The 66,501-nt window shown below is 35.0% G+C and overlaps 1 protein-coding gene across 1 annotated transcript; it reads right to left on the bottom strand.

The window, feature by feature from the left end:
• Positions 1-16,096: 16,096 nt before the first annotated feature.
• On the bottom strand, positions 16,097-57,211 carry LOC110019823 (probable N6-adenosine-methyltransferase MT-A70-like). Its single transcript, XM_020717664.1, has 7 exons — positions 55,882-57,211; positions 47,551-47,649; positions 38,420-38,503; positions 37,931-38,286; positions 32,307-32,523; positions 26,546-26,625; positions 16,097-16,676 (listed from the first exon to the last, which is right to left on the bottom strand). The coding sequence occupies exons 1-7, from the start codon at positions 57,067-57,069 to the stop codon at positions 16,397-16,399; spliced, it is 2,304 nt and encodes a 767-aa protein (XP_020573323.1). The 5' UTR covers positions 57,070-57,211; the 3' UTR covers positions 16,097-16,396.
• Positions 57,212-66,501: the final 9,290 nt, after the last annotated feature.

Here is a 66,501-nt window from a genome sequence, read left to right as displayed (position 1 = left end):
TTTCTCCTCAAAATTGAAGCCAAACATTAGGACAGCTTGGGAAGTCACCGAGGTTCTCCTCTGGATCCATGACATCCCCTAGTCCTTCTTCCTTTGGATTCTACAATAAAATGTTCCAAATTTGAACCAATCTCTTTTCACACCTCTATGTCTGATTTCGTTGAAGAGTCCTACCCCTTGAAATTCCTTAAAGATAATATTTCTTGATTTTTATCTTGAGTCTTCTTAGGTGATTTTGGTCATTTAAGATGTAATTAACTATAGGGACTTGCCCTTATAGGAAGCATGTCTGAACCCAGCTTAATATAAACCCTATTTAATCCCTTATATTAAATAGGGAAACTTATCAGCAAATACAAAGGTTTCGCAGACCAAAAAAATGTCATACTTTCCTTAGTTTATTTGATCGAGTCTCATCCTCAAGTCTTGTGTTTATTTTTTAGGATACATACAGGATTCGAGGTACAGTGCTCTTTCATTTTAAGCTATGAAAAATATGGGGTCAGTTTGATTTCATACTTCAATGTCCTTCCGAAGCGGGGCGACGGGATTTTGATTCCGGCGACCGACGGCTTCTTACGGGAAACTCCCCACAAACCAACCCAAAATAGCGCCGACAGATAGATTTAAAGAATCCTCAGTAAGTAAAAGCTGAAGGGGGATAGGGGAGATACACCAACATAGCACACTCCACCTGATTGCCTGGCTAACCAGTGGGCATGGGAGTTTCCTTCCCTGTGAATAAAACTCCATCTAACAGTCAGATGATGATTAGCAATTAGGGCGTATATTCGTTTGAGGGTACAGATAATAGCCCAGTGGGGTGGAGAAACTCCCATTAACATCTCATATAGCAGTTTAGAGTCAATAATATTATGAAAATTAAAAGCAAATTCCACTTTTAAAGCAAGATATACCCCCCAACATTCAGTTGATAAGGGAGTATCAGCGGCAAAAGGTGAAGTAAAATAACCCATAAAATGCCCCTCAGAGTTTCTAAAGAGGTCACCAACAACAGCAGACAACACATTCCAGCTTCCATCAACATTGACTTTCACCCAACCAGTAGGAGGAGGCATCCAACTGACCAATAGAGGGGGCCTAGCTCTCTTACCTAGGGGAGCAAAATTAGCAGAGGCCCTTAGGGCCTTAGAGAACTAAGCCAGAATATAGGAAGAAGTGATAGTGGCAGTACGGGGAGGAATCATATTTATGGTTGTTTCTAACAGACCATAGAAACCAAAAGACCAGCAGAGGGAAGGAAAAACTCCTTCCCTCATCATCAGCAAAAGCTTTTCACTCCCACAAGTAGTTAATTAAAGTGCCCTTGTGAGACCGGGGGATACCAAAATGTAGACCCAAATTATTCCAGACCTCTATTGAAAAAGCACATTAAAAAAATGTGTCTTATGCCTTCCTCTGAATTTCTACACAGAGGGCATCTTGATGTCAATCTTAAACCTTTCGGTTTTAGAATGTCATCAAGAGGGATTAAGGAGGAGAAATAATGCCAAAGTAAGAAAGAGATGGAGTGAGAAAAGACTTTATGCCAAATCCAATTACCCCAAAACCAATCCGGATGAGAGTGTAAAGTACCATGTATCAATTTACAGACTGACTGTGAAGAAGACTTCTTCCAAACAGGATAATCTCTACAGGAAAAAGTAGTAGGAGTATTTGATATATGTAAAGCATTTAGCTCCCCCACTAGAGAACAAAGCTTAGCAAAATCCCAACTTCCTTGTGAAAAGAGATCAGAAACGAGCAAAGTGTTTGTATGAGATGGATGAGTGTGCTCTGAAAGAGAAGGAAATCCCCAATTATCATTCCATAAAGAGATGTTTCCCTCACCAATATCCCTAAACATAAAGTCTCTAGCAGAGGATCTGGCATTCAAATTAGCCTTCCAAATCTTAGAGTCTCCCACCTTCCTCAAAAACTGGGAAGGGTGGGAAGTAGCACAGCATTTTTTATGCATAAAAGAAGCCCAGAGAGAAGAGACCTCTCTAAACTTAAACCAAATTCTGCACATATTAACCTCAACAGTATGCTGCAAAGCTTTGAAATTGAAACCCCCATTTTTTTGGGTTTACAAATCTTATGCCATGAGACCCAAATTTTCTTAACACCGTTCCCAACCCACAGGAATTTATTAAATAGCCTCTCCAAAACTTTAATGGCACTCTTCTTTGGGTTGAACACCTGTAAAGCATAGAGTGGAATACTTTGTAGCACACTAAAAAGTAGAGTAAGCCTACCCCCAGTAGAAAGAAAGACATTCCTCCAGTCATTAATCTTATGCTTAATTTTGTCAATGGCATCATCCATTTGAATCTACTTTTTCCTCCCTCTAATCAGATTTACCCTGGGATACTTTAAAGGGATAGAGGCGTGCTGATAACCAGTGAAGGAATCCCCCCAACTAGCGATATAGTGTTTGACATGCTTGTTGCGATAAAGCTTACATTTGTCACTGTCAAAAACCAAACCAGAACAATTCTGGAAATCATTTAAGAGCGTTATTATTTTTTTAATAGCAAGTTTGGATGCATTAGCAAAAATAATAACATCATCAGCATAAGCTAAGTGGGAGACCATAGTTTTAGCCTTATGAGAGAATTATGTGTGAGGGTGAAACAATTGAAAACGATTAAGTAATCTAGATAAGTAGTCAAAACAAATGATGAAAATGGCAGGGGATAGAGGGTCCCCCTGCTTAATACCCCTTTTAGCTGAGAAAAAACTATAGGAATTACCATTAACAATCACACAGCAATGGATATTGGACAACCATCTTTTAATTAGTATGGAAAAACTAGCATTGAAACCTCTAGCCATCAAGACATTGATTATAAACTCCCAGCTTATTATATCAAAGGCCTTTTTGATATCCAGTTTTATAACCAAATTTCCACCCCTACATTTCCTGTCCAGATCTTTAATAATATCTTGAGCTAACAAAATATTACCAGAGATATCATGACCCTTAACAAAAGCTGATTGATGGGGGGAAATAAGGGAGGGAAGGTGAGGTTGTAGACGGGCCACAATCAATTTACTTATGATCTTAGAAACCACATAAGTTAGAGAGATATGTCTAAAATTCTTCCAGTGTAATTTATCAGTGGATTTTGAAATAAGCACAATCAGGGCAGCAGTGAAATACTTACCAGGATCGTCGCCATGAAAAAAACTTTGAATTGCAAGAGTTACCTCATTTTTTATAATGTCCCAGTAAGAAATATAGAAAGAAGAAGTAAAACCATCAGGAATAAGAGCCTTGTGCGAGTGGATATCTTTGATAGCAAAGAGAATTTCCAGCTCAGTAGGAAGGTCAGACAAAGAGAGGATGATACCAGCTCTCTATCTGTATCAAATAGATCTAGATCAATTGCATTGACCTGCAAAACATCATCATAAAGAAAAGTAAAGTAATCCGTAGCATTGAAGCCATTTTGTTCTACATCGGTAAGGACAACACCCTCACTTTTGACAATCTTAAGAATAGAATTAATATTCCTTCTATGCTTGATGGTAGCTTTGAAATATTTAGTATTTCAATCACCATTGATAAAGTGCATATCACAAGCTTTTTGCCTTAAGAAATCTTCCTCAATAGCAATTTCCTCAAGGAGTTTTTGGTGAGCCTAAGCAAAATTTTAAACAAGTGAAGGAGTGCAGATAGCCTGGGATTCCAAAAAATCTACCTCCTATTGAGCTTGCAAAACTCTTGAGTGGACATTGTCAAACACATCAATATCTACTTCCTCAAATGAGAAGTCACTTTTTTATGCAATTTTCACAAAATAAACCATGGGTTGTGATCCTAATATTCTTTTTTTATATGTAGAGTTTAAGAAGTTGACACCACTACTTGAAGATTTTAATTCCCGGTAATGACACCAAAAACTTGACCCAAGCAAAGTAAAATTTCAATTATATTTCTAGGGATTCTACGCAAGTACACATATTGTTATCAAGTAATATATATTGTTATCAAGTGTACACATATTGTTATCAAGTAATATAGAGCTTTCTGATTAAGCCTCGAAAATCGATCCCACGGAGATCGAGGTTAATCACGACAACTTTCAAGAGAAATTCTAGTTTAGAATAACATGCCCTAGCTTGGAAGGTCGATAAAAGTTTAGTTTTATTTTATCCTATAATTATCACTACAATGATACTTCTACTTCTAAATTAAAATACTTAGTGAAAATCAGAAAGTGGGGTTTTTAATATATTAAATGTATTCTTCCTCATGTAATAAAAGTAGTGACATGTGTAAAAGTAAAACAAGTAGTGAGAGAGATTGTAACAAATAGGAGCAATTATATTTTTTACCCTTCCTAGAGATGTTATAAAGAACATTGGTTAACCTAAAGTTTGAATAGTTTTGAAGACGGGCTAGGCAGGGAAGATACTAGCATCAAAACCTAAAATAATAGACCAAATTAGGGGTTTTAGTATGTCCCTCTGAAGTCCTCTAATTCTACACCCTTTAAAGATTATTTTCCTATTTATTTGAACTTAACTATATGGACAACATTCTCATCCATACAATCTCATGTAATTCTACCATAGTTGATTGAGACAATACCATCCCGAATCTTATATGTTCTCACAATAGATTTTAACATGCAAGTTGATCAAGTTTACATGTAAATGAAGAACAAAGTAAAATCATCACAATATATTCTCACTCTACTCAATTTTATATCCTACACATGCATACTAATTCATTACAAGAGGGAAGAGTAATGAAAACTACTCACTACACATGGCGAAACAACAAGAACTTTTCATTGAACAAGACTTTGAAAACATACAAACAAAGTACTAAATTCAAATTAAAATACAATGAAAATACTAATATCTGATAGAAATCAAAGTCTCCTTGTATGTAAAAAGAAATCTCCTTACAATCCTCTCCAAGAACAAAGTGAAAAGAAAAGAAGAAATATCTCACTCTCTCTTTCTCTCTCACCTTGTCGCCCCGCTTCGGGCTCCACCCAAGCCTTCTTCTCTTCTTCTCCAAGTCTTCTTATCCTCTTTCAATTAATTCAAGATTCTAAGAGTTTTTTTTTAAATATTTCTAAGCCTTTTTTATAATTTCCCAAGAGATGCTTAAGTGTCTCTTCAAAACTGCCATATTCAATGAATCTTCCAAATGGTGCTTGAAGTGCCTCTTCAAAACTCCATATAACAGCCCAAAATTCTTCTAGAAAGAGCCCAATCCATATAACAGCCCAAAATTCTTCTAGAAAGTTCCTTTTCTCATTTCCAATCTTTTTCTTGTGGACCTCTGAGCTTTCACAAAATGCTCAATTGCTTAACAAATTGTCCAAATCTGACATATATTCTAGAAGATATGTTGAAAACCGTCACAGGCACCTAAGCGTCGTTTTTTGGGCACTTACATATTCATAAACAAACAACGATTGAGGTTAATTTGATCTCCCTTCTACTCACATTTCCCCTCTTTACTTTCAATTTCTAATGGAATAAACTACACTAATAAAGTGGGTGTATTATAAAACCTTGTATCATTATCACCCATGGACTAGACTTACTTCATGTGTTACCAATTTCAGGGTTACTCTAAGTCTAAGGCATACACAATCTGGTAAATATAGTGCAGTTCATCCAGATGTTGTTCACTCAGTAAGTTTATGACGTTACCCGATGAAGACAAAGTCAGATAAAGGAAGAGAGTTAGAGTTTACATGGAGTGTCTCAAGTCCAAACACTACATGATTCAAGGTAATGCTCAGCTCTGGTTAAGAACTCAGTCGTAACAGATTCGTCAACCTGCTACTACCAGAAATCATATACAAATAGTCATGATGAAGGAATTACCTCATGACATTAATCCAATCCACCCTTACACATCAAACACAGATCAAAGTCCAACATCTCACTATTATCCAATCCAACATAACAACAATCACAATAAATAGATAACAAAGATAACCATGGGTTGCCCCTCACGAAGCGCTTGGTATAACATCGACGACCCGATATATCCAACTTTTACTCTGGTTGCCCCAGCATCAGAATCTCATTCATTTTTTTTGTATACCACAGAATATGTCATTCAGTGATTTTGAATAACTCTTTCTTAGGAGATCTTTTATTGATTTCATCATTCAATTCAGGTTCTTGTGATTGAGTCAAATTTGAATATATAAAGACTGGTAGTGTAGATGAATTTCCTAAATAGGTAGGCCTTAAAATTGTATGAGGCACATTCATCTTAAGTTCATGAGATTTTTAAATAAATGGAATTAAAATTTTACTATTATCGGTAACGTCCATCATTTCACACCTCTTCTGAACATGCATACATTCTTCTTTAAATTCTTCTTTAAACAACATTTTCATTTTCAACTCATCATGAAAGTTCATTTCGATCTCCTCTATTAACTTACTCTCATAACTTTCTTGGAAATGGCTTTACTTAGATAATCAATTTCATCGATCCAAAAACAATCATCATCTTTTGTCTCAGTTGGATACTGCATAGCCTTTAAAACATCAAAAGTGGCTTCATGGTTATTATTATTCATAGTCAACTCTTTTTTTTGTGCATCTATCATAGCTTGTCCAGTAATAAGAAAATTTCTCCCCAAAATAATTGGATTTTTGGATTTTCTTTAATTGGATTTTCTTTATCTTCCTCCATATCTAATACAATAAAGTTCATAGGAAATATAAATTTATCCCCTTTAATAAGCACGTCTTCTATAACTCCTTTTGGATAAATGATAGATCGATCAGCTAACTGAAGGGTTACAGTAGTGGGAGAAATATCGGCTAAATCTAACATTCTAAATATTTCTAGAGGCATCACATTAATGCACGATCCTAAACAACATAAAGCTTTTCCACATAATATTTCTCCAATTGCACAAGGAACTATTAAGCTAGAAGGATCTTTAAGTTTCTTAGGAAGCTTTTTCTGAAATATAGCGTTGCACTCCTCACTTAGAGCAACTGTCTTGTAATCCCCAAATTTCCTTTTCTTGTTTAATATCACCTTCATAAATTTTGCATAACTTAACATCTGTTCCAAAGCTTTAGCAAAAGGAATACTTATTGTTAACTTCTTAATTACTTCCATGAACTTTGAAAATTGTTTATCCAACTCATATTGTCTAAGCCTTTGAGGAAATGGAGGTGGTGGTCTTTCTAAATTGATTTTAGTTGGAGATATTAATTTTTTAAGATCCTTAGAAACATGTTCTTTAGGTCTTTTAGTTTCCTTTATTTCTCTCACAACTTTTTTCTCTTTTCTAACCACACCCTCCCCTCTATCTCTCCTCTATCTCTCTTCCACTTCTTAATTGGATAGCATCTATTTGTTCATCATTTTTCTCTTTAGAGTTTATCTCAGTGTTGCTAGGAAGCATTCCTTGGGGTCTATTGCTAAGTGAATTGGCAATTTATCCAAGTTGATTCATTATGTTTCTAATCACAGCATTTTGACCTTGCAACTGGTTTCCCATTTGCAATACCACTTCTTCTATAAACATCTTCTTATCCTCAAATTATTGATCACTGTTAGAATTTGGTGGATATGAAGGTCTATAGTTTGTGTTCCCCTGATTATTCCAACTTCGATTAGGATTTGCATGATTATTTTCTCATTGTTGTTCTCCATCCCAAATAGTATGATACTAGTTAAAATTAGGATGGCTCTTCCAACCTGAGTTGTAAAAGTTAGAATATGGGTTGTTTATGGTATTTAAAGTCTCATACAATAAGTTAGAATCAATCATATGCCCTAATTAACTTTTGTCACTTACTGAAGTAAATTTAGGCTGGTTCATTCCAATTTGGTCCAACTTCCTTGATATTTTAGCAACCTGAGATGCAAGAATTGCAAACGCATCTGTATCATGAACATTGGCTACCTTTTTAGGATTTTTCCTTGCAGAGTGCCATTGAAATTCATTTGTAGCCATTTTTTTCAATTAACTCAAATGTTACATCAAATTTTTTTGACATTAATGATCCACCAGCGGCATCGTCAATTGTAGACCTAAGGGATCCTACTAACCCATTGTGAAAAGTTCAAATGATTAACCAATCGGGCATAGCATGGTGAGGACACTTACTTAGAATTTCCTTAAATCTTTCCCAGGTTTCGTATATTGATTCCCCTTCATACTGACAAAATGAGATAATATTGTTTCTAAGTTTAGTAGTCCTTGAAGGTGGAAAATACTTAGCTAAGAATTTCTGAGTTAACTCCTCCCAATTTTTAATAGATCCAGGTGCTAATGAGTATAATCACATTTTAGTCTTATCCCTTAGTGAAAAAGAAAAAAAAACTTAGTCTAACAGCATCGTCTGACATGTAGTTATAACGAAATGTAGCACAAAGTTCTAGAAGTTTTGATAAGTGTAAATAGGGATCCTCTGAAGGAGTTCCTCCAAATTGGTTGTTCTGCACTAGTTGGATAATCGATGGATTTATTTCAAACGAGTCAGCTTCTACGATAGGGTTTTATATACTTGAGTGAATTTCATCTGTCGTAGGATTTACATAATCCCTCAATGATTTATGATGATTTTCTAAGTTACTATTTTAAATGTTTTCCATTTTCATTTCTAGTTTTTCAAGTCCTTTTTGTTTTTTTTTTAATTTTTTTCCTTTTTTCTTTCTTAGGATCATAAGACACAAGTCTTACAGATCATTTGTTTTGCATACACAATACAACAAACAATACATTAATAATTAAACAAATAAAATAACAAATATATTCAACACTATAAAATATTTTCACAAACACCTTGTTTTTCACACAAACAGTTTTTTTTCGCAACATTTTTCATATAAAGAACACTTTTCACACAAAAACTGTTTTTACGACACTATAGTTTCCAAGTTAAGCCTAATTACTTCAACTAAAATTCTCCTACAAGTCAAGATCAACCGTTGTGATCCCCGGCAACAGCACCAAAAACTTGATCCTGGTATTCTTTTTTATATGCAGAATTTAAGAAGTTGACACCACTACTTGAAGATTTTAATCCCCGGTAATCACACCGAAAACTTGATCCCAAGCAAAGTAAGATTTCAATTATATTTCTAGGGATTCTACGCAAGTATACGTATCGTTATCAAGTAATATAGGGCTTGTTGATTAAGCTCGAATATCGATCCCACAGAGATCGAGGTTAATCACAGTGACTTTCATGAGAAATTCTAGTTTAGAATAACACACCCTAGCTTGGAAGGTCAACAAAAGTTTGGTTTTGATTTTATCCTACCACTACAATAATACTTCTACTTCTAAATTAAAATATTTAGTGAATATCAGAAAGTGGGGGTTTTTAATATATTAAAAGTACTCTTCCTCACGCAATGAAAGTAGTGACATGTGTAAAAGTAAAACAAGTAGTGAGAGAGATTGTGACAAATATGAGAAATTATATTATTTACCCTTACTAAAAATATTATAAGGAACAATGATTAATCTAAAGTTTGAATAGTTTTGAAGATGGGCTAGGCAGGAAAGATACTAGCTCTCACCCTAGAGTTCCCTCCTAGAGTTCCCTCTTATGTTCCCTCTTATCCCTCCACTTAGAGGCTAACATCTCGCATCAAAACCTAAAACATTAGACCAAATTAGGGGCTTTATCCTGTCACTGTAAAGTCCTCTAATTCTACACCCTTTAAAGATTATTTCTCTATTTGATTTCACTTAACTATATGGATAACATTCTCATCCATAAAATCTCATGTGATTCTACCATAGTTGATTGAGACAATACCATCCCGGATCTTACATGTTCTCACAACAAATTTTAACATGCAAGTTGATCAAGTTTACATGTACATGAAGAAAAAAGTAAAATCATCACAGTATATTCTCACTCTACTCGATTTTATATCCTGCACATGCATACTAATTCATTATAAGAGGGAAGGGTAAAGAAAACTACTCATTATATATGAAGAAACAACAATAACTTTTCATTGAACAAGACTTTGAAAACATACAAACAAAGTACTAAATTCAAATCAAAATACAATAAAAATACTTATCTCTAATAGAAATCAAACTCTCCTTGTATAGCAAAAGCAATCTCCTTACATTCCTCTCCAAGAACAAAGTGAAAAGAAAAGAAGAAATCTCTCACTCTTTCTCTTTTCTTTCACCTTGCCGCCCCGCTTGGGGCTCACGCCCAAGCCTTCTTCTCTTCTTATCCAAGTCTTATTCTCCTCTTTCAATTAATTCAAGAGTCTAAGAGTTGTTTTAAAAACATTTCTAAGCATTTTTTTATAATTTTCCAAGAGATGCTTAAGTGTCTCTTCAAAACTGTCCAGATTCAATGAATCTTCCAAATGCTGCCTGAAGTGCCTCTTCAAAATTCCATATAACCACCCCAAATTCTTCTATAAAGTCCCTTTTCTCATTTACAATGAATTCCCCAAGAGATGCATGAAGAACCACTTTAAAAATCATCCAAATCCGACATATATTCTAGAAGATATGTTGAAAACTGTCACCGGCGCCTAAGCACCATTTTTTGGGCGCTTAAGCGCTCCTCTCTCTGTATGGTGGCGCCTAAGCGCCATTTTGGGCATTTAAGCACCGGGCACAGGCACTTAAGTGTCCATTTTATATCCCCTTGGCTCCGGTGCACCCCGGATCGACCCGATTTGCTCCAGTTTGCTCTGTTTTGGTCCATTTTTGTTCCTTTTGCTCCAATCACTCCAAATTCTTCAATTTGATGTACCTACAACCAAAAACACAAGAAAACATACCTTTAAAGTGAAATATCATTATAAAATGAAGCATAAGAAATAGTACATTTTTAGGCGTATCAGGCTGCCACACAACCCAGTATTTCAAGCTTGTTTAACCAAATTCAAAAAGGTAGGATGAGAGGTCCAAACATTGAAAATTCTAAAATGAGAGTTAGCAGGTTTAAAATGAAAAGCCAAGCTAAGAAAAATGGGATTATGGTTGGAAGCAACATGATTAAGTTGCTTGACATGAATAATATTATAATAATCATGAAAAAAGGAGTTTCCCAGAAACCTGTCAAGCCTCTGCATGAGTAAATCTCTCCTCCAAGTGTAAGGAGAACCCGAGAAACCCAAATAAAAAAGACCAACTTCAATAATATGCTCACAGAAATGATTAATAAGATTAGTATCAACTTTTGCTCCACCTCTTTTCTCCAAAGGGGACATGACCATGTTCGGATCACCTCCAACAAACCAGTTAACAGCAATAGAAACACCCATATGGATAAGTTGTTGCCAAAAAAGAAGTTTATCTTGTAATAAAGAGTTGGCATAAACAAAGGTAGCCCAACCATGGAACTCCTCCAACGTATAATGAACAATAAAATATTGCAAATCATCCTCAATGATGTTTAATTGAACATCCTTCTTCCAAAGAAGCCATATTTTGTTGTTCTTATTGTTAGGTATTTTTGCATTTTTAATAATCCTATCCTTATAAACAGCAACAGAGGCTCCAAAATTACAAAAATGTCAGGCTTATGGACCCTACATAAATAATTTAAACGATTACTGGAGTGGGGTTTGCCACTCCCCTAATGTTCGACACTAATATGTTAAGCATGTTGGCCAAAAGCACCGCTCCTAGTGATCCTAGTGGGAAGGTGCAAGTGCTCTCCTTCAGAATGATATGTGACATCAATTATGTTTGAGGTTTTCAAATTAGAAATTTCAGATTTCCTTCTTTCTCTCTTCCTACTGTATTTTTGGATGCTCCATTCAGAATCCAAGGCCAAAATAGCATCAGCAACAGGGTCCAATGGCTGAACACCAGCAGGTTCAATAGATAGTGAGTGTATAGGAGTAGAGGGCATAGCAGGGGGCAGCTGGGATGAAATAGTTTGGGGAGTTTCCTCTGTGGGTAATTCCCTAGAGGAAGTATTGGCTATAGGTAATTCAATGACATTATCAACCATTAAATCGGAGCTATTAATTGAAGATGAAAATTTTTGAGATAATGTGGGGAGGTGTGGGCATTGTGTATCAGAAACCAGATCCACTCTGGCTTCAATACTCTCAATAATTGGTGGACCATCAAGCTCTTCGGCACCATGTTGCATAGCAATATTCTCTTCCATATAAGGGACATTTTGTTCTATCTCTGGAGGTGATCTCTGGATAATCTTATTCTCAGCAGAGGTCAAATGATATGCGCTACTTTTCCTTAACTGAGGATGTAGGTGAAAGCATTGCGCCGAGTCGTGTCCAAACATGCGGCAATGGAAGCAGTAGTGAGGATGCTTCTCAAGAAAAACCTGTTGTCGGTACACAGTATGTGTAGAACCTATCCAAACCTCTTCTGAGGGTGGTAAAGTGACATCTCTTTCAATTAAAATTTTAGCCATGAAGGGTTCTGTTAAGTTAAAAGTCGGAGCATCTAACATAGCAGTTTGCCAAACATAGCAGCTAGAGAGAATAATATCTCGTGGTTAAACAGGTGCACTTTCAACCCAGGAAGACGAAGCCAAACCGGAATAATTCGAAGCTCAGCTCGGGGGTCAAAATCAGTATTCCATTTTAGGACTTTCATCAAAACATCTTTAAAAAGAATAGTTCTACGAGCAAAGAGTTTAGCATAGTCATCCTCATAAGAGAGCTGAATCAGAATATGTCTACTATCAAGAGCTCCAATATTCCAACGCCCAGCCAAATTCCAAAGCTCAATCTGTTTAAGAAGAAAATCAAATTTCGGTGGTCTATAGAGAAATTTTCCCACCAGATGAAAACGACAAGTAGAAGCCAGAATAGTGTTCTCAGTGCTTCTTAATGAAGTTGTACTCCCCTCCAAGATTCAAAGATTCGTGAAAAGAATAAGGAAAAGCAAACTTTGGAGCATCACCGGAGGAGGAGCCTCCGCCAGTGACTCCGGCATAAGTTTTTGTCATAGACGGCTAGAACTAAAAAACCGAGGAGCAAGAAATGAGCACGAAGGAGGAGCCAATACAAGAAAGCAAAAGGAATGATCTCACCAACCTCCGGCAGACGAGACAGAAGAAACACCGTCAGCATCCCGAAATCACCTCCAGAGCTCCGGGAAACCCAAACCCTAGCAGAGCTCCTGAAACATCCATCCCGCTTATATATATATCACACACACACACACACACACACACACACACACACACACACACACACACACACACACACACACACACACACACACACACACACACACACACACACACACACACACACACACACACACACACACACACACACACACACACACACACACACACACACACACACACACACACACACACACACATATAGATATATATATGTATATATATACATATATATGTATATATATACATATATATACGTACATATGTATACAGATACATACGTACATATGTATACAGATACATACATACATATGTATACAGATACATACATACATATGTATACAGATACATACATATATATATGTATAGATACATACATATATATATGTATATAGATACATACATATATACATATATAGATACATACATACATACATACATACATACATACATACATAGATACATAGATACATAGATACATACATATAGATACATACATAGATACATATATAGTAACTTAGGTGTTAGACATATAAATAAATAAAAATTATGAGATAATGCATATAAATATTTATGCAAATCTCTCCCTTCTCTCTCTATGTCTGTTACGGAGCTTCGGATACATACAACTCTGTATATGAATGCACACACACACACATACATAGATACATGTGTGTGTGTGTGTTGTGAGAGTGTAAATTATTTTAATAAAAAAATTTTATGAAATTAAAACACAAGGTATATAACTTCAAATTTCGAGGGGAGTAAATGAAGCTAAAAGTGTTTGAGCTCAAGGAGGAGAAGGATTGGCCCACACAAAATTTTGTAAGAAAAAATTTAGGTTTATATAATAATTTAAATAATGAATTTTTAAAAAAAATATAAATTTAATAGGTAATTAAAATGATAACTAATTTAAATTTTGTAATATGTATCATTTTTAGGCTTCCAATTTTAGAAAAGTCGACATCAAAGCAAATCAAATTATAAATTAATCAAGATTGAGGTAAGCATTCATACATTTAATCTATGATAATATTTTAGTTTTTCCCTACTATTTTGCATTAGTAGATAATTGGGCAAGTTTTATTTGATTTATACGTTCTTTTCATTGTTGGTCATATTGTCTTTACATTTGTAACAACAACTATCATGCATTGGTATGTGTTATATATAATATATTGAATTAAATGCAACGAGCACATGAATGAAATGATTATATTAAATTCTTGTTTGCTCATGACTAACTTGATGGAGTCACCCCTTTATTGTACTTGCAGGAAAATGCTAAGGTGTTTATGCACGTAAATGAAAAATAATATTAATATTAAAGTTCCATAAGGTGTATAATTTTTAAACGGTGCTCATATAACGATTGTACAAATATAGAATAATATAGACATGCTATTGATATTACATGACTCAGTGAATAACATCAAATATAAGGGCAAATTATAGTTCACGACAAGCAGCTTCCTACTGAGAGCAACCACATACACCTCTAATACATGAAAAATTATTTGTAAATGACATAAATATACAAATTTATATACAACATGAAAGAACTATTATGGATTTATATGAAATGATTGAGATGGCTTCCCACAAGCTTGTCTGGTTGGTTGTTTTTGAGCTTTTTCAACATGAAAATAACCCGTTGATGATGAACGGTTGCAATGCTCTTGCAACTGAATTTTATCTTCTAGTCAATATTGAAACAGATCTATATCACTTGAAACAAGTTCTGACAAGCTGACAGGGCAACTAAGCTTCAAGGATTTATACTAAACTAAAAAATAACACAAAAGACAATTTTTTAAAACTGAATTTAAATGTCTTCTAGTTTAAAATATACTCCTTTTTATTCTGGCATTAATTCTATGAAAACGCCACCATATAATTATTTTTATTTCAACTTCGGTGCAAAGTAAAATATTTGAACATTCATATCATGTCAAAATCAAAAATATCACCATTTTAACTTTTAAAAAATGAAATTAATTTTTTCACGCAGATACGTAAAAACTTATGTTTATGTGTTGTTTTTTTATTAGAAAAGTTAAGCCCAGAGGACAATATGTACGATTCAAGCCCACGACCTCAAGGTGAGAAAGTAAACTCCCAACCATTGTGTCACAAAAAGGCGCACGAAATTTTGGTGTTATATATATAAATATATAAGAATTGATGTTATGTATGTAAATCGTCCACGAATGTATTGTTTAAGGTCTTATTTTGGTGCAGTTCTTATTTTAGGAAAATTTAAGGGTCACACCCCCACTTTATTCAAAATGAAAATAAATATTGATCCAACCAAAAGAAACAATGTAGAAAAATAATGTTCTTAATCCATATAAAAGATGGGAAATATATAAAAAAACTAAAAGAACAGTTTTCTCTGGCCAGAATGTACGCAGATATCAAAGCTAATCATCAAAACCTTGAGCTGCTTTCAAATTAAAAGAAGACTAACAGAAAAAATCAGATTATATTTGGAATCAGAAACTTGATTGCAGATTCTCTGTATTTTCAACATTTATCTCCCTTAATAAAAGAGTTTAATTATATATTTAACTATCTGAGAGCTATCTGGGAGAGTTTAGTAAAATAAAGGGGGAGAATATTTTAGCTTAGTTTTGATCATGATGTGCTCAAAAGTGACATGATATATTTTACTACATTTAAACGAGAAGAAATAATGTGATTTGGATATGCAACTAATTTTAATATTAATAAATATGTTGTTATAGACATAAATCATACAATATTAATACATCATATTCTATTAAACAGAATAAGTATCACAAAAAATCAGCACTTGTAGTTAAGCTCAGTTGGAAAACTCACAAATTAGCACACAAATCATTTGTTTAACATGACTAGATAAAAAAAGAAATTTAATGTTTCAATTCAATAAAAATCTTATCAATCTGAAATAAATTACAGAGATTAAAGATAATAAATCATATCTCGAGCTATAGTAAGAAAAAATCATGAAAAAGCATACCCCGAGTTGTTAAAAAATCGCAGCAGCAAACAGATTTCTGCTTCTTCATTCAGCACAAAAACGTTTTACATTATAACTTCCATAGAGTTGAGCTCGGTTGCTTAATAAACTAGTTTCAAAGACTAATAAACATCGTATTTATACAGATATTCTACTTATCTCGCTCCCACGGTTAATGATAACTTCGCCTGCTTTTTGAAACCTTCCACGCTTCGAAACAGAGATGGAACTCCGGTGAAAATCAAAACTGGAGCTGTAAATTTCAGCCAGAATAGCTTAAGCAGCCGTTTCGGTTTCGATTGCAGCTGACTTTACTTCCAGTGCATAAGCTTGAGATGTTGAAATTTCCATAAATCTGTTCGTAGGCTGCTTCGAGTCAACTGCAAAAAAGGGACTTCTCCCGTGCACGGCGCTGGATTCGGGATCCACGGAATGAGCCCTTCTTGGTGGAGATGGTGGCTGAACCTCCACCTCTGGATAAGCTGCCTTGAATCTTGCCCTCAGACCTTCATCTACTAGCCTTACTCCATTTAATTGGTTTCCCAATGAGAGCCACCTGCTCAGGATCATTCATTCCACTATTCAGTTATTTTGAGAAGATATGTAAATATTTATACAATTATTGAGAAATAATTTATGCATCTGAATTAAGATTATATGGTCATAAAAGTTCTTGAAATACATGCCACATATTTTAATGATATTAGAGAGAATATTTATGAGGTCTTAACCCCAGCAGTCTCTCATTCCCACTCAACTTGTCTCCAATCTTAATATTTGCTGCTACTGACCCAAAACAAACCTATTTTCTCCTATTTTCTTACCACTCTTTGAAGCCATATATTAAATTACGGCCTATCACCAATCAACGTCATCAAAATTGTTGCATATTTTGTTTTTATTTTTGTGGAGTCCTAATTATTGGAAATTCTCATCGGTTAGTACTTACGTTGGTTCTCAATATCAGCCAGCTTGATGTTTTCTCCCTAGAATTACTTATTTGTTGATTGCTTGCAACATCCTCTAACACTGAATAAAAAGATGTAGAATAAAGTTGTTTCGAGTGTTTTTAAGTACAACTTTATTTCTTTTTTTTAAAATGAGAAATAAAATCATGTGAAAAAACTCTAAACAAATGAGTATTAAAAAAAAGAAAAACCTTCATTTAAATACATAGCACACGATTCATATGTATTTAAATATATCACATCTAAAATTTCATATTTACATACATAACACTAAAAAACTTTAATATCACATCAAAAATAACAATATCACTTTTAAGCAACGATTTGTTGTGCATGTAAATATGGAAGTTTAGAGATGAGAAGAAAATACATAAAAATTGTATGCTAGGTATGTAAATTTTCCGAAATAAAAATAATCCAAAACAAGGCTTATCAAACTTATGATTAAATAGAGTTGTCATTATGATCATTAAGGTTTCACTAGTATTTAGTAATGACTATTGGGCATTTAATAATCAATTAATTAATCATAGCAATTTTTAACTAACTATATATCATGGTCAATCAGGAATTAATTAGTATTTTAATTAAAATCACAATAATTAGAACTAGATATTTATTACTTCTGGCTTAATTAAAATATTAATGAAATTTTAGCTTAACAAATGAAATATATAAAATAATTAACTAAAAAACTGATTCATACTGAATTACTACTCAAACCATGATTATGATGTTAACTTAAATAAGGTTAACAATGATTTAATTTTAGATGGATTAATTATGTATTAAATATGATTATTTGTGTTAACTTTATAATATTAATAATATTTTATAGTTTTGATAGTCAAAATTGGTTTTTCTTTTCTGCAAACGGAAAAATTTTAAACCATCAAAAATATATTTTTTCTTGAGAATAAAAGCAAAAATAAAACAAATCCAAACATCGCTTAAGTACACGTTTAGTGTGCAATTCAAAAAGAACTTGATCGTTTTGGCCCCAAAATTTCACCAAGATGATTCAATTCAATTTAGGAATAAAAAGCTACTTGCTTATGCAAAAGCAATTTCCCGGAATAATATGATGAATGCGCTAAGGAATAACATAATAACAAAGCATCATACAAATACATAAAAATTTATGTAGTTCCAGCAGAATCTATACAGGGGAGAAAAGAACCACCATCAAGAAGCCAATCAGATGTATAAATAAGTAAGGAATAAAAAAATGCTCTATCCCAAACCGAAGTCAAATCAAAGAGAAGTCCCAAATCTTCTGTGCAAAACAAATAGAAAATTTTTCTAGAACTTAGTAAAAAAGGAAAGAATCACACAGAGAAAATAAGCATAAAGTTCTGGGTCATACTATAAGATGTTTTCCTAAATGATCCCCGAATAACGCATCATACAAGTTCCTCTATTTTCTTGAATCTTGATAGTAGCCAACTACAGCCCTCAAGCACACTCCTCTTTTCCTTAATAATAATAAGACTTCAAGGTAAAATTGAAAGCAAAAGCTAGTTCAAATTTTAACTTGGAGGTAGTTCAAGATAAAAGAAAAAAAACCTTGAACATGTACATTCAATAATATAATTCAAATAAATTTGTATTAGTCTCAAAAACAATTTCACCATTTCTTTTTTCCCTTATCATAAAGAGTTATATTATTGAGGTGTCCAAATAATTCTCCCCTTTGATTCTATCATCTGGCACTATGTGACATGAGGGCTACAGAGATAGGGCCACAATAGATATAGGTCCTCAAAGGGAGGGGGGTTGTCGCTCCTCCCTTTCCCTTCTCTCCCCTTCCCCTCTTTCCTTCTTAGCAGCTTCCTAATATGAGTTTTTTCCAAATCAAATTTTCTGAATATTTTTGTTCCTCTTTCCTAAATCTGAATTTCCATTATAATCTCTTTCCTAAACTGAATTTCCAAATTAGAATTTTTTAATATTTTATTCCTCTTTCCTACATGTAAAATCCTGATTTGATTCTTCTTTCTTACTTTAAATATTGTATAATATAAAGTCTTAGCCTCATTATAAATAGAGGATGATGTGCTTAGAGTTAAAGAACTTGTTTTTTATATCTAAAATCAGATTTTTAGCCTTGGTACTTTCCCCTTCAAGAGTTGTATCCAATGTCAAGGTAGTGCTCTGGTTGTCCCTCATTCGAGACGGCGTTCATCTCCAAGGGTCCGGGTGGTGCTCCGACTGTAGCTTAACCCCGACGAGATATTTATCTATTCTTCCACCATTCCTACTGTTGTCCATCCGCTTCCCAGCCCTACAACAGGCCATCACATCTCTTCCCCAACAACCGTCGGTTGTTGTCCTCCCTCCAACCTGCTTCCAGCCATCTCCCAGCAAGGCCGCAACTCCCCATACTCCATCCCAACACTCATCCGCCCTTCCTGAACAACCCAATATTGTAGCCCACTTGCCCTGAATTTCTCCCAATACTCAACCAACCCACTTCCAGCAGTCTACCATGTGTTGTCAACGCTTCCCTGCTAGTTGTCCACCCTCCAAAAGTACTGATGAGCCAACCCCGCTGCAGCCCCACGTTCCCAGCTTGCTAGCCCACCTTCCAACCTATCTCTTAGCCGCCCAACAAACGTTCCCGCCACCTTAAGTTGCTACCTCTTCCAACCCCTCTCCCGCACCACACTTGTTCTCCCCAAGCCTTCGAATCCACTTGGCCAGCCTCCACTACACTTGGGATACACTTTCGAGGTGTTGTCTTGCGTCTTTATATTTGTTTGTCTTTTAGTTCATGTTTTGAAGAGTCATTGAAACTCATTTCAAATTTAATAATAATATTTGTGTTTCTGTTATAGTTTGGAATTTCTCCTTCAGTATCATTTGGTATCAAAGCTAGTCAAACCCTACTCTTATACTAGGGTTTCCTAGCGTCCATCAAAACCACAAAAATTTTCTTCCTACAACCCAATACACTTTCCATTGCCACATCTTCCCAAGCCTAAATTCCCCAAGCTGATTTTAAAATCAGCAACTTTGACCCAATTATTTTTACCCTCTCATCTCCACTAAAAATTTTTCCTCCCTATTCCTAAAACCTAACTATGCCACCAAGGAGATCTATGTCCAAGCTTACACGAGACGAGATACGAAGAGAGCTCTGTCGTCTTTAGTGGAGGCTTATGGATATTGATGAGACAATCCGGTGGAAGGTTACCATAGAGCATGATCTGGAAGGTCAAAGGGAACAACGAAAAAAATATTAAGATGAAGCGGGAAACACAACGCTAGTTCCTACCAACTTGCTACCGCCAAAAGTTGCAGACTCTGCTTCTGAAGAGCAGAAGACCATATCACCAAACAACCCCTCTTGCTACTATCCAGTGAAACTGATCCGCAAGTTTGTCACAACCTTACAAGTGCCACGGATTTGGACATGTTGAAACAGAATGCACAACCAAGAGAGATATCTATTTCAGTGAGCAGAGTGTTGTTGAAAAATTGAGCAATGACACGGTTGGTCCGGGAGAAGATGAAGACATCTGAGAGGAGGCTCCAATAGTAGCCAATAAGGAAGAGACGCCACCAATTCCAATTGACCCTGAGATATAGAATTCGACTGAGGTAACGGTCACTTCTTTAGAAGGTGGTGATTATTGAGGTAATGGGCAATCCAACTGTGTATGAGATTATGGTGCCTCAAGAAAGTATTTTGCAAACTTTGAGAGGAACATCAATCGGATTGACTTGGGAAGCCCAAAAAGAGCATGAGTTTTAAGGAGTCGACCACAAATATAGGGCCACAATAGATCGGAGCATTGCAGATTTTTAAGATGTATAGACCCTTTTCTGAGTTACCCTTACGGAGGGAGGTCTATCATGTTTGAAGAGGATTAGTTTTGTGCCATGCTTGGAATATTATGAGTATTTCAGATGTTAGATCAGATCAGTAGGGTGCCCAGCAACAAATGTTCAAATAGGAGGAATGAAGCTCAACTTTAAATTTGCCCTGGAAGCTTTGAGAGGGATAAAAATTCTTCAATAGGATCTAAGTCATATCATTAAATATGTCTCTCCTAAGTGGTCACTAGTGAAAGTGGCACAGCTTGCCACAGATTTCATCATAGAATTGAGTTCTCCTCACATACTTGTTACGCGACCACCGCACGCTAGGTATGAGAAGTGGAAGGAGTAGATTTCAAATGTATGGGCTCGAGAGTTGCATTGCGAGAACCAATCTCTATATACAGCAACCACTCAGGATGTACCAAAAAAGGACAAATAATATTCTAACAGAATGTGTTGTGGAATGACAACACCGACATGAGCGACCCGCCAAGAAACTTGACATCGTGCCATGAGAACTAGAAGCTTTGACCTATGACGTCGAAGCCCCAACCGCATGAGATTGACACAGGAGCTATGGAAGACCGACTGATTCTCAAAGGGTGGGGGGGTTGTCGCTCCTCCCTTTCCCTTCTCTCCCCTTCCCTTTTTTTTCTTAGCACCTTCCTAATATATGCCTTTCCAAATCTGAATTTCTGAATATTTTTGTTCCTCTTTCCTAAATCTGAATTTCTATTATAATCCCTTTCATAAACTGAATTTCAAATCAATATTTTTTTCCTTTCCTAAATCTGAAATCAAGATTTGATTCTTCTTTATTATTTTAAGTATTGTCTTAAATAAAGTTCTAGCCTCATTATAAATAGAGGATGATGTGCTTAAAGTTACGAGTCTTATTTTTTATATCTAAAATCAAGTTTTAGCCTTAGTATTTTTCCTTTGGAGGACTACATCCGACATCGAGATAGTGCTCTGGCTGTCCCTCGTCCAAGGCAGTGATCTTCTCCACGGATCCGGGTGGTGCTCCGACTGTAGCTCGACCTCTATGGAATATTTATTTATCCTTCCACCCTTCTTGTTGTTGTCCACTCGCGTTCCAGTCCTACAGTAGGCCACCGCACTTCTTCCCCAACAACCGCCTACTGTTATCCTCCCTTCAACCTGCTGCCACAACTCGGCCGCAGCTCCCCGTACTCCATTCAAACACTCAGCCGCCCTTCCTAAACAATCCAATCTTGTTGTCCACCTGCCTAGAATTTCTCCCAACACTTAGCCGTCTCACTTCCAACATTGTAACTTGATGTCCAGGCCTTTCCCATCGTTGCGAACGCTTCCCTACTCGATGCACACCCTCCAAAAGTGTTGAAGAGCCTTCCCATTATCTCCCCACCTTCCCAACTTGCTACCCCACCTTCCAACCTACCTCCCAGCCGCCCAACAAACCTTCCCACCACCTTAACCTGGAGCCTCCCTCCTCCAGTTCACCTTCCAGCCCCTGTCGGCCCCTCCCCCACATTCACACTTGCTGTCCTCAAGCCTCTGAATCCACTGAGCCAACCTCCACCGCCCTTGGGACACACTTTTGAGGTGTGGCTTGAGTTTTTGTGTTTGCATATTGTTTATTTCATGTTTTGAAGTAACTGTAACCAATTTCAAATACAATAATAACTGTGGGTTGGGCTTTCTTCTCCGGTATCACTATGTCATAAAGCTACCCTATGAATCCTCTCCAAACCAAAGTCCTCTAAGCTCTTAAATCCCTAAAGAGCTAAGCAAAATGCAATGCAATCGCACAATGCAATTGATGTTAGATCTTAACATAAAATTGATGTCTTTCAAGCACATCAGTTATAAAACAAAATAAATATACTAATATTTTCCACACAAGCCTAACCAAAAACACACAACTTATGGAAAAATTTTCCTTCTATAGATACATACTATATGAGCAATGTAAGTAAAAAGTTCAATAATGATTGTATATTACAATTGTCGTCACCGGAAGAAAATCACCCAAATCTGCATCTGAACACTTTGCAATAATCTTATCACATCTGCTGACTTATCATCCTTGTGCTTATCATTGAAAAATTTAGTTCACTAAAGCCTGAAAATCGCTTTTCACCATATCATTAAGGAAGATTCACATACATACTAATTCCTAGGTATTTACAGATGAAACACCAAAACTTGAATTTTTAAATTTATGGCATCTTACCTATACATGAAAAGATGTATTTCACTTTTTAAAAGTTAAAATAGTGGAATTGTTTATGTGATATGAAGGATTTTGATAGTATAAATGTAAAAAGTAAAGTTAAAGTTATAGATATGAAAATATTAGAAATTGAGAGGTATGCATCCCATGCAACTTATTTCTATGAAGATAAGAGGTGATCTATCCCTAACCAACAAACAGTCGACCTAATTTTCATCTCCTATGCCCTTAAATATAGAGATAAAATACTTAAAATAGAATATTTAGACATACATAACTTCTTAACATTCTCTAGGCTACTTTTATCCCTACCAAAAAACATGATGTTAAAAACATGCTTACGATAAATAGCACAAGAGTAATAAAACATCCTTATCATAAATCATCACATCTATATTTCTTAAGCTCTAATAACCAATGTTGTGCGAAGCCCAATTTCTTTACCCTGTATTATTTTTTCTAAAAGTTTTAAAAGTGGGATCATCTGCCATGATCTTGTTTGCTTGATGAAAGACTTCCATTAAACAGAGAATTCATATGGAAACTATGATCCGGATTTCTAATTACTGCCCTCTTTTTAGTCAAGTGTCTAGAATAATTTAATTGGTGAATCACTTTATATATAGAAAATAAAAATTATGTTTTTGATGAAATTTATTTGAGAGGCAATTGATCATGTACAAAAACATTAACTTAAGCTACACCCCTTAATGATTGATTGTTTCCCCCAATATCTCATTTAACAAATTAGTCTAATTTCATGCATCATACATCTTATATCACCTTCATCTCTCTATCATAATGCGGTCCGCTTCTTACATTCATCATCCTTATTTGCCACAAATGTGCATGAAGAATTGCACTTTATCGCCACTGTTGTAAGATGAAGTCATTCAAGCTAGCTCGAATTGTTCCCTAAGGAGGCACATTACGATCCCTAATTCCACATATCATGTACGTCGGATGCGGAAGGAAAGGATAGATCGGAGCTTCAGGTCTTTGTACGTCGTGATTCCGCGTCGAATCACATTGTTTGGAGACATGTCGCAAAGGAGACTACTATATGATGAAATCCCATTGATACCTTCCCAGTACTCAAATCGCGACTAAGGCACGTCGCGATCCCTAATTTGCTTCCTTGTGCCACCACAATCCAGACTTGTTTCCCAAATAGGTTGAATCAGAGTTCAATTGCACGTTATCGCCACTGTGGTCGGATCAAGTCATTCAAGCTAGCTCGAATCGTGCCCTAAGGAGGCACACTACGATCCCTAATTCCACATATCTTGTATGTCGCATGCGAAAGGAAAAGATAGATCGAAGCTTCAGGTCTTTGTACATCGTGATCCCGAGTCGAATCACATCATTTAGAGGCATGTCGCGATCGCTTCCTCGCCTTCCCAATATAGCTCCAATCGCGCCTGTACCGCCCAAAAGATGCAATTGTATCGCTAGGGCGCAACGCAAGCAGGAGAGAGGTGGGAGTTTCAGGCCTATGTAAACAGCGATCCCGCATTGGCTTCCCGTAAAGTCGCGGCTGTAGCGCGATGTTCCATCAAGAAGGAGATTGCGATCCTGTTGTTGCTTCCCCTCTAGCTCCAATCACAATTTAGGTCACGCAAACACAGGGAGGCCCGACGTTTCCCCGTTCTATCACAATCTGTATCGCGACATTGCAAGCAAAGGAGAAGTAATCCCAATGGTTGCTTCACGAAATAGCGACTATTTACCAATCTATGCAATGATCCCTTTGTTGATGCACAATGAAGGCTTGGATCGACCAAGGTCCCTTCCAAGAATTTTTTTTTTCTGAGAATCAATGCTCTGATAGCAATTTGATAAGATCCTATGTAGAAATCGAGATGAATTTTCACAAAAATTAGGGCAAAGCAAATATTATTTTTTAATAAACCAAACAACTCTATACAAATACAAATATACACCCCTGCAACACGAGAGGTAGGCGATCACTCCCAATTCCTACAATTAGATAGGAAGGAAAGTTCTCCCATAACCTAAATATAAGACTCACAACAACAATCTCATGCATACCCCTAAACTTAAACATAATAAGCCTATTTATATCCAACAATAATAATAATAAAAGACTAAATTGCCCTTAAGCATGCAAAAGGCAACATTGCCCTCAAGCTAGGCACCGACGTAACACACCTCCATATCTCTTTTCTCACTTCTTATTTCCGTATATCTCTCTTGCTATACCATTATTTTTTTGTCATTTCTCTCTCTTGTTGCTGGATTGGATTGGATTGGGTTTGTGTAAGGGAAGAGAAACAAAAGAAAAGAAGAGGAAAAGTGACCCTGGAAGAAGAACATTTTACATGAACCACAGGCCATCTAATGCAAATTTGAAAATGTGAGAATTCTTGCCAACTGCGATGACTGCAGTCTTAGGTTCATAAAATGCTGGGTGAATGATGAATTCACTTGATAAATTATGAACTTAGTTTCAGGAGTTACAGATATCAAACACTCAAATTAAGCATCTGTTTGGGACAGTTTTCTCACTGCACTGCCTTTCAAACCACACCACATCTGTATTTGGCTGCTAATATCTTGGCACTTTTAGAAATTCTTGTGGTGAGAATCTGTTTTTTTTTTTATAACCATATCTGTTAGAGTGTAGTAACTGTAAAAAAAACAACTGTATGACTATTCAAAAAAGAAAATATTTATAATACCCAAAGGAGCTTTCAAAAAAAAGTTAATTTTCCCACAGTATCTTCACAACCATTTGTACAAAAAGTTGCAGCCGTACTAAACAAAATGTAGATCTTTAAGGTGCTAGTAATTTTTTATTTAAAAATTATTAATCAAGTTTCCATCTTCAAGGAAACTCTTGCTCAAGTAACCAAATCATATAATCAAGGACCGAATCCTCACACAAATCACCAAGTTTAAGCAATGGAAATGCATGTTTTATCGAGTTACATTGGCTCAAACAAGCATTCTTGATCTAGGAAATTTAAAGCATAAACGGTAGTTACAAAAATGTGCAACTTGGAGTTTCACTTCTCTTACAATTTTTCGTTTCTAATGAGAGCATAAATAACTAACAATTAAGCATAACACCAAGAACTAGTTCTTGAGCTGGTTACTAACCCGGCATTTCATTAACTCTATATATAAATACATAAACGGAAGCAACTTCAAACAATAATAACAATTAAGGAAAAAAAGAATGATTTTGAAATAAGTAACTCATTCAGGTCAGACTAACAAGTGCAACAATGAAGTCCACCTAAAGTATGAAAAATATTAGTCAATTAATTTAGGTCAGACTTGAAAGTGCAGCAACACAATCCAACATAAAGTATTCGACATCATGTCTAACGCAAATAACAATAGAACATAGAAAATAGATAAATAAAACACAAAAGATCGTTTGAGTACCCTGCATGAGTGTTGTGCATTCGAGCAAATAGTTCTAGTTTCCTTGTCCTTGGGCTTATTCTCTCTAGCATCGGGTACATCTGCATGTACAAGAAAAACCACAGGCAAGTCCAGTCAACTTGTTATCAATTAAGGGGATAAAACAAAATTTGCATTTACAGATTCGAATGATATGTCCATTGGTCTGGAGAGCAAATAAAAAGCTACATAAAGGCAAAATAAACAAGGATGAATAGCACTTGGTGATTCATTGTGCTGTTATTGACTCTAACAAAAGATATTGCAGATTCTATGATTATTGATGTCCAGTACACTCTCTAGTGAGTAAAATATTGTTCTGAAAAAAGAAAAAAAACAGATTCAATGGACACGAGATGAATATTCAGTGAAGGAAATTATAGGATACATGATTAAGCTGGAACATTTTTGTTGATATGAGCAATCTAGTTGAAGTTCAGAACAGATGTGTCACATGTACTGCCCTTTATGGTGACTGATGCCCGCCATCCCTTTGAAGTAAGCGAGAGCTAATCAGTATGTGCTCATTACAGTACAAAGCAAGCATACCCATATATCACTATGCTAATGAGGAAATAGAGTGCTGACAGAAAATTAATATAAAATGAAATTTGAAAAAAATACATATTCCTGCACAAATAATGGCGAATACAGTTTGAGCATTAAGTAATTTTCCCAAAAAAGTTGGCTTGGATTTCTTCCTGCTAGGGGGACCAAGAAAAAATGTTACCCATCTCTGATTACATGTATGAATTCTCATTATTCACTCATTCTTGTTGAGCCATATTTGAAGTGTTAGATATGAATTATGCAAAACTTTTTGCATAACTTTTTCATGTTACTTGTGGTCCACACATATTCCTTCCTAAACTTTCAACATAGATTTATTTTACTCATTTTTTTTATGCTTCATCTACTCTCGGTTGTACATGCCCAAACAAAAAAATTATTTTTCACTATCTTATCATTATGCTTCATCTACTCTCAATTGTACATGCCCAAACAAAAAAATTATTTTTCAATCTTATCATGATAGGTTCTTTGGCAGACCCAAAAGTACAATTATTCCCTAATTTTAATACATTTGCATCTTAACACTGTTTTTTTACAACACTCAACTTCTTAAGTGAAGGATTGAACCAAAAAAGGGATCCATCCAAAGTATGAACTATGGCTGTTGACCATGCAGAAAAAAAAAATAAAAGTTCAGGCTTTTAGATAATACAAACATGAAGAATGAAAACGATAAAATAATATTTAGACTTGAAAATTAGCCAAAAATAGTGGATGAGATAGTGGCCTAGTGATTAGGCACCCAACAACGAAAAAAAGAACTCTCAAGTGGCCTGATATATTCAATGTGCTTTTTACAAATTTGTTTTCTTCAAGAAGCTCACCAATTTCTATGGAAATGATTACCTACTTATTGAAAATATTGCAAAGTTACGGTATCAACATGATTGAGTAGAATTGTAACAGAAATAGTATTATTGATTAGGGACCAGCCATATAAATACAAACATTCTTCATGATATAAAAAGGTCCAAAACATACAAGTACAAGATGGAAGGGATCATAGAGAAGAAGAAATAATCTTGAAATGGCACAATGCCTGAGATTTCCATTTATGAGATTATAAAAGGGAATTTGAAAATGCCAACATGAGCACTGACTATATGTCTTGTTCCCTAAACAAATCTTAGAGGAAGCCAGGAAATTCAACAAACATGCAATTTTCCAATGAAATAAGTTATAAATGCTGAAATACTGGAGATAAAAATCAAAAACATTAAAAATTTATTTTATAGAAAAGGATATTAACCTTCCACAAAAACAAAGTTAATAGTATGAAAGTTAATGTTCACAAACATGATTAAAATATGAAGGAAAAACATAAGGAAAACAAATTGTAACAAATCTAATAGTATTCATCTATCTCTCAACAAAAAACCATTGTTTAAAATTGTGTTAACCTAGGGTGCAGCACAGCACAATTCAGGCCCAAAATGCATTCAGGCACACGCATTAGGGCTTTTGTTGAGGTATACGCTTCACATTTGGTGAGGCACACCTCGCCTCAGATATACTGAGGTATGCATCTCTTAGGATTAGGTTGTTATTATATTTTAATTAAACTTTACAACCCCCCACTCATACAAGCTGATCTCCCCTCTCCCCTCTCCCCTCTCCCCGATCTCCTCTGCCACATATGTCGAACATCCCTAGTGCCACCACTTTGCTTCTGCCACCACCTCTTGTTGAGCATGAACTTTCCTCTCATACACAATATTTCCCCTTGCTCATATGAAGGCCTAACCTAGCTACATTCTTTTGCAACCTCCTGCGACACCCACCACTGCCCCTTGCTGGGCACAATTGCCCTTTTCATGCATAGATCAGTTGACCCTAGCCATGTCGTCGCCACCTACTACTTTTGCCACCACCCCCAACGCCTGATAATTTTGTCACCGACATTGACATCGCTGCTACTAGTCGTTGCCACTGCTACTACTATCACCAACACGAACTGCTTCTGCCACTAATGACGAGGATCCCCTACTATGTGGAGTTATGTCATCAAATGATAAATAATTTATGAACCGTGAGAATGAGGTTACAACATCTAAGTTAAAACAAGAAGATTCGAACATGATTACTTTGATGAAGATAGAAACAAAATTAGTACATCTAAAACAAGGTAGCAAGAGATAGAAATAGAAAGAATCCATAGAAATTTAAATATTTGAACTTGCATAATCTTTATATAAAATTCCTAATTTCTTATTGATTATTATTGATTAAAGAAGAAAGAATAAGAGAACCTGGAGTCAACTGAAGAATAGATAAGGAAAAAAATCATTCATTATGATGACTCCGATAAAGACCCCATAAGTATAAAGGTGCAGAGGACTTTAGATAATTTATTATATTGTTATTTAAATTCCATTTGGGTATGATTTTCGTTGATGTTATCCTTCATGTAGATAAGACTAGAGAGAGTTCAAGAAAAATTTGATTTATAGAGGTCAACTTTAGAATCTAAAGGCATTCGTTTAAGTAGATCTAAAACTGAATACGTGAAATGTAATTTTAGTAGCAATAGATCTAGTGTCAGGATTGTAAAAATTGGTAATCAAGTCATTAAAAGAAGTGAATGTTTTAGATATCATGGGTCTATAGTTAAAAGTGATGGGGATATAGATGGATATGTTATTAGTAGAATTTAAGTTGGATAGTTGAAGTGGAGAGATGCAATGGGCCTATTGTGTGATAGAAGAAGTACCACTTAGACTTAAAGAAAAATTTCATAAAATGGTGGTGAGACCGGTAATACTTTATGACACAGCATATTGGCATTTAAAAGAGAAAATAAAGTTAAGTGTTGCTGAGATGAAAATGCTCAGGTGGATGTGTGACTTTACACGTAAGAGAGAAAATGTTGAACGAACATATCAATGAAAGGCTTGGAGAAGCTCCAGTAGCAGACAAGATTAGAATGTAGCCTTAGATGGTTTAGTCACAACGTCGACCATATGATAAAATGTTAGGAGAGTAGATGCTTTAGATTTGACTTATGTTAATAAAGGTAGAAGTAGACCTAATAAGACCTGAGCATGTTGTATAAAAATTATCTCAATTTATTAGAATTAAATGAAAATATGATACTCAATAGGACAAAATAGAGAAAAAGGATTCATCTAGCCGACCCCGCTTAGTGGGATAAAGGCTTGTTGTTGTTGTCAATGTTATGCTAGACAATAAAAATAAAAAAATTATTAATCTAAGCATATTTGATGTCTTTAATATATTATGTTAGTTATCTTATGTTATTTTAATAAGTTGATATTTGCATTACACTTCTACTTTGCATAATCTGTTATATGATAGTTTATGGATTATGCACTTTGTTATTTGATCTATGTATAATTTATCACTTCTTATCATGTTAAGATATTAATGTAATATATTTATTGGTTATGATGCTAGTATATTAATTCCTACTTTCATTTTAACTTTACAGAATTTCCTTCTTGTGATGCTTACACCTCAAAATGATATGAACCTTATGAATCCCCTCACGAATGAAAGTTGACTCAATACCTAATTTCACGATTTTAAAACCCGTCAATAACAACAAAAAAGGAATAAAAGAAGGATGAAGAGAAAGGAAGAAAATAAGAAAAAAGATCAAAAGTAAGATCTATCTCTCTAAAAGGAGATAACTTCTCCAAAAATTTCAAGTATTTCACTTGATCAAGACTTTGAATCTCATAAGGAGAAGAATTTGCACATAGAAAGCAAGTGTTTATTAGAAAGATTTTGCTGCTCATATACGCCTATTTATAAACCTCATGGGATAATAAATAAGACAAAAAGAAAGGTACAACCACCAGAATAGTAGTAAACGAACGAAAAATGTTACATAAAAGTCGAGAAAAACATATCGAGGAGAAATGAAATATGTTATTCCCAAGAGAACAACCTTAAAAAGAAAGAAGTCAACAAAACGGAAAAGGAAGAGCAACAATGACAAAAAGCTGGCAAGAGTCAATAATCATAGGAACCGAGATAGAGAAAGAAAATAGATAAGTTGTAACAAGAAAGCCTTTTCTAGAAGTGACTGCTACAAAAACGAAAATATAGGAGCCGAGGAACTAAAAGAGAGTCAGGGGAACTTAAATAGCAGCAAAAAATAATAATAGAGGTGCTCAAGCACAGAACTTCTACGAGGAACTGCTTCAGCCTCATAACTCCAGACATAAGAAAAACATAGTTCATTCATTGGAATAGGATAGGTACAAAAAATAGGAGAAGAAATAAGATCAAAAATATAAACCAGTGATTTTAAATCAGTAAAAATCACTTCATCACTTATGGTCGAAAAAGATGATATTTGATCACAAATAATAAAATAAGAAGAGACATCAAATGATTTAAATCCATGAATACATTTAAGAGTCAAGTAGATAGCTTTAAACAAATATAACTAAATTTATTTATGGAATAAAGCAAAGCGTGAAAGAACCCACTATCATTACATCAAAAGGAAAAAAGCACCTTAGAATCACTACATAGAGATTCAATCACTGTGTTCCAGTTCTGCAGTTCATGAATTAGAAGAAAATAAAATTTCAATGGAGAATTATTGCAGAACTTTAAGTATTAACAAGTTTTTTGGAGAACAATAATTGTTTACCACCAGTACTGGCCTTGCCCAACCATTCAACATTATCATTATGAATCTTTTTGAAACACGACAAAAGATTGCACCAGGCTGCATATCTAACAAATGCTAAAATGTTTCATATCATGTCAATTGTTGGTTCGTAAGTTGAAATCCCCAAGAATAATAGAAAATTGGAAAGCTTTTGATAGGAAGGAGGACAATTACAAAATTTATCGAAATTGCATGACATAGAAGATGAAGAAATTAACTGCATGCAAATGTAATCAATTGTTTTAAGTTTGAAATTTGTGAAAGAGACGACCACCAATAATTATATGAGATTCAAACAGAAACATTCAATTAAGTTTGGCTTAACACACACAAACTAGAGAATATGAATATAAGAGTCAAAGGTATGGATTTACCTCCCAAACAAGCTAACAAAGACAAACTATTCACTATCTTACCAGTGAAGTTTTTGTAATGCAAACAAAAACAGTAAAATATGACATAACACTTTGCAGCAGATGAAAATGCTCAGGCTATCCTTTAGAGGGATCCGGATCAACTACCAACCTCATCAGGCTTTCTGCTTGTTTCACGAACTTCAGCTACAATGACATCTGTATCAATGTTGCGATTTACCTCAGGATTCCCCTTTATTCCAACAAGACAATGTTCTTTACTATGATTGAGCCAATGTCCAGTTCGCCCAGTTCTAATGATCCGTTGTAGTTGATTCGTTTTCACCCAAATTATCTCTTCTACCCGCTTGTATCCCCAAAGTTCCAAACTGGCAAAGGATGCAGCATACATTAGTAAATATTAAATTGCCTGAATTCAAGTGATCTAACAGAAATGCAGAATATAAATGCACATATATTGCTATCAGCACATGATTAAAAATAAGATCCAAACTGAAGCAGTAAATTAGGTGGCTTGATATTAATAAACATATATTACTATCAGCAAAATTTTTATTTTGCAAGCGAAATAATTAATAACCCTTAATAAGTAAAAATGTCATTATTATCATAACAATTTATGCTGTTATTTCTCGAAAACTCCTTGCAATTTGGTGATTTTAAAAAGGATAACAGTTTAAAAGTTTGCAAACAAAGACAATGAGAACAAATCATAGCCTTGCGTCAGCATTCAAGGACCTTAAAATTGCAATACCTGAAAAATAATAATAATAATAATAAAATAATTTTACTGGATGTGTCGGTTCATTGTAACCGACGACCTAGTTTGTTACACTATTATTAGATGAACGAAATTCATGTCGTTTGAAACCTAGAAGCGAGACAGGGAAAGTGAGAGAGAGGAAGAGAGGAGCAACACTTGTGTCTTGCGCAGGAGGAATGATGCCAAAATAGTGTGGCTTGATGAAATGAAATGAAACTTGTGTGCTATGTAGCACCGACACTTCTAAGAATTTGTCTTACCCGTGCCAGACACGTACTGCAAACCGACACATGTCTGACGCCCTGACATTTCTCCGACATTACAAAATATATGTTTGAATTTTTAAATTTTAATAGATAAGTTGGATTATAAGTTGGATGAATTCTTTTGAAACATAATATATCTAATTTTAGAAATTAATTTTCGTAAACATGAAGTTCTATAATACAAATTAAATTTATGAAGTTAAATTTATTCCCTCATAATTTGTATTGTGATTTTTTAATAAAGAATAATAGAAAAAATATCTATTTTATACTAATAATTAATTAAATATAAAAATGTGCCCATGACGCATTGTGTCTTATTTTTTTCAATTAAGTCGTGTACCCATATCATGTCTTGTCGTGTCTGTGTCTCTGTGTATGTGATTCATAGCTCGTGTGTGTGGGAATAAGAAGACTAAGCAAACAGCACACACGGAAGAAGATGCCAACAATCGAGACTAAGACGCTTGTCAATGTGCAAAGTTAGCTTTCATGATAAAGTACTTGCATATCAATTTAATATACAGTAAAATCGTAATTATTGACTAAATTGCTATTAAATTTATTCTATTATTTAGCTATTTATTTCAAGAAAAGCTCCATTACATTAAGATAACTGATATGAGAAAGTGTGTTGAGAGAAGATGAGTAAATAAAAATACATATCTTGAAACCATTTTGTCTTGTGCTAAATTCCTTTTATTGGACTTATTATTGCAACTCTATTATTTTTACCATTTGATTTGGATTATGTATTAGATAATTTGTGATTTAGTAGCTCTTTAGTATTTGTGTGATTAAGTGATTGTTAAGCTGACACTACCAGCCGATCATCCATTTTCAACTCAAAAAAAATTTCAAACTCCAGGGCCATGTCGTGTAACAATATTACTAATGTTTGTCATAAAACCTAGATAATATTACTAGACTATATCAAAAACATAATATAAGACATGAAAAGGTTTCATAAGAACCTTAGTATTGTTATTTGGACTTATAGACACCCTAGCAGAAAGTCGTATCTAATTGTCATATTTACAAAAAAGAAAAATATTGTCCTTCTTTGTAACTTTTCGAACTATTGACTTCACAATATTTTCTTAATTTATACATAAGCACCGGCAACGAAGCTCTGATGTATTGTTAAATATGCAAGAGTTCTCGAATTATGGACGAATGCAAGCAAATAAGTTAGTCCATGAAACTAATAAATTTGTTAGAAATCTAAAATATAGATACACTTATAATTAAATTAATCAAATTAGTAGATATGATAGTTAATAAGAAATGGTGTTGATGTAATTATAGATAAGAGTTTGAAAAATATTGTTATAAAAGTTAATAGAAATGAAGATAAATTTATAGTTCTAAACATTGATCTTGATACTAAAACTCTTAATGTTATAAGTACTTATGTACCCCAAATAGGTCTGGAAATATGTTTAATAAAAAAATTTTGGAATCACCTAGAATAATTACTACAAAGGGTACCTATTGAAGAAAAAAATTTTATTGGAGGAGATTTAAATGATCATGGTAGAATTGTAAAAGATTTTAGAAGCATTCATGGTTATGACTTTAGAGAGATTAATGACTGGATTTTACTTTAGCTTATAATTTTTTTATTGCTAATATTTTTTTTAGAAAAAGAAATGAACATATTATCACATATAAGAATAGATCTAATAAAACAAAAATTGATTATCATCTTATGAGAAAAATATAGCTTCGAGCTTATAAAAATTATACGGTTATTCTATGTGAAAATTTAAATATGCAACATCGATTATCAGTTTTGGATTTTAAGATGTGAAAAGTTGAAAGATGAAAAATACAACAAAATATTATTAAAAAATTTGAAAAAAGTATTTAAAATGCACGAATAAAATTATTTTTATAGTAAACTTCAAAATCTTAATATTTGGGATGTTCTTCAAGAAGTTAATAAAATATGGGATAAAATAAGGAGTAATATTAAGCAAGTAACAAAAAATGTGCTCCAAAAATTAAAAAAAATTATGAATGGTGGAATAATAAGGTCCAAGATAACAAAATAAAATATTTTGTATGAAAATTAGAAAAAAAAATATAAGGTGGCCTATAGGGAATCTAAAATAATAATTTGTGGTGATAATAAATTTATTTTAGTGATATTTATAATAAATTAGATACTAATTATGGAATAAATTTATGTATAAACAAGTCAAGCAAACAAAAAAAATTAAAGATTTAGTTCAAGTAATACGGATTAAGGATGAAAATCAATCATTATTTTTCTTAAATAAGGATATTTAACAGAGGTGAATGAAATATTTTGATAAATTTTTCAATGAAGATTGTAATGACATAATGGAATTTAGTGATCTTAATACCATAAATAATAATAATTTTTTTATTTTTGTGCATGGGGCTGGGTTCAAAAACCGGCTGAACCGGTCCAAGCCTATCGGACCGATCAACCTCCATAAAGGGGGAGAAACCTACCGTCTAAACCTTCCTTATATTCCACTTTCCTTTTTTGATGTTTCCCTCCTATATCTCTTCCTTTTTCATTATTCTCCCCTCTAATTCTTGCTTATTTTATGCTTTTCTCTCTAAGTTCTTCCCTAATCTTATTATTATATATTTCTACTTGCTAATCAATATTATATAGAAGACTTGGTTTGTCTAGCTTAGGAAGTTCATTTATTTAGTATTCAGAGTCGGTCTTCGGCATTTTTTCCCTCGAAGAGTTGTATCCAACGACCAGAAGGTGTTCCGGCTGTAACTCGTCCGAGATAATGATTATCTCCACATTCCCTCCGTTGTCCCGCTCCTACCGGCCCCTACTTGTGACTCCAACAGGTCTTAACCACCCTTCCCGAGACTCCAGGTTACGGCTTTGGCCTCCCTGCAACTCCAGCAAATCACAGGCTCCATCCCTCCAACTCCACATTGTTGCACTCCCCTGTTTGTGTCTCCATAAGATCGCAAATACCTTTCTCGTGACTCCAAGTGGTCGCCGCGGTCTGTCTACGACTCCAGAAGGTCGCAGATTCCACTCCGCCTCCAAATTGCCCCAACTCCCTTGTCTAAGATTCTAGGAGGTCGCAGACCACCTTCTAGTCATCGTATGCCCCTCAGGAGGTCTCGTTTGGCTCCTCTCAACAGTCGTTTGTCTCACCAGTCACCTTCCAGCAATCCGTCTGGCTCCTCCCAGCTACCGGCCACATCCAGCCCTTTCAGGTCCCTCCTGGCATCCCGCCGACACCCTTACAGCTGTTAACTTGTCGTCCCAGGCCTTCCCCATTGCTGCCATTACTATCTAGCACCTTCCAGCCACCAATCCGCCTATCGCCAGTCACCTACAACCCTCCATACTTTATGTTATCGTAATTCTGTGCATTCCCCTTGTTGCCATCAACTCTCCTTTGCTGCCACCACCCTTGTCAGCCATTTCGATCCACCCAACCAACCTCCACCGCCCTTAGGAGACACTTTTGAGGTGTTTGTTGGTGTAGTTTAACGTTTTGGTGATGTTATCTTCACTTTGTGTGCATTGTAACCCTATTTCCCTATTAATAAAAGTTGATTTAATGGTTTGGGTTTTTTTTTCCCAGCATCAGGATGTTCTTACAGGACATCTACAGGATGTACCTTGGTGTATGCTTTCGCTAATGATATTTTTTTTGTGGATAAGGCTAGAGAGAGAGAGTTCAGGCAATAATCGAATTATTGAGCTCAATTTTAGAGTTTAAATGCTCTCATTTGAGTGGATCCAAAACTTAATACATGGAATATAATTTTAGTCGTAGATCTAGTGGTAGGGTTGTAACTATGGGTGATCAAGTCATTAAAAGGAGTGAATGTTTTTGATATCTCGAGTCTATTGTTCAAAGTGATGGTGATATAAATGGGGATGTTATTAGTATAGAATTCAAGTTAGATGGTTGAAGTAGAGGAATGCATCAAATATATTGTGTGAAAGAAAAGTACCGCTTGGACTTGGAAAAATTTATAAGATGACGGTGATCCTAGCAATGCTTTATGACGCATAATGTTAGCCTGTAAAAGAGAATCGTGAAATTAAATTAAGTGTTGTTGAGATAAGAATGCTAAAAAGTGGATGAGAGGCTTTACACTTGGAGACAAATTGTGAAATGAATATATACGTGCAAGGGTTGGAGTATCTCTAGTGGCAGACAAGATTATAGTCACCTTAGATGGTTTGGTTGTTTTAAACATTGACTATAAGATGATCCAAATAGGTGAGTAGATGTTTAAGATTTGATTTATGTTAAGAAAAGTAAAGGCAGGCCTAAAAAAACTTGGGTTATTAGAATAAATGAAAATATGAAACTTAAGAAGACAATGGAGAAAAAGAATTCATGTAGTCGACTCAACAAAGTGGGACAAAGACTTGTTGTAGTTGTACATTATTAATTTTCAATCAATAAATTTATTAAACTTCAAGTGACCAAGCGTTGACTTGAATAAGCTAAAAGTTGAATAACAACACCTTCACAAAATTGCCTAATCCCATCAATTTCCAGCAACTGTTCTCAATTCCTCGATACATAATGTTTCCAAATTCCTGTTTGATTTGGCCGCCACACAAACGACACATCAATCGCAGTGAAAAGGTTATACTAGTCCTCTCAAGCATATGATAAAGAAAACAAGCAGAAGGATATTCACTGGATATAATAGCAGAAGAATTTTAGTTTGTCAATTCCCAAGTTTTAATAGGTAAGGGTGACTCCATACCATTCCCTCCCAAGCTCCATTGCACGTCCTGTGACCCAAAGGAAGATAAGACCATCTGTCTGCAAAGCAGGGACATTTAAGTTCCTCATTTCATCATCAGCCATGGTTCCATATGGCAATTCCATGTGAATATCCCATGGTGGGTCAGCCATGATCACACCAAACTGCCCTAAAATGTCCATTCTAAAGTTGCGTATGTCACAGTTAATCCACTGAGGTTCACCAAGCTCAACTTCTGAACAGTATTCAGCTCGCTGAGTCTTCATCGGTCTTGGGGGTGGTAGATTAGAATTTCCCATCATCATTGGAGGTATATCTGGGGTTTGGTCAAGTTCATAATGAACATATTTACAGGTCTACACCAAACAAACAAAATACAAGTTTCAACTAAGTAAATTGGGACTGAATAACATAAATATGAGCTAAAGCCAAACAAAAATATGAAAAATATAATGTGAACACGCATTGCATACACGCAATTAAGCAAACCTTGGTATGACGACATGTGTCAAGAAAAGAGCAATCCCCTAAATTTGTATCAGTATGTGGAGCTATAATGCGCCGGAAATGGACCTGCAAAATGGCAATAAATAAATCATAATTTTTTTACAGAAAATATAAATAAATAGACGGCAAATAGATCTCCAAATGTTCCCATGTACTTGACTACTTAGATACAATGCAAACATTTAAAGTTACCGTGAATTTGTTCAATAAAACATCCAACAACTATTAAAGACTACATTGGCCTGATATCTTAATAGTAACCCAATAAAAATACTGTTACACAAGACACAACTTTAAAACACAATACATTGCAGCGAAATCCCATGACAAAAGCAGCAACTACAAGTCAAACTTTGGTTTATATGTTGAATGCGATTTTTAAGCAATAAGCCCTATCCTCCCACGCTCCTCCCTCCAACTCCAATCCACCATGCATGATAAACCACTCTGAAGACAAAAAATTGATCAAACCTAAAGAATTTGATCATGAATCAATGAAACAACAAATCATTGCATATAGATTCCATGGGGGCATGGGCATATTATTTTAGAAATGATTCTAATATATAGTTAGCAACTATGTTTATTTATAATCCTTCATGATATATTGATATTGCATTCCACTCCCTATTACAATTAAGGGGCCCTCCTGCCAAACAGAAAATCACTTTTCCACTAAAGGCATTCTAGCCAAGTTAGCTTAACCCTACCTGCCCCACCTCCACCTCACAACAGCAAGAAATTGCGTTGCCTCAAAGAAAATGTCACAGATTTAGAAAAGAGTCTTTTAAGTTACAAACCAACTAACAATCTCATTGACACAGAAATGACAATGTTTCTGACATAAGGAAATTTGTTTGGGGTGCTTTTCGCTATCGTAAGTTGATAAGTAAATTTATGTCTTAATATCACTGGATCAGATATCTCATTTCCACTATTTGTAAATCAATACATGCAAACCCACAAATGGAAACAATTTGAAGCTACTCTAGATATCCATAGGTACATCAAGACGTCAATAAGGAAAAAACTGACTTACAGTAAGAATGAAAAACTCAGTGTAAAAACTTTTTTATAATATTGATTGAATTGGATGTGTTGATAATAGAAAATTCATAGTATGGCATATTTGTGCAAGGTAATAAAAATTAAAAATGACATATTGGCCAAATCAATAGCTGAGGCAAAATAGAAATATTATGCACTCTAAATGCGTAATGAATTGATAAGGCCCTCCCAAGAAGATAGGCATTTTAAAACTGTGTAACCTATCATCGTATACTGTAACCATGTATTGCCATACACATTGCCAATATTCACATGTTCCATGGAGGAACCAAATACATCTATGTTTATTTGTACTTCATGACATTTTGTGCAGTTCTTCTACTGAATAATACATAAAAAATATAATTTTCTTCTGCATATGCCACATCTATAATTACATGTAGCGCGAATATTAGTCATTGATTTCACTAATTATCCTTTAAAGTAAAGAGCCAAAGACATTGATTAATAGTTTTTATTTTTACTTCATTTTATGATGAATAAAATAACAACTTTTTTGTCTCAAATTAGGCTAATATGAAAATGAATGAGCCAATTGACGAGTCAATCATGGCTTGGATCTGGATTATAAAGCTAGCATAAAACATATTGAAATATTGTGAATGCAAGTGTGGGCGTGCATAAGCAAGTAATCAGAACTTAAAGCAAAGATTAAAAAAATTATGGTATTCAGGCTTGAATTAAGCTCATATTACCCAATCATATATGGTTTAAATTAAAATTTGATTAATCTACAATGCCAACATAACTTTTAACACAGTCTTCAAACTAAACATGAAGGAAGAATTTGGACTTTTTGCTAGACTAGTAATGTTCTATCTTTGTCTTTAGAATCCCGTTGACATAGTCATCATAGCCTGTAGTAGTGTTTAAAAGATCACCCTAAGAATACACCCTTAGTCCAACAATACCAAAGTTTAGTAGGTTCCCTCTACTAATTATAGTTCAGCCCACCTGAGGTGTTTATATGGATCTAAATAGCCCATTTGGGTAGTCTTAGGAGAAATCAACCGAAGCTAGGTTATGGACACCTTTGATCAGTCAGGAACATCGCTCATTATCTCTTGGGCACAGGGTGCCAAATTGGCATCACTTGCACATGCCAGGAAAGACTCATCTAGTCCCCTTCAAATGACATGTCCTTGGCATATTAGTGTCTTCTCTATCTGACAAATGTCGACTCAGTTGACTGTGGCATCCTCTTTGTTTGTCACCTGACGCCCTTTCTGCCTAGTCAACACCTTTCTTAGGTAAGCCAACATTTTCTTAGCACCAACTTAAGACCTTCGTCAAGGAAAACCTCCTCGTTATCTTTTCGTCCATCTGACATCCTCACCTTAGTGCACAATGTCATTTTTGTGGAGGTTACTTTACATTTCAAGCCTCCTCAGTATATATCTTAACTACTTCAAATACATATTATTTTGACTGCAATCTACCTCCTTACTTCAGTAATATCAATTTTTTTTCCTTCTCAACACAATTTTTTTGACAACCGATGACGACTAGTTTAGAATTCTCCCCACAAAGGCTTTGATTTTAAACCTTTAATCTTCCTTCCTATCACTCAATAGAAGTTGATGCTTCCATGGTTTTGACCAAAATCCAACAACCCCTTTAATACTTCAATTTTTCTTTTAGAACTTTGATGATGTGTGGGCACCATGCCTGATCCGGGGGAGCCCAAGCCAGCACGGGCACGGCAGGTGTTGCCCGTGATCATTTCCACGAGACCCATTCTTTCACCTGGACCGAACCGGTTCAAATTTTCTCCCTTCTGAGGAGTCGATTGATCCTCGTGGGCCACTCCTAGTTATCTTCTTATTATATATTTGTATTCTTGATGTTTTAGGTTTAGTTTTTGGCTCACAGTTATGTTAGGACAGCCACAAGCGTTTGGTGTTACCTATATACGGTTGTATCCAAAGAGGAGAAGGTGCTTCGGCTGTAAATTGTACAAGGGTCAAGTGGTGCTCCGACTATAGCTCGTTCCCGAGCAAATATTTATCCTCAACCTTTCCTCCTCGCACCCCTTGCTTCACTGTCACGCCACTTTCTTTACTGCAACCTCCCAAGATAGTCGTCGTTATTGTTATTTGTTGCGGTTCTCCTCTCTCCAGCCACCTCCCTTCTACAATCCCAACAGTCCTCCTTCTGAGTCAGTTGCCAGTCATTGCTCTTGCTATTTCTGACATCTCACAACATTCCATCCACCCCATCCCCGCTGCCATTGCCATTGCCATTCCAGCCTACCATCCCCACTGTCCTCGCTATTCCAGCTCTCCACCGTCGCTGCCCAAGCACGCAAAGTTGTTCCCTTTGTTGTTTTCCTACTGTCAAGCCAACCTAAACGGCAAATTGTTGTTGTTTGGATTGTTGTCCCTTAGTGCTCTGCTGTTCCAGCAGCCCAAAATTGCTTCCGCCCCTCTTTCACAGTCTGAGAACCCCTTCCCTTCCTTGCCTCCATCTCTTCAAGCCCTATAACCATCACCAGCATCACCCGAGATCCGCCCTAACATGAGTTTGTGTGTCGTGTTGTTGTATTTTTCCTTTCAAGGGTGTTTAACTGTAACTACATATTTAGTTCCAGTAATAATATTTGATTTCCTATTGTTCTTTGGATTAACTCCGGTATTATTTGGTATCAGAGCTAGCCTAACCTTAGTTATATCATAGAATTTCTAGCATCTACTAATACCCAACCCCATCTCCCCCTAAAAATTTTCTATCTCACCCTACATCACCCTTACACGCCTCCATTCACCTGCCCACATCCAAATCCTAGCCATGTCGCCATGGAGATAATCATAGGAAGTATGATCGAGGGGAAAGGACACGATGTCATTTATGAGAAATTCACAAAGATGTGTCTAGAGGATTTTTAGGGAGGATATGCAGTGAAAAACCCACCAACTACAATGGAGGCTTGCCACCTTTGAGAAAATGCAATCCAGATGGGTCACCCGTAGCCACAACCGTGACTTGATAGATCGAAGAAATGGAGTGAATCTATTCCACCATGCAGATTTAGGGATGAAGAACATCTACCTCGATGATGTGACCTGAAATATCTGAGAAGTTAAAATTTTGATAGAAAAGTGGATTTGTCATATTTCAACGGCCACATGGATCTAAATAAATTTATTGAGTGGCCCTAAATCTTGGAATGATCTTTGAGTGTCAGAACGTCCCATCAGATTTGCGGGCAAAATTTAAAATACATACGCCAGTGTGAAGGAAAATACAAGATAACTAATTAGTCCCAGATGAATGAGAGATGCCACCTGTTCACTACAAACCGGATGTTCAGATCTCAGTTTTGAAACTGGAGAGACCACATCATTGGGCGACCACTACCTCTTACAGGTATGGTTTAACCCCAGGATCTTACAGTCAGAGCATACCCAGGGGAACATCTAAGCTGACCCCGCCTGAGGAGAAACTGATTCAAAATAGAAAATATGCGAGGCGAACAAGCATTCCAAAATTTATCTCAGGTACAAAGTATTTCAAGTGTCACAGATTTGAGCATATTGAAGCAGATTGTACAACCAGGGAATTACATTTTTCACTGGGTTGCGAGCAGTTGAAAAAATGGACAATGATGCAGTAGACACAGAAGAGAGCGAAGACATGAAAGTGAAGTACTAGCTGCCAGCCAACGAGGAACAGAGACATCGATTCCAGTTGAACTCAGAAGAGATTCTAGTTGAACCCAGGAGAGATTCCAGTTGATTTGACAATAACTGTTCTAGAAGGTAGTAAATCCGAGATAATAGGCGTTCATCCAAAATATGAGATTATGGTGCCTTGAGATACCATTTTGCAGACGTTGACAGGAGCATCGACAAGATTGGCCTTGGATATCTAAAATGGCCGTGAGTTTGTGGGACTGATATCAAACACAGGGAAACTCCAAATAAAAAATATTCAGAATTTTGAAACATATAGTCTACTTCCTGAGTTGCCCCTGCTAAGGGAGGTCTTATATGTTTGAGATGACTCTTTTGTGTCACTTCTGCAAGCCCATAGGAAATCATTTGGGTATTAAAATTGGTTCAGCAGTGTACTCCAGACAGAGGATCAGATTGAATGGATGAACCGCAACATTGGAGAACACCTCAAGATCTTTGTATCAAAGTTTTGAGAAAAATAGGTTGAATACTGAATAGGCTCGATGTCTTTTCCCTTTGCTTTCATTCCATTAAATAATAATCTTATCATCTATTTTAGGTACAAAATAAAGTGCATAATCTATTTTAGGTAACCTAATAATACATATTCATAATCTAAATATTCAGTTAAAAGGGAAATAAATCATAATAAAGAAAATGAAAATAATTTAAATAAGGAAGTTCCTAATTATAAAAAACTCCTAATTTAGCTGTATGATTTCCGTTCTTCCAGATTAACATCCCTCCTCAAATTGATGTTGACTGATTATGAAGCATCAATTTGCCAACAAGAAACTGATAACACTGTCGGGACCAAAAATACTCAGGTCGTGAGTGTCGAAGCATAAAATGCCGAAACTGAGAATGTCGAAACCTAAGAGTGTCGAAGCCTGAGAGTCTCGAAGCCAAAAGTTCCGAAGCCGAGACTGCCGAAGTCTGAGAGTGTCGAAGCCGAAAGTGTCGAAGTCGAAAATGAAGAAGCCTCAGAGACAAATTCTGACCCATAATATGATTTGAGCAAAGAAAAGCAAGAAATCCTTTATCATTATCGTTAAGAAATTCGAATCATAGCCACAAGAAGAGTCCGCTTCCAGTTACACGATCCAAATGCTACCAATCATAGCCCACAAATAGAATCCAGTTACACGATCCAGATGTTATCGATCATAGCCTACAAGTAAGATATGTGTCCTGATCTAAATGCTACCGATCATAACCCACAAATAGGATTCAATTACACGACCCAGATGCTATCGATCATAGCCTAAAAGTAGGATCGTCGTCCTGATCCAAATGTTATCGATCATAGCCCACAAATAGAATTTAGTTACACGATTCAAATGCTATCGATCATAGCCTACAAATAGGAATTGCGTCCTGATCCAAATGCTACCGATCATAGTCCACAAATAGAATTTGAGTCTTGTTATACGATCCAAATGCTAATGATTCTTCTTGCGACGATGAGGACGATCTGTTCCCTGATCTTCAAGCCAAAAGTGCTGAAGTCGAGATGTTCAAACCGTAGGTCTAGGAAGGAGTGTCGAAGCCTTCAATCCTTGGGTGCGACGAAGAAGCAGAAGTCGAAGCGAAAGAAACAATCGAAGACGTCGCAGAAGCAGCGATGGCTAGCGAAAAAGATCCGAAGCGGACGAAGCGAACGAAGTGGCCGAGATCGTGCATTGCGGATGAGACTTGAATCGCATACGAGATAATGAATGAGCAGGATCGCAAATCGCAGTTGGAATCAAACGCGTGAAATGGAACCAGACACGGGAGATGGAAGAAGGCGAATCAAAGGCGAACGAAGCAGCCGTAGAGAACGAAAATCCTTAGATGGGCGAATTAAGGCAAGGAAATAGTTTCTCCCTTCCCGGTTTCTCCCTTCCCACAAGAAAGCCAGCAGGAAGGGAGCTTCAACGGTCATCCAATAACTAACGGTGGTTAGGGCAAAATTTTGGCTATGATACCATGTCAAAGTTTTGAGAAAAATAGGTTAAATACTGAATAGGCTTTCATTCCATTAAATAATAAACTTACAATCTATTTTAGGTACAAAATAAAGTGCATAATCTATTTTAGGTAACCTAATAATACATATTCATAATCTAAATATTCAGCTAAAAAGGAAATAAATCAGAATAAAGACAATGAAAATAATTTAAATAAGAAAGCTCCTAATTATAGAAAACTCATAATTTAGTTGTATGATTTTCGTTCTTCCAGATTGACACTTTGCGGGAAAGAACACTTTACAGTAGGATCCAGGTTCTTCCCGAGAAGAAGAAGATGCATCTCCTGAGTGGTTACGCGCCAATGTGGTCCAGCCTGCCAAAGAATTCATTCCAAAGTTGGCCCCTCCTGATAGCCTTGTTTATCAGATACATACAGTCGAGTATGAGTGGAAGAAGCAAATTACAAATCTAAGGACTCGATAGTTACTTTACGAAAATCAATGTCGATGTGCAGCTTCAGCACAGATTGTGCCAAAAGAGGATGGATATTTATTTATCTGGATGTGTTGTGGAATTTCAGCACTTACATGATTGATTTATCAAGAGATTGTCATTTTTTATACCTTCAACGAGGCCAACCTAACTATTATGAGGAGACAACAGATGACGTCGAGGCTCCCCCAATCCTAGAAGACTGATACAGGAGCGTCATGCCCAACGCGGGGCGCACAGGACTGTGTGGGCAAGGAAAGTGATGTAGACGATCATTTCCGGGCAACCTATTCCTTAGCCTGGATGGAACCGATCGAAGTTTTCTCCCTCCCCAGGAGTCGATCGGTCCTTGTGTGTCACTTCTAGTTATCTTCTTATTATATATTTGTATTACTGATGTTCTAGATTTTAATTTTTGGCTCAGAGTTCTAGAAGAACAGCCACTAGCGTCCGGTGTCCCCTTCTAGAGTTTTATCTAAAGACGAGAAGTTACTCCGGCGGAAACTCGTACGAGGTGGCGAGCTTCTTCAAAGGGTCAACTACTGCTTCGACTGTAGCACGTTCCTGAAGGATTATTTATCCTCGACCATTCCTTCCCCGTACACCTCACTTCGTTGTCATGCCTCTGCCTTAGTTGCAGCTGCCCAGGACAGTCGCGATTGTTGTTCTCGTCTTTCACAGTTCTCTTTTCGGCCACCTCCCCTTCACAGCCTCGGTTGTCCTCCTTCTGAATCAACCACCAACCTCCCTCTTGTTGTTTCCAACAGCTCGCAGTTTTCCAGCCGGCCCATACCCGCTGTTATCGTCGTTCCAGCCCTCCATCCCCAATGCCCTCGCTATCTCGGCCCTCCATCGTCGTTGTCACAATAAGCAACGCCTTCCCTTTGTTGTTTTTCTGCTGTCCATCCGCATTGTTGTTTTTTAGATTGTCATCCCTTACTACCCTACTGTTTCAACCGCCCAAAATCGTTGTTGCCCCTTTTCACAGCCTGGAATCCCCTTCCCTACCTTGCCACCATCACTCCAAGTTCCCCTAACCATCACCACCATCATCCGAGATCTACCCTAATGCAAGTTTGTGTGTCGTGTTTGTTGTATTTTCCCTTTCAAGTGTGATTGATTGTAACTGCATATTCACTTCCAGTCATAATATTTGATTTTTTATTGTTGTTTTCGTTAACTCCAGTATCATTTGATCTTTCCTGTTTTCAATAGATATTAACCAAAAGCCAACAACTGCTTCCCTACAACTTCAACAGAGTGAGACAAAAGATCTTCCTACACTGTAGCATTAAAGAAGGGAAATATCTTTCAATAAAGTTGTCTTACGAGATATATAAGTGTTATCTTCATTGTTACAGGGATTGAGCCAAACAACTTCCCTGCAACCCTTCCTACCACCTCCCTCTTGGGGTCTCGCATAATCCAAACATGACCTGAATGGCATCCATCTCTCTCCTTCAACTCAAGATTTTACTTTCCAGATCTCTTCACTTGGCCAGAGGTTTGACTTAAAATGAATTTACTACTGTTAACTCAGTTCAAGCCAAGGACCAAACAAGGTTTCACCAACCTAGTTATTTGATGTTCTTCTTTGCTGGCTTATAAATAAATAAATCTTATTAAAATAACACACATAAACCTGCATGCAAATTATGAATCTATAACTAATCACATTACTATGTTATTTTATTATTATCTTTCTTCCTATGTTCTAGTCATTTAATAGTGAATGTCCGACCCAATGTTTGTGAATTTTACAAGATATCTGAATTAACAACCAAGCGAAATTGTCGACAAAACAACAAGTTTTAAGGATTATAAAAGTAATTAACAAATGAAAGCTGCAGCATGCATGGAAATGTTATATGCGAGAATTCTAAAATCACTCTGACCAGTCAGCATACGCAATTCAGCATTATACCTTCGCACAAGCCATAAAGGAGCCTGACTGACGACGGCAATCTTCTTTGGTCAAGTGAGTACAATATTCCTTCAATTGTGAACCACCCTTCGTCTTAAACTGAAAGGACAGGAAAAGAAATAAAAATAAAAATAAAAAAGAAAGTTTTCATATCAGAAATATTAAATGATAAAATTTAGGTTAATATAAATTAATCTCTCCTAGAGACATAAAAGAAGGCAAATGAAGCAAATATCTTGACTGGTTAGATGAAAGTGCGAGTGCATTCTCAAAATTCTGCCACTTTTCGTATGGAAATTGAACGAGTAGAAACCACTTCTAACTAGGTTCCTCCTCTTCTCGGGTGTGCTAATACGGGTATTGCCCAAAAAATCAGTATCAAATTCTTCAATTATACAAATAGAGTTCCCGCTCTTATAAATAATCCAAACACTTACCCTGCTATCGTGTTTATCATGATAATGTCAAATGAAATGAAACAAATAAAAATTTAGCAGAGGAAAAGACAACTTGAGTATTCAATGAGAATAAATTTTCTTAATTAAACGAATACTGGAAATTGATTTTCTCGTTTTAATCAGCTGCCTTCTTTCTTAAATCATAAAAATATGTTCTCTGAATATCACAATGCTTAAAGAATATCCAATAATACAACTATTACTCATTTAGATGACGTAATCTAAGTGAGTTATCTTAATCATAAGCTTTTGTGTCCAAAATGAAGATATCAAATCCCCCACCCCAATCCCCTCCACACCCATACAAAAAATTCAAAAAATGAATAAAATAAACTTGAAGTCAGAGATCTTCTATTTAGTCCTTAGTCCAAACTCGTAATACATCTAGTGCTAGCAACGGTGAAAAAAATAAAAATACCTCTAGGGACAAGCTTTCGGGAAAAAAAATGAAGGGGATTAGTTACAAATCACTTGGACCGAGTAAAAAGTGGTACATGACCTGGGTCTCTTACAGTCTTCTTTTCACGTCCATAGCTTCTGTATGACTGACATATAACCACCGCAAATAATAGTGTATATTATTAACCAGCGCCACTTGTCAGAAATTCCTGAATATTTTGTCAATATATAGAAACTTTAATGGCTTAAATTGATCCCATCATCCTAGCGATTGATGCTCAGATTTATAACTGGTTTGATTTGCAAATCACTTAATGTAGCATGATCTGTAGAATAGTGGATTTATTTGAAGATTCGAGAGAAAATGTGAATAAGGGGAAAGAGGATAAAAGATAAACAACAACCATTTGTTTAATGTTTGTCTTTCTAACTAACCCAAAAGATTTCAGTTTTTGACAGTTATATGTTAGCATTAAGTCTCTTGTTATCAAATCATATAATCTTTGTGTAGCATTGGGTATGAATTCAATAAATACCCTTGAATGTATTGTTAGAAAAGATAATATTATGAATACAACTTCAACAAATGTCCCTCTATCTTCTTTAACCCCAATTCTCTCCTTATTTCATGCCCGTCATCCATTCTTGAAAAAAACCCCAGCAGTACTTCAGCACAATTTCATCACTTAACTATTTCTACCGTTAGATATCTCTCAGCATCCAGCTGTTGCTGTTGGCTTTTCCTACAACATCTAGTGTTATCGTGGATCCATAAGTTAATCGTTACAGGCTTTATGAAAGAAAATGTTCAAGACCACAAACGTACAGAAGAATATAATCTGCTGCCTAGAACATGTACAGCTGAAAAATCTGCTGCCCGAAACTTGTGCAGTGGGAAGAAGGGAAGAAGGATAAAACAATTAAAGTAAGAAAGACAGGCATTAAGGTGGTGATTCAAGAATCTGACTCCTGGCCAAAAGAAAAGGAAAATTGGAGTAGAGAAACCTTGATTTCAACAAAGGTTTCGATTAAAAATCGTTGAAAAGTATTATTCCATCATCCCTTTTTGTTCCTAAAATTAGTATCAAGACCCATATAAAAAAAAATTGTGGATGGTGCTGACAAGATTGAAGATCAAGAAGTTCACAATGCAAAATGACTTTAATCTTTGGAGATTGATAAGGAATGAGGATTTGGATGCGGTTTTGCGACAAGAAGCCTTGCAAAAGATGGAAGCAAATAAGCAATCAAATCTTGCTGACAATAATAATAAGAGAATTCTCTTAAGCCTTGAAGATAAAGTTGATTCCTTGTACAAGATCCGTAGCAAATCAATTATACCTCAAAAAGAGGGTATGCACCATGCAAATTGATAAATCCAAATCACTAAAGAAACATTCAGATGATTTTAAAATAGTCATAATGAATCTTAAGAGCATTGAAGCTAAAATGAAATATGAGGATCTTCTCATAATCCGACATAAATTTAGTTCTACATTCAAAAGTGAAAACGGAAGTTTAAGGGTATGCAACGGCTCATTTGTTGTCATAAAAGAAACCTTGAACCTTGCATTGTATCCCTTGATTGGAGAAATAAGCCTTGGGGGATCAACCAATGTAACTATTAGATCAACAAATTCAAGACAGTTATTGCATAGGATACTTGACCACATAATTAAAAAAGGACTTTAGGAACTTAGGAAGCAATGCTTGCCATGTGGTGATAAGATTGAAAATCTTGACCCATGTGAACACCGTTTTATAAGAAAGGCAAAGAGACTCAGTTTTACAACTGACATGCACTTCATAGATGTAGCCCTTGACTGCACCCATTCAAATCTTTGAAGTCCATCTCAGGTAAGATTGCATGGTGATGCACAATAGCAACTTTCATTAATTGATGATAATTTAAGAAAGAAATAGGCATATTTTTTAAAATATAATAATGAAGCATTCCAAATATTCATGGAATGGAAATAACTTGTTAAAACTCAAGCCTGGGAGAGGACCGACAATGGACTTGAATAATGTGTTCATGAATACACAAAATTTTTCAAAAATCTAAGGATATTAAGGTTTCACATCATTGGACAATTCCCTTAAAAAATAATATAACCATTCAGTAATACAAGGTTGCCAAGAAGCTATTGGGCCTAAGCAATTAGCACTGTATTTAATCAATAGATGTCCCTCCTCAACCATTAGTTTCAAGACCGCAATAAGGTTGGAATAGAAGACCAAATGATTACTTGTTCTTGGAAGTAGAGCTTAAGCTTTTATCAAGGAACATAAACTTGAGCCACATGCAGTGAAATGTATTTTTATTGGCTACCTTAAAGGAGCTAAGAGGTACAAGTTTGGTTCTTAGAGCTTAGATTACAAAATGCATGATTAATAAGGATGTTGGATTTAATGAACAGCAAACAGCTGAAATTATTGCGTCAAATAAAGTGCAAATAAACTGATGCAATATATACAATTGATCATGAGGTGGAGCAACCAAACAATGAAAGTTTATAATGCCAATAATCAAAAAATGGTTTAAGCATAATCTAAGGAATTTAGATAACTAAATATTGAAGAAGGGCAAAAAGCTTATGGCTTCACAAGAAACATGCCGTAGTGTTTTTCAAAGAACTACAAGAATAAAGACCATCTAAGGTTAAAATAAATGCTTTTATTACAAATTTGACGAATGAGCTAAGCTAAAATCCTACAAAGTATCATGGAGAGCGATTGAAGTAGCCGATGGCAACAAGCTATATAAGAAGAAAAGTTATCATTAAGGAAAAACAACCTTTGGGAATTGCTGAACATACCAAAACACCTGAAGGAAATTATGTGCAAGTGATTGTTCATAAATAAGGAAGATTTTATGGATGAAGATGAGCAAAAATCCTAAAAAAGGTCATGGAGAGAAATGACAAAAGTTAATGGCAACAGACTATGAAAAAAATGTTATCATGAAAACAAAACAATACTTGAGAATTAGTGGACATATCAAAATACCAAAACCTAATAAGTTGCAACAGATTTTTCAAAACAAAAAACGAAGCTTCTATAGAATTAATTTGAAGAAGTCAGATTCAAAGCAATACAAGTTGTGAGGGGTTTTTTCAGAAGAAGGTGTTGATTATAATGAAGTAATCTCTCTAATTACGAGACACAAATCAATCAAGATCTTGCTTGCTATAGTTATTCAATTCAACATGGAGCTTAAGCAAATAGCTGTGAAGTTGACATTTTTTTTTCATAGAGAACAAGAAGAAATAGCATACATGAAGCAATGTAATGGTCCCAATGAAGGTGGAGCCAAAAATCAGTTATATATTCTTAAGAATATCCTTGTATGGGCTTAAGAAATCATCAAGAATGTGGTACATGAAGTTTGATGATTACATGATGAAAATTGATTTTAAAATAAGAGGTTATGATTAATGTGTTTATAGCAAGAATATGATGTTTGTGTTTATTCCAAGAATCAAGGAGTTTTAAAAATGTCTTATCTCTTTCTGTATGTTTTTGACAAGTTTATTGCTAGTGAAAGCATGAAGGAAATATCAAAAAGTACAAGACTGCTCTAAACCAGTTTTAAAATAAATGATTTGGCCCATAAATAGAAGACCCTTGGAATAGATATAAAGAGAAATAAATTTGCCAAGGAACTGATTAAATCCCTCACCTCTTAAAACGGGGCTTAGGAGGTTTGACATAGAAAATTCAGAACTTATTTAAGCAACTTTGGCTTAGCATATGAATCTAAGCAAGGATCAATCACCATCAAATAATGATGAAAAGATGTACTGTTGTCGATCTTACTAAATACAGTTTGGAGCATTATATATGTGATGGCTTGCAGCTGATCTTATTTGGCACGCAGTCAAAAAGGTTAGCAAGTATAGGAATGACCAAACTATTAATCATTAAGAGGTAGTGCAACGGGTTTTCCATGGAAGACATAAATTAAGCTTGAGATACATGTATTCAGCTGAATATAAAGAGACATGTAGACTTTGATTTTGTAGCAAATATGGATGCTAGGAAGTCATTGATTGGCTTTGCGTTTAAAATCTTTGAAAATAAGGTAAGCTGAAAAACATTTTTGAAATCAGTGATGGTATCTACTCTACAAAATCAACATACATGATCAAGTTCAAAACTATGAAGAAAACCCTTTGAATAAAGGGATGAATGTGTGACTTTTTAACTCGATGCTTTATATAAAGAATATATTTATCAATACATCAAAGTTGTACAAAATCATGTTAATCATGAGAAAAAAAAAAGGATGTGGATGTGAAATTCTATTTCACCAAGCTTAATGTGATCAAACAAATGGTGATGAGATTAGAATTTACAAAAATATAATTCTACAAGCATGCTAAAAAAGATATTACACACAAGAAAATTTCACATTGTTTGGAAATACTGAATTCGACTACAAAATGAGTAAAAGTAAAGGTGAAGAGTGTTAGTATGGTTATATATCAAGTTATTAGTGTTTGGTTTGCCTTTGTGACAAACCAAAAATATTTCAATTTTAACAGCTACAGGTTTGTTATTTAGCTTCTTGTTTCCGCATAATATAGTTTTTGTGGCCTAGGGTTACCCCAGGATGTGATGTTAGTAAAGACAATATTTTGAGTACAATTCCAATAGTTTTCTCTTTGTTTTCCTTCCCTCTATTTCTCATCTTCTGTTATTGCCTATGATAAGTTGTGGAGAAAAGCAATGCAATTCTTTAGCTTGATTACATGCCTACCATTTCTACTGCCGGATATCTCCATGTATCAAACTGTTGTCGCAAGCATCTCCAACGACAATTGTTGTTTTCATGGATCTTTAAGCGTTCTATAGCTGGTCTGATCCCCAACAATGTCCAAAACCATGGAGAGGCTGAAGAATTTGTTGTCTGGATCCTGTAAATCAAAAAAAATTGCTGCTCGAAACTTATAAAATGCGAGGAATCGACTAAGGGAGAAGGATTGAAGGTGAATATGATTCAAAAACCAAGAGTTTTGGAAAGAATAAGTCCAGTTGAAGGGAAGAAACGCTTAATTCTGCAATGGAATTAATCAAAAATGTCCAAAACCATGGAGAGGCTAAGAATTTATTGTCTGGAACCTGTAAATCAAAAAGATTTGCTGCTCACAACTTATACAATGGGAAGAATCGACTGAGGGGGGAAGATTGATGGTGAAGTATGATTAAAAAACTAGAGTTTTGGAAAGAATAAGTCCAGTTGAAGGGGAGAAGCTCTTAATTCAGTAATGGTATTAATCTAAAAGTGTTGAAAGGTATTATTCATTCACCCCTTCATATTCATACAATTTAATAACAGAGGTTTTAAGTTTCTCAATGCAACTCTCCATGAAAATAATACATTATAATACCAAAATCCAAAAATAAAAAAAAAAGATATCCTAATTAATAAACTAATGGCATAAATAAAAAAGAAAATTACAAATAAAACATTTCAATTTCTAATCAATTAACGTGCCAACAAATCATCATCATCTTTATCATCATGGCATTCAAATCCAATCATATAGTTCATCTGCGAGAATCGTCAAATGTCCTCAAAAGGCTGGATAATCAATCCCCATATTATAAATTCAACATGAAACAAGGGATACTAATTGCCTGCACTTAATGATTCAAAAGCAAGTTAATTTGATGGCTCGTCATACAAGCACTTATCAAAACCTTTAAGCATTTAACTACCTCTCTTGAACATGACTCCCATACAAAAGTTTCAGCCAATAAATCTTTAAAACATTTTCTCCATACAGCATCCTCAATACATACATTTGTTACTTCTTTAAAATATTTTCTCACAAAATTTTAAAGGTTCTAATGCATAATTATTAAAATCACACTTTAATGGAATTAATAGTCCAAGGATTATTACAATCATAGATAAATTGGATGCACACAAAAATTAAACATTTATGCCTAGAAGACAACTTCACGATCCAAAAATACAAACCTTAACCGTTTGATATTAAATATACAGCAATCAGAAACAAACTGAAAATTTGTTACCAAAGGAAGAAATACCAGCCCCCAAACACCTCGACTATCATCTTCCACTCCCATGGCAAATGCAAACAAAATGAAATGGTAATTCTTGTGTAGCAACACCTAGCAACTTCAAAAGGATCATGAAGTTCTAGACAGGTCAAGATAATCATTTTAAAAATAAAGAAACTGGAATTCCATCTTACACATGCTATCAAAACACCTGAAAACGTTTATCATAAGTGCCTGAAATTAACAATTTAAGTACAACCAACAAAAATATAACATCATGTTATATTCCATGAACAGCTTCATTTATTTGTCTATGCATTAAAATGAAAAAGTGGGAATAGCAGTTAGCGGCTATTTGATATGATTTTATCAAGATAATACTGCTATTGAAATAAAATTAAGGGTCTGGTTGGTTCAATGTTATTTAGATAATTTTATTTTCTATATATGGTTTGAAGTTATCTTTTTTTTTTTAAATGAAATATTATTTAGAATAATTGCTACTGATTTTTTCCTTTTTTTAAACATTAAGATTAAGGTAATCTAGATAGTATCCAATTTGGTTGCAATTTATTCAAATTACATCAGTGTAAGAGATAACATCAAACAAAACATCATTGATCATAAATAATATAGCATTGCAACAAAGAAAATATTAAAACAAACAAAAAGATTACTTGGCTTCATGCTAGCATCAAATTTGAGAATCTAGATAGCATTAATAACCAAAATTAAGCAATATAATGGCAATAGAACTGAGCATTATTTAGATTACCTTTATTATGATAATAAAATTTAAGAGGACAAAAAGACAAAAATCACCATTGATTGGACAAGTTAATATTGCATTCTCTAAGAGAAATAACAATGAATAAAAGTCTTTGTATCTATAGCATAAGCTTGTAATCCAAATAGCATTATTACCAACACAAAAATACTATCTATATCACATCAAACAAAACAGTCATTTAGTCACAATACCTAAGGGTTTCATTGGGATCACTTTTTTTTTCATTTTTTACATATTTTAATTTGAAATAAACCGTATTCATTATTTTAAAAATATACTTTTATTTTTATTAATTACTATTGATTTGTGTGATAATGGCAGTGGTTGTAAACAAAGCAAAGACAGGAATTGGAGGTGGCATTAGAGCCAACCAAAAAGGCCAACAGTGGCAGCAGGCAGCGATATCGATACCAAGGGCTGATGATAGTAGGTTATTATGAGTGGCAATGGGCATTAGCAACTGGCACCGGACGGCTATGGGCAACAATAGTGACAGTTATATTGAATGTTTTTAAAAATAAGTTATTTTACTTCTTAAAATAGAAAATATAAATATATAAATATACTAAACAAACATATTTCAAAAAAAAAACAAAGAAAAAAGATGTTCCCAAACAAGCCCTAAATGAATGAGAATTAGCATCTCCAAACCTTTGCAGCAACAGCAGTTTCCTTCGCAGTTGGCCGGTGGATGAGATCCAAAAGCTCCTCTCCAGTTTTGGACTTCTGCATCTCCCTAAAGGTCTTCTTATTTAGCAATGCCTCAATGTCCTTCCTGTCATCCTCCTCTGTTCTAGGCTTGGCTGGTGGGGGATTTGGTCCTACCATTGATGCACCAGGTCCAATTAGTGGACGGTGAAGAGGTGGAACACCGATAACTCTAGGAATTCCCATCAATCCCATCATCCTTGGGCCACCCCTTGGGCCAATAATTGGCCCCTGCGCACCAGCCCCTGTATACATTGGTGGCATGCCAGATAAATGGGGATCAGGGTGACCCATCCATAGATCATGGGGTGGCCTAGGTAACATAGCAGCACCCCGGTCAGCTACAGGCATTAGAGCTGCCTGAATCTGACTACTTGCGTCACCAGAACCAAATTCCACGGGCTGTGTTTGCTGCTGTTGAGAGCTCTCAGGAAGCTCCTTAAGCAGCTTACTCCGGTCAATACCCCAGACCATTAACATTGACTTTCCGTTAACCGTGAAGTCCTCCAGCTGCACTCCGCCGCTATCCTCGGAAATGCGGCGGAGGGCCGTCTCAACCGCAGATATCGCTCCAAAATCGCCGCCAAGCTCAACCATGGCGGCCTTTTCAGCCGAAGTGGCCGAAGACTGGTCGCTCTCCAGCCGACGAAGTAGCGCGGTTGAGTCAATTTCCGCGAAGGGAACTAGCTCAAGCAGGCACACCGCCACCATAGTACGCACGACCGACAGCCGATCTCCAGCGATTCCTACGCCGCTTCCTTCGTCTTGTTCATCATTAAAGCGGTAGCGGGAAGAACGTAGGGGGATGGGAGAGGTCTTCCTGCGGGTACGGGACAGGGCTTTAGAATCTGCGAGAGGTCGGCGACGGCACTCCGAAGATGTTTTTGCGCTAGTATTTGGGTTGGTAGTGCCGTTGCGGTTAGGGTTAGGGTTAGGTTTAGGAATGAGGCGAAGGGAGATGTCGAGGGACGTAGCGAATTCAGGTACGAGGGTTTGGATGGAAGAGAGAAGGTCCTGCTGCACTGCGCGGCGGGCGTCAATGGCGTCCATGAGTTGGAGGCGCATCTCCTTCAGTGCGGCGACCTCGTCGACGTCGACACCAGCGCTGGTCGCATCGATTTGAGATTCCATAGTTTCCTCAGCCCGTGGTGGAGGAGGCCGCGCAAGCCCTGCTATTTATGTTTAAAAAGCCATGTGTATCACATAAAACTATAAAATTGTCTCGCTTATTTTTCCCTCTTGATGGGGAAATGAGAAGATGAGTGGTTTGGGTGGTTACGAAAAAAAATAACGGTAAGGTTTGCTATTTTTATATTGAGAGGGAGGGGGTGAGGGGGTGAGGTAAGCCCGGGCGTGTAGAGAATGGTGAAACCTAGGACTTGATATGAGAAGGCTGAAGAAATTTGGCAAGGAAGTAGAAGTGGAAGGAATTTCAAAATTTGATGGTCATGAGTGATTAGAGCAAAAATATAATCTTGGCTTATTTGGTTTCGAAATTTTAGGAGGACACAATGGTGTGGTTAGTTTTAGTGAGACAAGGACATGGAAGCCAAAGTGTGGGCCTCATCCTATGAGAGAAATTTTTTGTGAATTTTTTATGAAAATTTTAACAAGGTTTTAATTGATAAAATTTAATTTTTTTTTAACTTAATTTGAGTTTGATCTTGATTTAAATTTTATTTGGGTTGTTACCATGCTATTATTATGATTATACTCATTATCGTCCAAAATATTGTAGTCATGATGGAACCCCCAAATAAAGTTTGATTTGGGCATGGAGGAGCTCATTTGAATGGTTTCTATGATATGGACACACTTGCACAGTCTATTTTCTTAAATGGTGCACCGACGAAAAATCTTATGTAGGAGTAATTTCAATGCATGAAAACCAGAAGAGTAAAATTTCAAGTAAAAAAGGTGTTTGATTGCACCAAACATGTTGCCTTTGAAAGATACAAAAGTTAATTTTTGAAATTAAAATATATTTCTCATTTATTTAATCACCAAAATCAATTAAAAGAATCATAAAAAATTAAAATTATAATTCAAAATTTCACTAAAATTGATCTAAATGTTCCTCTAATCCATGTAAACCTCTAACAGTTTTCCTAAAAAATAAATGGTTTACTTTACTTAGTCAAATAAATTATCTTTGAAAATCCCTGTGTTTTATTTAAAATAATTATTATAATTAAATATAAAAATTAGGAAGCATGATTTCTCGTATGATGTTTCAATTAATCTATGAGGAAGACAATAAGAAATTTCCAAGATCATTGGAATTAAATTGAAAAAATTGTGGTACTTGGAACCTTAAGGGTAAAATGATAATTGTAAAGTTGTAAAATCTAATTAAAACTTTAGGATGACCAAGGGTAAATAGGTTAATTTTGATCCTAAATAGTCATTTGAGGTGAACAAAATACAAGGGTAAGAGATAGAAACCAGTTCTCTTCACCACCCATAAAAAGGGTAAGAATGCAATTCTTTGAACCTTAGAGGTTTGGAAGTCAATTTAAATCAAATGATTCTAATGTGAATGGGGATCAAGTTTAGAGTATAATAAATCACTAATTTAGATTCCCCTAATTTGGAAATAATAATTGGATCTCTTTGATAAAGATTGACACTTTGATCAATTCTCCCTTAAATTATAGTTTTGCCCCTAAAAACATCTAAGAGCTTGGTAGTGAGCTAGGTTCGATCTAAGAATTATTTGAAAAGGTTCAGAAAGGAATTGGAATCAATCTTAAATGCTTTTGAAACACTACAAGCTCAAAACCAATCAATGGTAAGGATTTCTAGATCCTTTAACAGTCTTGTTTACCCTTATAGGTCCCTACCTATGATCTTTCAAATACGATATCTAATGAGTGGTTAATTATCCTACTCATAGACTAATTGAAGCATATTCACTAAGCATCTCATCAAGATTTTAACTTCACTTTAGAGGATTTTCTTTAGCAATATAATAAGTCCAAATGAACTCGAAATGATTCAAAAGACATTAAAAGTTGTTTAGGGTTATGCCCCGAACACACTTATAATCTTTTAGATATTTTGAAGGATAATTGAAATTATTATTTTTTGCTCAAGAATATCATCCTCAAAACGTCATAGTTCAACTAAACAACGGTTCTGACTAAACATCTTAAGTGTCCACTCATGACGGTTGTATGCACTTAGGTCGGATCTCACCTGTTAAGTTCTACTTTTCTCTCACTTTCATTATATACACATGCTTTGAAAACTAACATTTTAGTGGAGGTAGCAAGAAAATGACAGATATGCTTTTATAGTTTTATTTACTGCATTTCTGTCATTTTATTATTGTAATTTACTACTACTTTCAAATATTTTGCATGTTTGGTACCTAAATTGCTTCAAAATTAAAACAAAAAATTTTTAAAAGTCAAACACAAACATTTCCAAAAGATAAAAAAAAATCAAACCTTTTTCAAAACAACGAATCAAAACATAAAACACCTCTTTTGAACTTACGGAAATCCCTTGGATGAGATAACCTACGGTTTCTAACAAGATTTCCCAAGTTTAAATGAGTTTAACAACTCATTTAGACTAAGTAAATTCAAAAGAAAATAGGGGTACTTAAATGAGGGAATTGTGGGATCCTAATCGGTGTCGTTTTAATCAACTTTAACCCCCCATAATGCTTGAATAATAACAAAAGAAAAACATTGAAACATACACACAGTAAAACCTTTTGAACCTTAGCCCTATGGATTACTACTTTGATGCGGAGCTTGGAGCTAACCCTGTAAGTAGCACGACGAGGATGTACAAAGAAACAACTCTGGGAGAGCAACCAAATCTACAACAACACATCTTTTCTCAAAATTTAATCACAAGCCTAGGATTTTGAGGTAGCCCGTCTAGTACATCATGGTGATCTTCATTCACTACAACCCACAAACATTTATATTGAACAAAGATAATCATGATGTATTGCAACGACTGAATGGCTCTGTAGTGAGTTTTCTATACTTCTTACATTGCTACATTTCTATTCCTCCAATAGCAAAGTTCATGTTCTCTTTCATCTTGCGTTTTAGTTAATCTTAATTCATACTCTTTGATGTAAGATTTATGGTTTTCTTATTGTTTTTATTATATGGATTTTTTTCCCTTAAAGCCTTTTTGATGCATGAATTTTTTATATTGATGTGTTAACCTTCTTTCTATAGTTGGATGGCTGATTACACTTGCTTCACAAAGGCTGCATTACCTATTTCTTACCTTAGCATGAAAATCAGTAAGGGCAAGAAGAAATGTTGTTTATTTAAGGGAATTTTTAGAAATTAATTGATTTTTTTTACTTGCGAGAATAACTCTCTTTCTTTGTGGGGGTAAGATCACTCTATTGAAAAGTAATCTTGCTACTAATCCTTTGTATTCCATGCAAGTGTCTAAAATTCCCAGGACCATTATGCAAAGGTTGGAGAGGCTCTTTAATAAATTTCTCAGGTTCAAGAAAGATTCTCATAGCTTTCATTGGGCTAATTGGAAAAACTTATGTAAAGCTATCAATCTTGGTGGTTTAGGGGCTTCAGATCCTTTGATGATTCCATGAAAATTAATTTCATGAAAATTTAGATTAAATTCAAGGTTGATAACTGATACACCTAAAATATATAATCTTTATGCACACATTTTTATACCTATTTTTTGAGATATTGCGCTTTAATAGAAAGTATTTGTGTGTTTTTGTGTTTTTCTTTCAGATTTGTGTGTTTTTCTTTCAGGTACAATCAAATGGATGAAAAATTATGAAAGGAGTGAAAAATTATCAAATTTGGAGCAAATGAAGAAGATGTGTGATACACCTAAAATATATAGTGTTTCTATATACATTTTAATACATATTTTTGTTATATTGATCTTTAATGAAGGTATTTCTGTGTTTTTCTTGCAGTTACAATCAAATGGGTAAAAAAAATGCTAAACAGAGTAAAAAAGGGTCAAATTTGGAGCAAAAATGAAAAAAGGTACAAAAATGAATCGGGGCGCCTAAGCGTCCAAGTTTGACGCCTAAGTGTTAGAGGCTCCATGCTTAAGTGTCAGGCACCCCGCGCTCAGCGTCAGAAATAGTTACTTGATGATTTAATTAATTGGAGCGGATTTTTGAAGAGATGTTTGAAACAACCCTTAATAAAAATGTGGGAAATAGCCCATGGACACAAAAATTAACTCAATTGGCTTTTTAAGCATGCAACTTCTAGAAGATTCATTAAATGGACACTTTTTTTAAGAGACACCAAGGCACCCCTTGGGTTTTTATAAGAAAAAACTTAGATTTTCCAAGAAGGAGGCCAGCAACCCATCAAACTTTACAGCCACCATCGCCGTCGCCGCCACTGCCGACCACCTTTATTTTATTTTATTTTATTTTAAGTGTTAGTTTGTATTGTGAAAAAAGAAAGAAAATTCAAAGGAAGGCACCCCTTGGGTTTTTATAAGAAAAAACTTAGATTTTCCAAGAAGGAGGCCAGCAACCCATCAAACTTTACAGCCACCATCGCCGTCGCCGCCACTGCCGACCACCTTTATTTTATTTTATTTTATTTTAAGTGTTAGTTTGTATTGTGAAAGAATAAAGAAAATTCAAAGTAACTTCAAGAAATTTGGTGAAGAAAATTTGAGATAAGTGTTTATCTTTGTGTCTACACTTGGTTTTAATTTAGATTTCTTATTTGTGTACATGATTTCTACTTTTAAACTCATGTGTGGTTGTATTTTCTCTATGGATTCTGAGTAATTTTTTTTATCTTTTTCCTTAAAATGGTAAGTGATTAAATATTTAAAGGTAGTTCTGTGAAGTATTATGCTTCAATGTTTGAAGAAGTTATGATGATTTGAAATCTTGCACTTCATTTACTTCTTAATTTGACCAATTAAGATGTTAATACTTGTTGTGAGAACATGTAAGATCTGAGATGGTATTGTCTCAGTCAACAAATGATTTGAATCACATATTGATTTCATGAATGATAGTGTAGTTCATGGGGTTGAGTGCAAATAAATAGGGAAATAAATTTTTAAAGGGTGTAGAATTATAGGACTTTAGAGTGACAGACTAAAGCCCACAATTTGATTTATAATTTTAGATTTTGATATGAGATGTTAGCCCCCTGGTGGAGGAAAAAAGGGGAATTCTAGAGTGAGAGCTAGTATCTTCCCTACCTAGCTGGTCTTCAAGACTATTCAAACTATAGATTAACCAATGTTCTTTATAACATCTTTAGTAAGGGTAAAGAATAGTATTAGTAAGGGTAAAGAATATTATTGCTCCTATTTGGCATAACACATTTAGCTTACTCCCACAACAGAATTTCTATATTTATCACTGATTCATAATAAGGAAAAAGATATTTTATTAATTTTGCCTTCATCTTGCAAGTATTTTAGTGAAGAAAATTTGTTGTTTACTTTATTTTCAATTATCAAAAATTACAAAAAGAATCAAACTTTCTTTCTTATTTTAGCATCTTAAGTTTAACTAAGAATATGTTACTAAGTAAAATTTGGTTTTCTAAATTTAGTCCTCCCTGTGAGTTTGATATTTGGGATTTAATCAGAAAGTTCTATATTACTTGATAACGATACGTATACTTACGTAGTATCCCATATTGAAATATTATAACTACATTCTTATTTGCTTCATAGTGAAAGATTTACTTAGTTTTTGCTTCGGATCAAATTTTTGGCTTTGTTGCAAATTAAGAATAACTATTAAGTAAATTAATCGTATAATCGCAGATATCGTATTTTACATCTATATATATAGAAAATCAGAATCAATGTGCAAAAGAACTGTGGCGCCTAAGCACCCAGAATTGGCGCTTACGCGCTAGTAAAACCGAGAAGGCCCCGCCTAAGTGCCAAGTACCTCGCACTTAAGCACCAGAACTAGTTACTTGGTGATTCAATGAATTTGAATAAATTTTTGAAGAGATTTTTTAAGCAAATCTACGTGAAAACATGAGAAATAGTTAATGGACACAAAAATACATTAAGATTGCTTTTGAAAGGAGAAAAATCTTGAAAGATTCATTGAATGTAGACACATTTTGAAGAGACACCAAGTCACCTTTTGAAAAATTATAAAAGAAGACTTGGATTGGATTGAAGAAGAATCTCTGACACCACCCCCATAGCGACGCCATTAACGTCTCTCTCATAGATTAATTAGGATATTTTATTAGAGAAAAGAAGAGAGGAGTTGTAGTGTGTGAATAGAGAGTATTGTAAGAGAAAAAAAGAGAAGAGATTCAAAGGAACCAAAGGAACTTCAAGAGTTCAAGAGTTTGGTGAAGAGGATTTGAGATAAGTTTTTATCTTTATGACTACATTTGGTTTTCATTTAGAATTCTTGCTTTGTTTGCATGATTTCTACTTTCAACTTAAGTGTGGTTGTATTTTTGTCAAGAATTCTAAGTAGTTTTCTTTATTTTTTTCCTTAAAATGATAAGTGATTAAGTATTGGATGGAGGTTGTGTGAAGTATTAATCTTTAATGTTGGAATAACTTTAATGTTGGAATAATAATGTTGGAATAAGTTGTGATGATTTTAAACCTTATACTTCATTTACTTCTTTATTTGGCTAGTTAAGATGGTAATATTTTTTTTTGAGAACATGTAAGATCTGAGATGATATTTTCTTAGTCAACTAATGGTAATAATCACATGATATTGTATGGATGAGAATATATTTCATATTATTGAGTGCAAAAAAATAGGGAAATGAACTTTTAAGGGTATAGAATTTGAGGACTTTAGAGTGATAGGCCAAAGCCCCTAATTTGGTTTATAGTTTTAGGTTTTGATACAAGATGTTAGCCCCAGGTGGAGGGAGAAGAGGGAATTCTAGAGTGAGAGCTAGTATCTTCCCTACCAACTCATCTTCAAGAATATTGAAACTTTAAATTAGTCAATGTTTTTTATAGTATCTCTAGTAAGGATAAAGAATATTATTGCTCTTATTTGGCACAACACAATTTGAATACTTTTATAATAGAATTCTTATACCTGTTACTGATTCATGATAAAGAAAAATATATTTTATTTATATTACTTTCATCTTACAAATATCTACTTAAATTGAGTTAGTTGTTACTTTACTTTCAATAAAAAAATTAATAAAAAGAATTAAACTTTATTCATATTATAGCATCTATAGTTTGAGTAAGAATATTTTGCAAAGTAAAATTTATTATCTAATTTCTTCCGATTTTTGTGGCATATTGTATTTCTCCATGTGGGTTTGATATTCGGGGCTTAATCAAAAAATCATATATTACTTGATAACGATACGTATACTTATGTAGTATCCTATAATTGAATATAATAATTGCATTCTTATTTGCTTCAAAGGCAAGTTTTTGGTAGTCATTGCAAAGTAAGAAATATAGGGAAAAAATTAAGATTATAATTGCATACATCATACTGTCATATAAAATTGGGATCAATAACTCCCTCTGGGCATATCTTAAGAGAAGAATTGTTGTTTCAAATCTCCCCCATTAGAGTGCACACCTCAGATTATTGATTTTGTGGTCTGGAAGGAGCTGATTAGTCATAGAAATGATTCTAAGTTTATTCCTTGGGACCGTGGGAATGGCAAGGTGAGCTTTTAGCTTGATGATTGGTCTTCTTTGGGGCCTCTTACTGATCTTTATGAGACTCCTATGAACATTACTATTACTATATCTAATATTTGGACAAAAAGAAGAAGGGATGTAACCAAACTCAACAACATGGTGACACAAAATGATGGTTTTTATATTAACAAAATTCCTTTTTATTCATAAAGAAGACATGACTTGATTTTCAAAAAGTGTGCTAGCAAAACAGTACCCAAGTCCATTGCACAAACTTTTGAGCAACTTGACAATTCTAATTACTACAAGTGATGGTGGGATCTTCCCCTCAAACCATTTATATCATTCTTTGCTGGTGAATTTTTCACTCCTTGTTGTCTACTAATGACATCCTCAATCTAAAGGGCATTAGACTTCCTTCATTTTCCTCCTGTGTATGAAGGAATCCATTTGTCATATTTTTCTATCTTGTAGGTACACTATGGAGCTTTGAAGATGTTTTATTGTTTCATTGAATCTGATATGCCTAGGAGAAGGTATAACTCCATTAATGATTGTTTCCTTGATTGGTCTCAAACCACCAATCCAATTTTGCAAAGTATTCCTCTTTAAATTTGTTAGTTCATTTGGATGACTAGAAACACCATGAAGCACAAGGAACAAGAACAAAGGGAGAGTCCTACATTAACTTTCTATCATGTAATGACCCATCTTCAAAAGGTGATCATGTATGAGAGGGTCATAAATCATTTTGTGGATGCTCTACAACCTCTATCTAAGTGCTTCCTAAGAAATCCTCATAATCTGAGATAGTTTTCCCAACTAATATATTGGAGAAAACTTGATTTAACTAGATTAATTTTAACATTGATGGTCGCGCCTTTAATATTAATGTGGGTATTAAGGGAGTTTTTAGGATCATTTCGGTAAAACCTTACTTATGTTTTCAGCGAATCTATTTACTATTCCTCTTTTACAAGTTGAGGTATAGGCTATTATGGTTGCTCCCAATTTCCATTTCACATAATTGTACTAACTTGATTATTAGGGGATTTTATGGCTCTTTGGTAGTGTTGTACTTCTATGTCATCTTCACATTGGCACATAAACATGTACATCAAGCAAATTGCCCAAATCTCTCAACAACTAAATATGCAGTGGATATATACCTCAAGTGAAACTAACGAACCTGTTAATTGGCTTGCTAAGGGAGGTGCTTCCTCTCAAATAGATTTTTTAGATGTGTTTTTTATCTCGATATTTTGTATAAGTTGACTCCACTACTTGAAGATTTTAATCCCGACAACGGCGCCAAGAACTTGATCCCGATATTTTGTATATGTAAGGATTTATGAAGTTGACACCACTACTTGAAGATTTTAATCCCCAGCAATGGCGCCAAAAACTTGATCCCTGAATACTTAATGCTTATGCACAGTATAACAATAGTTCTGATGGTATTTTTCACTTATATTTCTTTATTTTATAACAAAACCAAAAACTTAATTCTGAACAAAAATAAAAATTTAACCTTTTAATTTATATATATTTATACTAGGATACTACGGAAGTATACGTATCGTTATCAAGTAACATAGGACTTTTTGATTAAGACCTGAATATCGAACCCACAGGGAAGATTATGCAATATGTACTTTTTAGAAAGTTTTTCTATTTTTAAAAAGAGAATTACTTAAACTAAAAATATTTTTGATATTTTAACGAAGTAGTAAAAAGATAACTAAAGTTTTTGTAGAAAAAAAGTATTTAATATGAAAATATCTTTCTTCTTATTATGAATGAGTAATAAGTATATGAATTTTGTTGTGGAAGCATGCAAATTGTGTTATGTCAAATATGAGCAATAATATTCTTTACCCTTACTAGAGATGCTATAAAGAACATTGGCTAATTTAAAGTTTGAATATTTCTGAAGACCGGCTA

This window comes from Phalaenopsis equestris, unplaced genomic scaffold, assembly GCF_001263595.1.
Source record: "Phalaenopsis equestris unplaced genomic scaffold, ASM126359v1 Scaffold000081, whole genome shotgun sequence".
Taxonomy (NCBI): domain Eukaryota; kingdom Viridiplantae; phylum Streptophyta; class Magnoliopsida; order Asparagales; family Orchidaceae; genus Phalaenopsis; species Phalaenopsis equestris.
The sequence above is the reverse complement of the archived record's forward strand: the minus strand, read 5'-3'. Positions and strand labels throughout refer to the sequence as shown.

What these genes read in the sequence shown, in the direction of transcription:
- LOC110019823 (XM_020717664.1), bottom strand. Translation starts at nt 57,069, where the DNA reads ATGGAATCTCAAATCGATGCGACCAGCGCTGGTGTCGACGTCGACGAG. An exon ending in ATGGAGCTTGGGAGGGAATG is followed by an intron (nt 32,524 to 37,930) that starts GTATGGAGTCAC and finishes ATCCTTTGCCAG; the next exon opens with TTTGGAACTTTGGGGATACA. An exon ending in ATGCACAACACTCATGCAGG is followed by an intron (nt 16,677 to 26,545) that starts GTACTCAAACGA and finishes GATCCTGAGCAG; the next exon opens with GTGGCTCTCATTGGGAAACC.